Source organism: Excalfactoria chinensis, chromosome 2 (assembly GCF_039878825.1).
Source record: "Excalfactoria chinensis isolate bCotChi1 chromosome 2, bCotChi1.hap2, whole genome shotgun sequence".
NCBI classification, from domain to species: Eukaryota; Metazoa; Chordata; class Aves; order Galliformes; family Phasianidae; genus Excalfactoria; species Excalfactoria chinensis.
The window spans coordinates 18,611,963-18,665,483 of record NC_092826.1 but is presented as its reverse complement, the minus strand read 5'-3'; the positions used below and the strand labels follow the sequence as shown (position 1 = coordinate 18,665,483).

The 53,521-nt window shown below is 40.2% G+C and overlaps 1 protein-coding gene across 1 annotated transcript; it reads right to left on the bottom strand.

Moving 5' to 3' along the window:
• Positions 1 to 3,284: 3,284 nt before the first annotated feature.
• LRP12 (LDL receptor related protein 12) lies at positions 3,285 to 52,950 on the bottom strand. Its single transcript, XM_072329489.1, has 7 exons — positions 52,556 to 52,950; positions 24,088 to 24,144; positions 17,767 to 17,902; positions 15,662 to 15,864; positions 10,547 to 11,648; positions 9,800 to 9,932; positions 3,285 to 6,490 (listed from the first exon to the last, which is right to left on the bottom strand). Exons 1-7 carry the CDS (start codon positions 52,914 to 52,916, stop codon positions 5,627 to 5,629), a joined length of 2,856 nt encoding a protein of 951 aa, XP_072185590.1. The 5' UTR covers positions 52,917 to 52,950; the 3' UTR covers positions 3,285 to 5,626.
• Positions 52,951 to 53,521: the final 571 nt, after the last annotated feature.

Below are 53,521 nucleotides of genomic sequence, written 5' to 3'. Positions count from 1 at the left end.
TCTTCCTGCCCTCCTCTTTGCACAGTTTAAAATAAATATTTATTCTGCAATCAGTGGCTGACTCTGCACTATACAGAGAAGTTTTCTATTAAGCAATGTTTACTCACCCTAAAATACTACATGGTAGTTCAGTCATAGAAGAGACATTACAGAAAGCCATCAGTTGCAACCTTGAATTTAGCATCTTATGCTGATGCTTTTGTGGACTGCAGCAAAGTAATAATCCTGGAAATGTATATACATGGAAATTTCTCATTTCAGGTGACTATCAGAGAAGCTTTATCAAAGAACCTTCTAAGTAACATAGGAATTAATGTGATTTAAGATAAAGAACACTGAAGAAAATCCAGTCCATGTCTATTATCTACCGAAAGAAGATAATTCTGCAAATTAAGGACTAGGTTTGCAAGAAACAGATAACTGAGGTTTGGAACTTTCAGAAGACCCTGGAGACGTCTTCTGCAGGTCATTATGATGACGTAATGAATTCAAAGTCTTTTGAGACATATGCATTCTTCAGCACTTTCTTAATCCAATGGTTCTTGCTGGCATCAAGCTTTAAAATAATAATAATAATATAATAAAAGAATGATTTATGTCAAAATACAGCAAATGCAAACAGGTTGTTTTTGGACAAACAGCAAAGATGCTTTGAGAAGGAAACTAGAGACCGATGTTGAGCAGTGGAGAGGAAGTAAAGCTCATGTATTATTAACTGTATTTTCCATTTTTAATGGCTTTCCTCCATTGAAGGAAGACTGGATCATGAGCCAGGTTTTCAAAGCAGGAAAATTAACAAAATGGATACCACTGATTTTCTGATTTTCAGTGAATTTTACCAACTGTTCTCAGTGAATTTTCTATACCTTGAGAAACACCAAAAGATTATTTCTCTGTTTCTGTTGACATATTTTGAGAAACAAGGATGACTGGTTACAAAGGTACAACTGGAACTGTACCTCTCTGTGACACTGCAAGTCAACGAGGCTGTGACACAGTCATAGAATCATAGAATCATAGAATTACTCAGGTTGGAAAAGACCTTGAAGATCATCAAGTCCAACCGCAGCCTAACCAGTACCCCATCTCTAAAAACCCTCCGCTAAATCATATCCCTGAGCACCACATCCAAACGGCTCTTAAACACATCCAGGGATGGCGATTCAACCACCTCCCTGGGGAGCCCATTCCAGTACCTAACCACCCTTTCTGTAAAGAAGTGCTTCCTAATATCCAACCTAAACTTGCCCTGGCGCAACTTGAGGCCATTTCCCCTCGTCCTGTCAGATGTCACTAGTGAGAAGAGACCTGCCTCACTCTCACTCAGTCATAGAATTCTGCTTCGAATTGAGACACCCAACCTTGCCAGGCCACATCTACAACATATCCCTACTTTGTGGATCTTTCCCTCACTTTTTTCAGCGAGCTTATTAACTTGGCCTTTGCATTTTGTGAAGAAAACACCACTTGCTAGGAATGAGAACATCTATTCAGATGTGTTTTGGGCTAGGATTGTCTCCCACCATTGCTAATCTCCATATACAGATACTTCGCATAGTATTACAGGTTGCAATTATTCCTTTAGACCCTCCAGTCAAAATACAGTGACTTACCTTTTCATAGTATTTTCTTGCCTCCTCTCTTCCACCCCCTCCCCTCCAACAGAAGCACCGCATGTGATCCTAACACTGAATTCAAACAATGCAAGTGAAGTTCTTTCAGAGTTTACCTTTTCTGTTGACTTGGACAATGTGATGCATCTTGGTCATGGGGAGGAAATAATGCTGAGAACTAACTTCTGCTGGATTTCGTGGTGGAAGACATTGGAAACAATAATCTGTGCCAGGGTACTTATGAAGTTCTGCTATGTTTTGTTCGCCTTCCCCTAAATGCCCTTTCACAAAGTGTGAACAGCAGTCACTAAACTGAACTGCTTGTAGAGCTGCTTGTTAACCCCTGTCAGTTGTAGAAGATGTTTTGTGCCTACCTGACTTGTTAAGATACTACTTTATTTTAATGAATGTTGCATTCTTTCCCCCATCAGACAGACATCAGTGTGGGACCAGAAGCAAAGGGAAGCTTAAACTGGGCTAATATACCAGCAAGAGAGGAATGTTGTGCTATAAACATATGAAGTCAGAAATTGAGTTAGAACTCAATTTCCTTACACATAGAAAACATATAGAAAGTTAACAACAGTTAACCAATCCCTCAACAGGAAAAGAAACAAAAAGGAGGAGAGTTGATGTATCAGTCTGCTTACCTATTCCAACTTCCAGTGACTTGGCAAAGTGAGAGATTTCTTCCCCTTTCTTTCAGAACATACCCTACTTTCAGCCATCAAACTGTAGGTGACGCCCTGGAAGTTCTCAGTTACCAACTAGTTAATTTCAGAAACTCACAGGAGAGGAAGAAAAGAGAGACAGCCAAATAAAACAAACGATTTCCAAACCTCACTCATCACAGCTACAGGAGGTTAATGATGTTGACTTAAGACAGTTACTTATGGAAAATGTGTGGCACTTCCAGATGACTGCAGCAGTTTCACAGCACCAGGGGAACGAAACAGGCCAGAAAGCATCCACCATGTTCTGCAAATGAAGCAAAACCTGATCTTAACAGGAAAACCTGTTGTTAGCTTTGATCTGCAGCATGTAGCATAAAGGCTCATTGAAAAGTATGTGCTCCAAATCTGAACTGCGATTCACGTAGACTGAACCCCAGTTCCTGCTTTGACTTTTGGACAAGTAATAGAACACGGAGTAGCAACTCATTGCGGTATTTTCTCCTGGAAATTACTCTGAAATAAGATCTATCAGCAACACTTGTTGCACTGTATTGAAAATGGACTTGGCTTTGGTAACACCAGAGGCTCAGTCAGTCCTCTTAATATCACAGTGCAAATCACATCACCAAAAAAGAAGTGTGATATGTGAAAAGAAACAATGACAAACTCCTTCCTTACCTAGTAGGCTTTACACAAGGAGAAAAATCACTTCACAAGAACTTACATTTTTCAAAGCTTTCAGTTAAATGTGATTTACAACAGAAAATAACTCCACAGTGAATCATTCTGGATCTTCTTCAATGTGTCCGAGCACTGCAGCACATCTAAATCGAAAGTCATTTAAACAAAATGCCAATTCAGGCAGCTCCAAAACAAAATTAATGCGACTTCAAGGATTCCCGGTTAAAAAGTAAATCCAGTCAGTACTGTATAAATCAAAATCATCAATCCCTTTAAAATAATCATGAAATAAAACCACAGCAACAAATTCGCCTCATACAAATATGAATTTTATTTACAAATTTCCAAATTCTCAGTCAAATCCAACTTTTCAGTTTAATGTGTAGCATTTCTCCTTTAAAACAAATTAAACATTGTATTCTACTTTACATTATGGAGACCATAGGTATATGCTAGGTGGGGCATTTCATGGAACCACTTTAGATCACTTCGTGTGTGTATATAACTACGGTATTCTATGAAGACTTCTTCAAAATGTATCTGCCTCAGTGACAAACGTTTCCATAACCACTTTCTAATGATAATTAGGAAGCTTTAAAAACCCAGTATTTTATACCAGGACACACCGTTCACATGTATTTCAGAGTGTGTTATCGTGTTCATACTGCAAAACTGCCTGCTCTATAAGCAACACCACTGAAATCAGACTAAAGATTACCCACAGATTTAGATATTATTCAATGTGAATAAAAATGGCCATTGATGACTTTTACTCAGGTATGTGTAACTATGGGCCAATCTGTACCTGAACTGGTACCAGTGTGATGTGATCCGTTCTGAAACTTGAAACCGCGTGGGTTATTATAATAAAATCTTTTACAACTGTATTGCACATAAGTTCCTCGAAAGCACAAATCTACACAACCGTGTCCTGAACTTAGAATTTCCTACTACTCTCGTGAATTAAATCCACCAGACGGTAGAACTGTTTCTTTTTCTCATCCCTGTGTCTGTAAATGAAGAGAAGAGGGAGACGACAGATATATACACTTTTGAATCCACTCAGTTGTTGTTTTTTCTGCATGTGATTTGTACTTCAGAGATGAGGAGTTTTAAAAAGTAAAATAAAAAGCCAGACATGGATTTATCGTCAAAAGTACCTCAAAAACATAACAAAAATTCAATTTAATTTTGATACATATTAAAACATTTTAGTCAGTTCTGCCCGACAGCATAACACGACAGAAATGCACAAGACTTTAAACATGCTTTAAAATGACATTCAACAAAGTATTTAAAATTTAATAAATAGCATACAATCACACACAAATACATTTCATACTGGATCTTTAAGCCTACTAAAAACAGACTGGCAAAGAATAAATAAAACAGTAGTTGACATTTTTGTTTTTAAAAGGTGTAGATTCTTGTTGTCAAGCCAGTAACCACATATTAACCTGCTTATCACAAAATTGGAAGTTGTGAGCTTTTTTTCCCACTCATCTGTTTTGCTCCAACATGAAGTGTCATTAAAAAAATACAAGGGAGTTATTTACTTTTTTTTTAAACGACCAGTCTGCAACCAAGTAAACCAGTTTTTAAATACAATGAATAAATAGGGAATTAGTAAAGCAAATTCAATTGCAATAAAAATGCAACACCCCAAGAAAAGAGCCATGGAAATATATAGCCATTGCAATATTAGACAATAATAGTACTTAAAGTGATAGTGCTTGTGCACTAAGCTCATTTAGAGACCTTAATATGATTTTAGTGCAAATCCCTTGAGTCCAAACAAGCTTTATACCCTACAGTATTAGGGAAAGATCTATTACCAGTTGGAACTTACTCTGTAGTGTATTTGTACATATTGGATATTTAAGAAAACTAACACACATTAATATCTTCGGCCCTTTTTTACTTCAAATTAGAAAGACTAATGACTGGGGGCTTTACATACTACTTGGCTGTATCATATTAGATCGCTGTTTGGGAACGCCAGTGCTACAAAAGCTTTTGCCATCAGTTTACCTATTATATCTATCTAAGATTCACGAATCATTGCATTTTGTTCTGCTGAAAGAAAAAGAATGCTCCTGGAGAAATCTTCTCCTCCCTTTAAATAAGTTCACATTATAATGAAATTCAAGAATAGACAAAATGTTGTATAAACTCAAAGTAAAGTACATATTTTGCATTAACAATCCTTACCAGCATTTAGTATATTAAGTTACAAGTATGTTGGCAATAATACAACAGAGTCAATTCCTAAAGGAAAACAATTCTGTACAAATTCACCTGTTAATATGGGGTTAAACAGGCAGCCATTAAGTCTTGAGCGGCCACGTTTCTGTTCTGAACTACAGTACCAGGATAGACTAAATTTGAAACTAACCGGGATAACTTCAGTTTAAAGAGTAATCTCAGGTTATACTGGATACACACATTGTGTATTCAGAGCCATTAAATCCTTCACTCTAATAGTTCCATAAAGTCATCCAGTATAAGAAATGTTTAATCAACCACACAGGCTAAAATAGTTTTAACATAATGTTGTCCTGGACTTTTTAAAACTAAAAACTAGTTTTAACTGTGAAGTACAAAACAATGACAGATATTGCTCCAACTTGTACACAATCTTTCCTAAACAACCCGTACCTAGCAGAGTAATAATGCCTCATCGTCACTAGTTTCATTTTTCACTGTTGCTTCTAAGCAAGTGTCAGGTATCTGGGCAGTGTGTACGATGCCACAGCTCTCACAGGGGCCATCTCGATTGCATGACCTCACACCATGATGTGTTGCACTGTAAGGCTGTCTAAGCCCTGGTTCTTGATCTGAGCTGAGATCAAGCAGAGGTCTTGAACAGTCATTCATGTCAAAGTCTGATGCTACATCAGAGACCGGAATTAACATTTCAACATCATCATCCTCTTCTCTTCCACTTACCCCATTATCAAGCTGTCTCAAAGGACTTTGGTTCTGATTCACTGAGCTCGATCTCCCTAACGTAAAGCGTACCCAGCGTAAGCCTTGAGTCATACGACTTAGCGCGCTACTGAGCTGGTGGCGTGCAGGACTCGTGCCTTGGGGCTCTATGCTCGTCACTTCTCTTCCGCTATCTGTGTTACCACCACCGCCGCTCTGGGCAGAGGAACTCCCACATGCCCCCACTGTTGCTTCTATTGCTGTTGCAGGTGGGACTTTCTGAGGCAAGGTAGCAGCAACGCCACCAACTGCTCCTGCTGTGTCTCTTCGTTCATTTTCTGTATCTGTATCATCAGATTCAACTGAAAATAGGCTTCTGTGAGTATTACTTCTTTCAGCTTCTCTGCTAGTACTTTGGCTAGCAACATCATCTCCATCTGCTGAGACCAACGCCAGCGATCCTGAATGACGGGACCTTGCAAAATTAAAAATTCGATTCCAAATGTTACTTGATCTGCCAGCAATGGGAAGTCTGATGGAGGTAAATCCAAGCTGAGATCGCACTGCCAGCCTCAGGTTTTCCAGAACTGAAGCCTAAATGAAAAGACAAACAACAATGAAGTGCTGACAGTATTCTGGCACCGATCTAACAAAAGAATGATGACAACTATTGTGCCAAGCTACGTATTATCAGCAAGGTTAAAGGTAAAGTCTTCAATATTTAAAGAAGATTGATCCTTTACTATTAAAGATCTGGTGTGTGTAGCAAAAGGCTATTTGAAACAAAGCAGATCTGATCCTGGAACAGGCTGCCCAGGGAGGTTGTGGATGCCCCGTCCTTGGAGGTGTTCAAGACCAGGTTGGACGGGGCTCTGGGCAACCTGATCTAGTAAAGGCGTATGTTTGGTGGCCCTGCTAGGCAGGGGGGTTGGAACTACATGATCCTTGAGGTCCCTTCCAACCCGGGTCATTCTGTGATTCTGTGTGATTCTGTGTGAAAGATGCCTGGGCTCTCTTGAGGAAAAAACAATAGGCCTGGGGAATTAAAAAGGAAATATGTCCAGAAGAAAAAGGGGAATAAAAACATCAATGAAGTCTTCATATAGAATGCTGGTTACAGAAAAGTAGAGCCTCAGATTCAGTGCAGAAGGTACATCTGTTACACACAATGTCACAGGAAGGTAAGGTAATCACTGTAGCCTTCAGAGTACAATAACATGCTTCAAAAAGTTTGGGATTTAAAGGAGACGTTTTCCAGTATCTCCCTAAGATTGAACAGAGGCGACTATTTGTTACTAACACGAGACTGCTTAATGTAGAGATTAAATTAAATGCACCTCCAACAGAGACGCCTGTACTTAGCTCTTTCTTCCCCGTTGGTGCATACTTAGTTAAATCCAGTTTCAAAATATTTTAAATGCTTATGTTTAATTATGTTTTGTGTTTTAAATCATGAGTGTCTCAGTTTTAGTATATTAATTAGACAAAATAGTGCTTCAGATAAGTACGTATTTCATACATGTAAGTATGCATTTCAATTTGTTTTATAAACAATTTCACTTATCTGACACTATAATCTTCAACTCCTTTCCACAGTCTTTTAGATGTCACAGGGTTCATACAGCACTATACAAATAATACTTTATGACCTACCTCTTCCCTTCCAATGATTCACAGAATGATATTTGAATTCAAACATACCAATACGAGGACTGCTCCAAAAGCAATGCCTCCTATCTTATTATGTTGGCCCATGGTATCAGATGGAGGCTGGTGGTATGGCAGTAGAGGTTGAACCTTCCCACCAATATCTGATTACATGTAGTTGCAGTGTGACAGATGGCATCAGAGGTGTAGTACGACAAAGTAGTGTCTGGAATGGATGTGTGTATGGAGCAAAGGCGTAGGAAACTGGATTTTTCCATGGAGAAAAAACTGCACCTACTGATATTAACTGACACCTGATGAACATTTATGAAGACCAACCAGAGGATCTGAGCACATGGAGGCCGTGGGTGATGTTTCAGCAGTGGTGACAGCACATGAAAGACGAGCTATGTTCCAGGTAGCTATGCAGACTTTTATGGTCGTGGCATGCAGGCTCTTGTTCACTGCTGATGAAACTGCATAGGTAACGGCAGTGACTATGTTGAAAAACAGTGTTTTGTAGCTGAGTGTGTGTTACTTTGTAGCTATTGCAGTTTCCATGAAATAAATAGGAGGTGTGACTTTTGGAGCACGCTACATATGTATGCTTAGAAGCTTTACTTTCAAAAGGTACGCGACAGAGTGTTACCAATCCTTAAAAAAATCCAGCTCTGAAAGCAAAAGCATTATTTACAGCTCAGAACAACCAGGGCTTCCCTAGTTCAAGACTACTAAGTTGTGGTAAATCTCCACTAGGCATTTTCAGTTGTACACAGATTCATAACCTTAAGATATATTGCTCCAAAACACATCCTGATCTAATGGCTGACTCCCTCCCAATACTTCCTCACATTAGAAATTTCATTTGACCTTTGTAAATCAGAGAATTCAATTTACAACACCTCTTAAATTTTTATTCTTACTGATGTTCTCTCTTCTGAAGAACAAACTCCTTTAAACAGTGCTGTTAGATTAAGATTTTTACTCTATTTAAATCAATGGAAACATCATTACTTTACAGTGAATTTTTCATTATTTTTTAAGGTAACGGCCTGCTCCCTACTAATGCTTATTTTTAAGCCGGCTTCCCAGTACAGCTACTTGTGCTTTCAAGGCTGCAAGTCTTCTCTGAAATATTGGTCTTCATACTGGAAATTTACTAACATCTTTCATTGTTCAAAACTATTCTACATGCATCAGTATTTTTATGGATGATGAAACTATGGTAACACTGGAAGACTAAGAAACCACTATGTTTTGACATGTGTCAAAACATGTAGACTACTACTCTACAAAATCACTTGTGATAGATTATAATCCCCAGTTTGTACCATCCACCCAAGAGGTGGAGTAATAGGAAATGTGCTGTAGGGTAATGCAATCTAGCTTTGAAGAAGTTTTGAATAAATATTCAGATCATATAGATGGAGTAAGAATTAAAATGTAGGTGTGAAATGAAGATAAGATTAGAAAAGCAAAAAGGATAACATGTATCTTCATTAGTGGGAATTCAGTAAAACCACGACAATTTCTCAAGATACCTACATCATGAGAGTAATTAATTACAAAATATATGGTCTATAACTAATAGAAGACAAAAAAGTCAGTCGTGTGATGCAAAAACAGAGGACAGAGGGTAAGGAGGCAAAAGATAACGATCCCTCTCAGCCCAAAGCTGTCAGAAGGCACACAGAACAGCATGTGGTCAACAGTCACAAAGTACACAGTACATGATGAAGACATAACTGGTGTTATCTTAAGCTCTTTACCATCCTTGGAAGACTATTTGGTTTCAAACATTCTACTTGTGAACTGAATGCATTAAGGTAAACTTGAAATCTATGGCAAAGTGTAATTAAAACAGTTCCATTTGAAACAGAAAAAAATCTTCCACTTATGGCATAGAAATGATTCTTCTTACATGCTCAACACGAGCCAACAGTAAACTATTGTAACAAATGCAACACAAAACCAACTCAAGTAGAGAATTATAGGAGTATTTACAATAGACTGTTTTAACCAAAAGCCAGTTTAAAAAGAATATAAATATATATATTAAAGGAGAGAGTTGTTTCAATAGAAATTTAGAAATGCCTGTAAAGTAAACCATGTGGTGCTGCCATATTGTGATTTTGAACAGTTGAACAGTATCGGTGTAAAAGGAAGAAAAGGAACAGAACAAAGCACGTGGAAGCTAAAATAGTGTGATTTTGTGTTGTTAATTTTAATGAGTCTGCTTGTTTATTGAAATCTTACCTGGTTTGGTGAACAAACCGGAAAATCTTCAACTGGTGGGATTAAACCCTGGGCAATTAACTGTCCATAAGATGGAGGAGCTTCTCTTCTCAACAGTTCAGCCTCAACCCTTGACAAATGAGTTTCAAATGATCTTTCAAAGAGAAAAGAGATTTCTTAATACATAAGATTATGATGAATGTTTAATAGTAAAACTGCATCTGCTTGTTATAATCCAAAATAATGACCTTCAGCAGATGAAATTTTATTATTTTATTATTAGTTTAATTGAGCCTTCATTGGCAACATGTCAATTTAATTTGTTAATAATTATGTCCTTACAGTCATTTCTATGGGCCTGTTCAGCTCATAAAAGAACAAAAAAAACCCCACCCCTGAAACAACAGATTCCTCGAGAGCTTTGGTTAAATATAAAAGGCACTATTAGAGATGCTTACATTGAGGATTGCATAATTCTGGCATGACAGAGTCTACAATAAAAAAACATGCTATTAAACACAAACTGAAACATTAGTTCCATTCCAGAAATGCAGCTTCTCTATACTTTCTTTTGGGTAACATCATCTGAAAGCTTAACTCCAAACAGTTAAGTAATCAGAATATTTCAGCCCCCTTTCAACTCTCCAGTCAAAGAGGAACAATAACTTTAACAATAACTGTATGTTGAGAAAAATGTTTCAGGCATAACAGTGAAAGATACAAAATAATTTACAAATTTAAGTACTTGAGTCCAGCTTTTCAACTCACCTTCTCTCAAACATCCTGAGTGAGTACAATTTACAGGTACATCCCAGTGCAATGACAAGCAGCAGTCCGCAAATAAGGCTCCCAATGACAGCTGCAGTTATTACTCTAGTAGGCACAATGACTGGGCAATTTTCTTCATCACTGCCATCGCCACAATCATCTTGAGAATCACAAACCCAGCTCTCAAAAACACAGCGATTATTTTTACAATGAAAATTTCCTGGCTGACAGAAGAAACAATTTTTTTCATCTGAGCCATTAGGGCAATGATTCTGGTAGTTGCAGCGATCCGAACGAGGGTAGCAAACTCCATTTCGAGAACATGGAAACTCGTCTCTTTGGCACATGGTGCAGTTGGTTTCATCCCTTCCATTTGGACAGTGCCAGTAGCCGTCACAGCGTTGCTGCTCTGTGTAGCAACCCCAGTTTCCACCACATGGAATTTCCCAGGGCAAACAGAAGCCATCTACTTGATAGGTGGCATTGAAACCTCTTGCAGCATTCACTTTGTCAGCACAAAAATGCACTCTTATTTGTCCTGAAGATGAAACAACTGTGAGGGGAGCATGAGAGTCAAACGCTGTTAGCACACGCAACAGCCTCCGTGGATTCTCCTCTAACCCATCATATATTTTGACATAGTCTCCAAAACCCGTACCATCAAGTTTAAAATCAGTGAATCGCAAAATTACTTTACGATGATCACCAGTGTCTATCAGCCAGGTGCAGTTACTTCCAGGTGGATAGAAGTCAGGATAATTGGGAGAACTGAAAGTACCATAAAAGTATTTCAACCACTGCCCACACGTTGGCACTTCACAGTCTATTTCATCTCCAAGGTCAAGACAATCGATGTTACCATCACATTTTAAAGATTCTGGAAGGCAAGTGTAAAGCTTGGTGAAGCGAGAAAGACACTGGAAGTGACCGCTAGCACAAGGTTGTAAGGAGGAAACTGTTGGAGGATTAGCTTTGGCACAGATTTCTTCATCAGAGTTGTCTCCGCATTCATCCATATTATTACACTTCCAAGATTCCGGAATACACTTCCCATTAGCACAATGAAACTGGTCACAATCACAATTTGGTTCATCAGATTTTCCTGGGGCAAAGAAAGAATAAGTTATAGAAGTATTCTCTTTTTAGAATGTAGTACGTTTTCTTACTTTACATTTGCATCAGGTATTTCAGAACGGCAAAACAACTGCTTTAAATCTCTGTAAATCGTTACAACTTTCAATATGCTTTAAGATAAAACATCTTTTAAGTCTGAGTTCAATGAGCACATTAGCACGAGCCTCATTCTTAGCTACTTTCAGTCAAATAACTTTAACCTGTATAGGAAAACAATGCTCTTTTATATTGACTGAAAAGCTTGGCTTCTGCACAGGAAAACAGATAGGAAAAGGTTGTTCCTCTCCTCCTTCACACCAAATACAGAAACATTTTGTCTTGCGATATCAATTACCTTGTCATCTTCCCTGTAAAAGCAGTTAGTCCTCTCTCTTGTTTTCACAGGTTCCTAATTTGTATCCTGAATAAAAACTTCTCTCTTGCCATAGATCCTAACAGTTGAATGGTCTCCTATTACCACCACCCTATCTCTCCTGTTACTCTCTTCCCTTTCTTGCCTCTCTTCCAGCAATGAAGAGAGAAGATCACAGTGAAAAGCAGAAGCACGTACTCACCCAAGCACAAAACTACGCTTTAAAAGTTAAAGATGCAAGTGATGGTACCAAAAACACGCTTTTTAAAATATATAAATAAAACAATGGTACCAAAAACACGCTTTTAAAAATATATAAATAAAAAGTCAAGATATGCCTTTATTTATGAAAATGTGGTATACAGCCTACTACCAGACTTGGAAACAAGACTTTATGCAATTCTGTGATATGACCATCTTGCTCTGACTCAAACACACACAACATACACAAAATTAGCATGAGAAATACTTAGGATGAACTTGGGTCATGAATTTGAAACTTGCACATGTGAATTCCTAGATTCATCCTGGCAGTCCTGTGACTGTGGGGCACAGGTAGAAGGAGATACAATATCATATGCTTAAGAGTTGGTGGGCTTAGCACTGATTAGCACTAACTCACTGCTTCTGCCCTGCAGAACCTGGAAAACCTTTCAGTAGAAAAATAAAATATGGAGATGTAAATAACCATGGCTGTACTGCAGTAATGAAACAAGATACAAATTCAACCTAACCTGTTCTTTCTATAGGACTCCAAACTTCCCAGAAAATAACCACCTGCTTGACCCTGACTTAGCATTTTTCATCAATGATCCTAAAGTCATTCCATCAGAAAAGCTTTCATAGGAATTAAATACTAAGTAGTAGTATACAAAATTAATATTAATACTTCATACAAAAACCAAGGCAATCTGTATCCCATCAGGTTGAGGAATAAAATTACAAGGCTAGGAGCAAGAACACAAAGGAAAGGAGCAGATGGAGGCAAATCTGTGCTTGAAACTGCAAAGGAAAACCCTCTTTGCCTACTCCACCGCCCCCAGGTGGCTCTCTACAAGTGTGAAGGCCTGGATGTGGAACGCTTGTCTGTGGGTGCTAACAGCCCACACAGACCACATGAATTAACCAAACTAGGAAAAGCCTTCCCTCAACATCAAGCCTACATCGTTGAAGAAGAAACTGGCATTAACTGTAGCTGATTCCTCTCTGCAGGAAATTGAAAGTCCAACATGTTGAGCAGACCCTCTTCTTAGAGAAGGCTGATATCTTCCTGGGGCTCAAGTGAGAGACGTCACCAGGAAATTACCTAGCCTGGTATGGCTGACAGACCATAGCCCCTTATTGCTTTTCCATACAGGGAGAGATGAAGCAGCTACATGTGGTTCAAGGGCCATCAAGAGGGACTTCAGGGCCTTGAAATGACAGCTGAATGAACTGAATGCATAGACCATCTTTTCTTCTCTGCCTCCTGTACTGGGTAAGGATACAGAAAAAAATCAAAGTCTTATCTTTAAATATCTGGCCTCATGGATGATGCTGTTGCCAGAACTTTGGGTTGTTTTTTACAAACCAGTGGCCTACATGACAGCAAGTCTATGGGCACAGGATGGACAGACTCTATAGCAGTGTCTGTTGTGACAGAACAAGAGAAAAATGGTTTCAAACTAAAGGAGGAGAGATTTAGATTACTTATAAGAAAGAATTTTTTTATGATAAGGCTAGTGAAGCACTGGAACAGGTTGCCCAGAGAGCAATGGATGCTGTCATGCAGTACTATTCACTGCATGGAAAAATCATAAACCTAAGTGCACAGCCAAACCTTGATTAGCATTGCCATAGTCCTCACAATGGAAATCAGAGACAATCAGAAGATTATTCATGCAGATTGGTCAACTGTTCTTTTTACAACATTAGAAGACTACTCTGATCTCTGAAACACAATACCACCACCTCAAATATGAAGTATTTCTCAAGTACCTTATCAATACAGACCAAAATCAAACCACAGTTTCACAATGATCATTTTTAAAAGCACACACACTTTAAAAAAGACCTTCAGAAACACTGGATTAAACATCTCCATTGAGATGTTCAGTGATACTGAATGATGCTAACAAGAAAAAAAATCAACAAAAAAAAAGCATGGTGTAGAAAAAGCTAAGAAAGGATTTTCAGAAACTCTATCAAGCTGGTGGCTTGCCTCCCAACCCAATCCCCACCCATATCCAAAATATTCCTCTTTTCAAAGCCCCCCTCTGGGGCAGGCATGTTGCCTTTCCTCTGAGCCACTGAATACTGGGAGATAAGCAGGGCAGAAGCCAATGTCTCCCACGGAATCACAGCATGTCTGTGGGCAGTGAGCAGTTAGTGAAGGATTACTCATTAGGCAGTAACTTTTTCTTTCTGTCATGTTTCTTCATGAGACCATAAGCAAAACTCAGGTGGAACATCGCCCTGAGAGCTGAGTCAGCATCAAAAAGATGCCTGCACTGCTCCCAAAACTACAAAGAGCTGAAGCATAGGGGTGACAGAGGAGGATAAGCCCTCCTGGAAACTTAAAAATTTGTGAAGTAGCTCTGACAGAGCAAAGAAAGCCATTAGAAAGGCTGCAGAATACAAAATTGGGACAAACCTGGTTTAGGCTGGGACATGAGAGCTTTTGCTGAAGCTTGGTGGAGCTCTTGAACTTGATCAGCAATGGATAGCTATAAGAGTATGAATTGTTCTACATAGGAGAGGAATTGAATTTACATATGCAGAGATCAGGAGCAGGTTGGAAAATGGAGTATAAACACGCATGAGCAAGAGAACAAAAAAGCATTTTAAAAAAACAAAGAATCTAGTGCAGTATTTTTGGTTAGGAGGATGTGGAACACCACGATCATGCTATTAAGTAAAATCCTACTTCCTTGTAAAGCCAGAAAAAAGGCTTGAACTAGTCTTAATCCATGACTGGCTTCTTACTCTCAATATGGGCCACAGTTACTACAGCAAAAATCCCTCTCAGAACACTCTCAAACTACTAGCATGGGTAAGTAGACCATCTATGCTTGAATTACCCAAGAAAAAATCACTCATGCAAAACTACATCTGTACTTGGTTAAAGTAATCTATTGTACGAATAGGATTTTATTATTTTTGAAAGAGATGGGGAAAATAAGATGCAACTTTCATTAGAAATGATTTTTTTAAAAATCCCCAATTAAGCACAGTTTCTTCTCTCTCGTGACATATTATGCTACTCAGAAGTCTAGTCAAATATTTAACAATATTTAACAAATATTTAACAAACTTTATTCTCATGAAAAAATTCAAAACACAAGCTATGCTAAAAGCAACAACAACCAAGATGTCTTCCAGTTGCCTAGTATTAATTGATTTATTTCTCCAAAATCACTAATTCTGCTTATTATTGTAAATGTTGTAATTCTTGTTTTGAATATTCAAAGCATTCAAAGCTACGTATGGGATTAAAATACTTTTCAAAATATGCATTTTCCCTGATTTCAACAAACCTTGAACTCACTATGCAAAATGCATATACAATATCCTACTGTAAGGAAATAGTTCTTACATCAGAAAAGAAAAAACGAAATGTGAAATTGTACTAGGTATCATTTGAAACATACCAGCAAAATAGGCTAATCTGAACCCTTTTCTGGAGATGCTGTCGTCTGAATGAAATCTGATCCAAACATGATCCTGTGAAGAGATGTATGGTGAAGGAATGGAGGAGCCGCATGCTCTATAGCCTTCAATATTCTTGTAGCTTCCAATTGTTAACCAATCTGAGCTGCATCGGCGTGATCCCTGAACATCAAAATCTTGAAAGCTGAAGGAAAAGAGAGGTCAAAATCACTACTGAACTGGAAATAACACAACAAAGATAACCAACTTCTAGATATTAAAATGGAAAGAAGATGAAAGCACTTTTCTGGTCTGAAATAAAAAGAATGGCTTCTTGACCCTGGTGAGAATACAATTAAACCTTGAAGGCTACGGTGGACTGCAAGAATCTGAAGAATCTGTTCTGTCAATTACTGCATTCCATCCACAACTAATAACGCTGTTTCACTAACATAATGAATAAATAAATAAATCTTTCATTTTAACACAAGATTTTAAATAATTACCTCCCTGAAACTGTATTTTTGAGTCTCATTTGATGACATTCATGTACTACTAAATGATTTTACATAAACTAAATTTCAGCATAACTTTAGCTTATGCTACACTTTGCCAATGACGTGACTTGATGTTGCAAGTCCAGCTAAATCATTCAAAGCTATACTTTAAGAGTTGCCCTTAGTCACACTACTTAGCTACCCAATGGGTATGTCATGCAAGATATTACCCGAGCTTTGACTACAGCTATATAAAGACATGCTGCCATGGTAATGAAGTGTGAAGGGGAGATAGGCCAGGCAAAGCAGGTCAGCACAGACAACAGAGAGGTAAACCACAAATGTAATGTAAAATGTATGCCAAGAAGATGAGTAGAAGAAAACAGCGTGGGAAAAAAAAAGAAGTTTTATTAAAAATAAATTATAAGCAAAATTTTAAGAAGTGTTCTAATAGACAACCAGTTCAATGTAATTTGCATTCTGTTTACACAAGTTTAGTATTTAGTAGAAAGACTGAATTAAAAAGGAGTACTTTAAGGGAGTAGCTGAAGGAATAACTGATGTCAAAGTAGATACTTCATAATGAAGAGCTGCTTCCTAGGTCAGCTGCTCTGCACTAGAAACTGAAGTAAGTCTGCAGTTAATGCAGTTTCATAATTGGGAGTATGGATTGCCTATGAAGCAGCACTAATTTGTATCTTAATGACAAAAAACAAGCCTCCTTTTCCCTCTTGGCAGTAATGGGAATTAACTAATGAGAACCTGAACTACATTTTCTCTTCTTTCCAAATGTTACAAGTTACCTAAAACCATGAGGGCAGTCAGCATTTCCAAAAAAACACAACTATCTTCATTGCTTTACCATTTATTTGCTGTCACTTTTAGGCACAGCGTGAGACTTCATAGTTACAAAGCATTAGAGAATTTTTCATATACTTTTTGAATGCAAGATTCTCATATTTCAGAGAAATTAAGGAGAGATCATATAAATGAGCTTATAGAAAGTTATTCTAGTCTCTACAGTTTTGAAAGTATACATGAGTTGGAGTCAGCTTTACAATGTACCATTTAACATTGATACTGTTACAATATGCCACATAATATATGTTAGCATTTTGTTTATAACCTCTTACTCTAATCTTATTGAAATCTCTTATATTAATTTTTTAATTAAAAAAAAAAAATTAAAAAGCCAGAGTGACACTCTCATTAGCTTATATAAATCTAGAACAGTATTTTTAGAAATGCCTGTATTTGTTTCAGGTTTACTATTCTTTAGGTAGTTAGCTCTTGCTTCTGCACTACTGAATGGAAATGGATGCTGCTTCCATCAGCTAATAGCTCTTACTACTTTCAGCAGAACTTGTATGTTGTCATAGTTTGAAAGGAAAATGTACTTATTTCATATACACAGAAACACAGAAAATTAAGAGAAGAGATGCCACATGGCTGTGTAAGTATAAATCAGGAAAAATGAAAGGTCAAAAAAACAGACAAAGCACAAGTCCTACATTTACAAGAATGGTAAAGGAAATTAGTGCATACAATTGGCAGTGAAAATATCTACTCAGTACATCAGTCCACGTGGTTAATAAGGGGGCCATTGTTACCTTATGGTGATGATCTCCCCTGGGTTTGCATGGATATACCAACTACAGTTGATTCGGGCAGGATACTCAGAGGGCCACCCCGGACTTGTGATCGTCCCACTCGGTGATCTAATTTGTTCTGGAATATCTCCACAAGCTAAAAAATACATATATTGAAAACACATAGAAAATAATTAAGACTGATTTTTTTTCCTAATGTTTTAAAAATATAATTGATCATCAGCATTTATCAGAGAAAAAAATCACAAAGGATCAGATGAGATACTAATAAAAACCAAATACCTACAGTAACTTACTGCGGACATAGGGCATACTGTCAGCTGGAAGATGATCTTCAATGTTTTAATTGCAGAAGTTCATACTAACGTCGTTAGCATACCACATGTTAAAAAACCCCACAAACTAATATATACTGAATTTGACATCTGTTCAGAGAAATACTGTTTCATAAATTTATCTTTTAGCCGTCACAGACATTCCATACAATTTAGCTATATATTTACAACTTATACTGACATATTAAAAAGTTGAATGTAAATTAAAACAAAATAATCGAGAAACTCCTGTCTTGCGTAGAAAGGCAATATCTGGCCCCTATTTAAGTACCCCCTTCCAGCCCCTGGCATGGAAACAATCTTCATGCAAATGATTCCCAGAGCTTGGAAGGCAAAGAACACTAAGAGCATCATGCTTCATCTATAAATATTGAAAGTTAGTTTTACAAGGGATTAATTTTAAGGACTTGAAAAACCTACCTTTCCTAGGAAGCTTAAAAAACAAATTATATGCAACCAGAATAACCAAACAATTTGTATTCTTACTTATTTTATAATTATAGCAGCAGTGTTGTGCAGTGGCTTTAATTCAGCTACCTGACATCCTCGTACACTGAAAAACCTCAAAATGCAGAAAAATAGAACTGTATTTGAACTGCCCATTATTCAGTGGAAGCTTTCTTACTTTAATTTTCAGGAGACCCTATAGGTGGTGCTCGAACACCACGATATTTTGGAACATTACACTTGCATGAGCAATCAGGGTATACACTTTGCATATTTTCAGACAAGAAATGGAAGAACATCACAATTAAAAGTTGAAATAATCATTTTTTTGATAGGTATAAAAGTAAAACATACCCAAAAAAGCAAAGAGTGTGTAAAACACTTTTGTACCAAGTTTACAGATGTTGGTAAAGAAATCCACATGCTACTTGGCTGCTACTGAAATAGCGATCAGCTTAAAATAAATTACCTGCAGGTGATGTACGCTATTTGAACATCCACCTGTTTTTGGATATTTACAAACTGACATATTTGATTTTGTTACTGAGAACCTCTGAGTAAGCTCCTCATCCTAAAGCACCAAAATAATCCATTCAACAGATGTTCACTCTGTTTTAGAAAGGTCACCTCCAAAGCAGGCTTTAAATGTACATATAGCATATATCTGTTGAACAGAAAGCTCCAAATGCAGCTTGTAACTATAAATTAACATGCAATGAGCTTTGCAGACTTCCTATGTTGGCTCTCTGACAGCTGTAATTTCTCAGACCAGTCCCTACAGTAGTACAAGCAGCAACATTTACTTATTGTACAACTTTGGAAGAAACTCCACAAGGAAAACAGCTGCAGAATCAGCTTGGTATTTTCAGAGCACACTGAAAACTTGCATTTTACTAATATTCAAGGTTCTTGTGTCCATGACTCCCCCCTTTTTTGTTTTTTGTTTGGGAGAGCCAGGGAGAAGAAGAGAGGAAGGGCTGCAGTACCAGCTGTCTTGCTTTCTCCCTGTTTTCTATACCTTCACGTAGGACATCTGTCTTTTTAAGTTCTCCACTATGAGAGTGGTGAGATGCTGGCACAGGCTGCCCAGAGAGGTTGTGGATGCCCCCTGTCCCTGGAGATGTTCAAGGCCAGTTTGGATGAGGGCCATGCCAACTTGGTCTAGTATTAAATGTGGAGACTGGTGGCCCTGTCTGTGGTGGCTGGGGTTGGAGATTCATGACCCTTGAGGTCCCTTCCAACCTGGGCCATTCTGTGATTCTGTTGCCACCAAAACTAACACTAAGGAGCTGAGGGCAAAACATGACTGAAGGTTAGCTAGATGATCCCAGAATACCTGCATGCTTGATATACATTTATGTACTAAGCCTTCTTTCTTACAATGAGACAAAAGAAATCTCTCATTTGCTCAAAAAAAAAAAAACAAAAAACCAAACAAAAAAAACACCATATATATATATACTTATATATATATATATATATATATAAGTTAAGACTGTGTGGAAGCTACAATTCAGGAGTGCTGTCGTTTCGAGAGAGTAAGTTCACATAATGGCTTTAAAAATCAAGTGCAGCCTTCTGAAATAAAACAGTTATAGAAGGCACCTTCTTTATTAAGGTAATATCAAGCCTTTATAATCAATTTCTAAACCCTTGCTTAACTAGGATATTTCTTCTAAAGCTTTTGACAAATACATGATCTATCATATTTTATTCATCTGTTTGTAAACCTGAAGAATGCAGGGCAAATCCAGGTAGCAAATCCCGGTATCCATGGAACCAAAATGTAATTCAGCCAGCAACACACGAAGTTAAACATTTTCCCACTGAATTGTGGAGATCTTGCACTTGTAATTTCAATTGCCAGTAACCATAGGTATTTGAAAACCATAGGAAAACAGAGCAGCTGTGGATTCATATACAACAAAAAAAGCACTTAAAATACTTACAAAAACAACAGAATTTTAATCAGAGTCAGAAGAAAGGAAATGAAGGTGTAACAAAGACATAAATCCAAAGTAAACTGTGAAGGTTGCCTTGTACTGAAGATGAAAACCAGAATAAGTCCAAGATGTCTTCAGCCTTCCTCATGTTGGTGGCTACCAGACTTTAGAGGTGAGACCAACTCCCTCCTGCACACAGTCTTTGTGTGGGTGTTGTTTGCCTGCATTCCTCCCCGTTCCCTCTACACAACTGTATTTTTACTGCAGTTCTGCTCACGCGTGTCCTACCTGTTCTACATTCTTTCTTCTGTGAGCCTTTTTTTTAATTATTAACAATCTGTGATTCTGTTGGTTACTTTGTCTGTTCAATAGATTGCAGTAATTTCATTAGGACGTGATATTTCTCTTACTAGAGTGCAAAAAACGCTGCTGAGAGGATAAGCTGCTGATGTGGTTTTCTGCTCCACGTGGATTTAAAAAAAAATATCTACAAGGAAATCTGTTTTACAAAAGGTTTCCTTACTCCCTTCTTCCTGAAATTTGCTCCCTGCCCCACATTATGGAACATGACTATAAGTTACATATGGGTTGTTGGCTGGTAAATGGAAGAGAGTCAATGAAATCTTCATGGTGCAAAATTCCAATTTCAAGTTCGAATGAGAAAATAATTAAGAAAGTTATTCAAAAATTCTGTATTAAGATCTAGAGAGGTAAAGTACCTGTAGCAACAGTGAACAACATGTCAAAGAAAAAAAGTCACTTCAGAAAAGCAGGGAGAGGGAGATTAGGGATTTATCTTCACAGTAATGCCAGGAGATTAGTTGAAAAGATAAAAGAATTAGCTTTCAATGTGAACCACAAGATGATAAGGCATGCATTATATTGGACATGGTAAGGACATGAATGCAGCCGGATAAATGATCTGAAGGTGTTTAAAACAGCTTAGAGTAAAAAGGGAATAATGTTATGATAAAGTCTAAACCATGAATAGGTAGGATAATTATTGCATTTGTAGCTCTCAGGAGCCACTGAACGTCTTATTTGGAGAACTACAGGGGAAGAAGGCATAGGCATCCTTGCCTCAAGGTAAGGCTGAATAACCTTTAATTTAGAATGCCCTTTGCTCTGCAATTCAGGGACATAACAGACAAGAAGTAATCACTATATACACACACACGTGTATGTGTGTGTTTATATATATACATATATATGTGTATGTATATATGTGTATATATATGTATATATACACACACAAATTTATTGTTGTGAAGCGTTTTTTTCTCCAATACAAAAAGTCCTGAAAATGGAGGTAACAGGAACGTGATTTTGCAGTTGTGACAATTATGGTGCTACCCCCCCCCCCCCCCCCCCAAAACAGACTGGAAAATATTTTTCAACTTTTCAGATTTCAAAGGCAGTAACAGTTGTTCAGTAGTGATAGCTTATACACGAGAGACAACATTCCATTATTGCTGTTGGTAGAAGAAGCATGCCCATATATTAGACAAGTACCTGCAACTTGGCAGATATAATATACAGCAGAAGCATAAATACTGAAGACCACAGTAGTCTCTGCTATTAAAACATAATTTAGTGAGGTAGGTCATGTAGTTTTAGAGCAGCAGCACGACAGGAAATCTACCATCAAGACAATAATTTCATTTTAAATTCCTTCCCAGTAGCAACTGTCCACGAAAATCTCCTGCTTGGTTTCAAAATCAAGTTAAAGTTGGATTTAAAAAGATTAAAGGCCAGCTGTCTTTGGCTCTATTTTACAGAAACCCTTTGCTTAAAATTGATTTGATAAATGTAAAGCTGCCCAGGTATGCATGATGAAATATATACTCTCCAAGTTTAAACATCTTTGGCAAACCCAAATTGTTCAAAAGAGCCCAAAAAATCATGAGTCCATCCTCTTTCACTCCTGGCCCATGCACTGAAGTTGTAAGATGTATATGGCACGTGGCCATAAGGGAAACGCCACTGTGTATGTCAATGTACTTTCTTCATGCTTTCATTAACAGAACCCTTTATGTGATCTCACAATTTTTCAAGTTACTCATAATGTATCTATCTTAACGTATGATACAGCCTTTTAGCAGGGGGAAAAAGATACATTCTTTAGAACACAGCACTGCCAGAAATATATATATTTTTAAATTATGTTTTACTGTAAATGAAAGCCCTCACTGGATCTTCTGAGGAGGTAAAGCCCCCTGTACCAGCTGTTGTTATCACACATTGAGATCATGCCTGCTGACCAAAGGACTGAAAGCAGAGTCAAAAATTCCATTCACCTCTTGCCCAGCAGATGCTTTTCTGCTTGTATTGTGACTTGTGACATGCCTGCTGCAGTAAATAAAAGAGTGAAGCACTGTGAAAACCTATGCAGCTTTCAGGATATCTCATACAATGCAGCAGCAATTGCTTCGACAGCAGCAAGTGCCCGAGCTGTTACTTAAGTGTTCCATAAACTACATATGATACTTGGTGCAATATTACTGTTGAAAAACAACATTATAGATGACGCAGCACCAAAATGGATAGCAAAGATCTTCTGTAATTAGCTTTTTGACAGTCTCTGCGTGGCAAACAATGGAAGGTGAAAAGAAGGTTGAATGGTGTAACTGAGACCATTTGCTGACAGTACATTTATCTAAAAATTGAACTGTGTACACAAATGCTAATGTAATGCTTAAAACCACACTGCAATAATACCTGCAGCACGGTATGCAGGCTGTTGTCAAAAAGGAATTAGCATTTTGTCTTTATGAGAAAAGTGTCAAAATCACTTTGATTTCCATGGCTTAGCAGCAGCTTCTCTATGAACAGAATCAGGCTTCTATTCTACCCATATTCCAAGTGCCTGTATCACAGAGGTGTAAAGCATGACCAGCAGCTCTGCTGACAATGAAGAACAAAGTGAAACGTATACTGGTATCATCTACTGCCTTACTGGACATATGGTCACACCACCAATACCAAACTGTGGCAGCTGTGGCTGCAGCCCAGAAGAAGCCCAGGACTGAGCGACCGGAAAAGAATGTAGCAATCTTTGAGCAACATTTGCTGCTATTTTACCCCATACTCTCCCAACATCTCATCAGTTTCTCAGTTTCATGAGTCCTAAAATTCTTTCTTTTCTTGTATTAAATAAATTGTGCAGTCAAGTGCACAGTAGTTTCAGTTACTGCTTCAATCTAATCAGGTGAAACGCATAACTCCTGGATTTATATTATTTGATAGTAGCAGTGTTCAAAATTACATTTCAATAAATTTCATTTCACAAAAAAAACTTTACTGTGGAAAGAAAATACCAATTCAACTTGAACCAACTTTTCTCTTAGTTCAATGTTTGTATGGAAAAATAATTAAGCAGTCCACTAAGAAAGGCATAATCTGTTCATGAGCATGCAGGTATCAATTTTATCTTATGAGAATTTTTCCATGTTCCAGTTGCTTCATTCCTTATTACATGCTGCAAAAGGCAGTAATAATTTTTATAGCCAAATATCTCTTCATAAGATACCAGGTGGCTTTCAATATTTACTATTTAAGTCATGCATGAAATTTAAACATTACAAAAAATGACTTACCCGTTGACACTCCTGAAATATGCACATTTTCAGAATGTTCTGCAAGAGCACCATTTCCTAAAATTAAACATAATGAATAAGCTAATTTCCAAGATAAAATTTGTAAAAATTCTTCAGATACCCTTTTACAGAAAAGAACAAAATGAAAGTATTTTAATTAAGTGTTACAGGGCCCAGGTTCGTTTTATGATAGAAGTTAGAGAAAAACTAGGGGAAAAAGTTGCTATACAACAAAAATAACAACAGCCACTGTTAATGTACTAAGAACAATCACATGCAATAGGTTAAGAAAGTGAGCAGAGTAGCAAAATTCTGAGAAACTTCAGATATTTTAGATGAAAGATTTGTTATTACTTTTCCATCAACTGTTGTGTTCTTCTCAAGAAAGGTTTATCTCAGTGCACCTTTCCCATCTCCTCCTGGAAAGAAGTAAATGCTATGGAAATAAAGACAACCCTAACAAAACAAGCATCCATTTCACACTGAATGTGGCCTTTACTCTTTCCCAGAAGGATGTTCCAGATAAATCCAAGTATCAGTTATCCCACCAGTGTTCACTGAATTTAAGTATCCTTGCAAAGAAAAACAGCAAAACTCAAATGCTCATCCAGAGAAAAGGACAAAAGTCGTTCCTCCAAATCTCATGCTACTACATCCTTCTGCAAAGTGAAAGAATCTGCTAAAGAAACTACATTTGCTGACAGCCCTATTATGAGGCGTGACAGATCAAGCTGCAGTTCTGCATATTTCTCCTGCTGAACAGCTCTCACGCTTCTCTTCTTTGTTCTGCATCTTTTCTCTTAACCTCTACATTTTTAAAACCAAATCTTCCAGGCATTTCAGGAGGAGAGAGCTACTTCCACAAATAAGCTGCTCTGAACACAGGTGGTCAATCTAAAATCTGAAATGTATCAACGAGGCAAATTTTAAACCCATCAGTCATAATTCTTCCAGGTCTTGTTCTGTTGCAGATGTGCTACATCACACCTGTTTTGAAACAGGCAAAATTGTTCTTCTACACCAGTGCGATGTACCTGCAAGACCTTGGGGGTAATAAGATCCTTAAGCACATACAGGAAACAAATTCCTCTTACATCGAGCTTAAAGACTGTTGACTCAGTTGACTTGGAACACAGAGATCTATGCAAGCATCTCAATCAACACCTCTCAGCTGCAGTGCTTACAAGGAAAATGCTTCAGAAATTCCAAGATTGCCAATAAATAAAAACAATTTTTCACTTCCCAAAGAATGAAAACAAATAGAAGACTATCGGAATTTATAGGATAATATTAAGCTTACTTTCTTTTATTTTCCAATCCAAATTTGGGCTCTTAAATGGGACGTCTGTCTTTTCCCCATATTTAAATGTGCTAATTTCATTACAGATATTTACATACCAAGTTGATTTAAATAAAAAGTTCCCACTGTAATTCCCCCGTAAGCTCAAAAGGCAAAACTTTACCACCAAAATGACTTCAAGTACCGTATCAGAGAGCAACTATCATCCAATATTTTTAAAAATCAAATGTATGTGTAATTTTAAAAGACCTATTAGAATCACAGCATCCTAGAATTGCTCAGGTTGGAAAAGACCTTAAAGATCAAGTCCAACCACAAATTGTATTCTACAAGTACTTCCTCTACTTTGCGCATAACCTGACATGCCAAGGAACGCTTCTCACTCATTTCGCATCTTCACTAACACTTAGCTCTACATCTACAAAACACCATCTTTGATACAAAGGGCTTTTATTTGTAAGAGATTCCATGTTAGCAGATTTCCAGTTGTTTTGTTTTCTATTACTTCAATCAGCATAAGAAAAACGTTACCATACTTCAAGATCTTTAGTCTTATGTCTTGCAAATCACAGTAGCGATTATTCACCGATTGTATACTTTCAAAAAGGGCTCTCTCAGAGACAGAATAAGGCATATACAAAAGATTCTGAAAAAATAAATGATAAATAATAACCAGAAGCATACTAAAATGGGAACTCAAACCCGAATCACACACACATTCCCTTAGAACTGTATGAATAAGGAAAGAACATCAGTATGCAAAATGGACCACTTTAATATTTTCCTTCTAAATACGATTTGTGATCAAACAATTTAAATCAGCGCAGGGATGTTACATTTATTGTCAGGCTATCTTCTGTGTTTGGTCAGAAGCACTAATGTGTGATGATAAAGTCAACACAGATCCAAATACAGTAACACCAAAGGAAGCTTTTTTATTTAATTCCCCATAACCCTTCATTAAAGAAAAGCTGAAGCTTAAAAAGTTCTCAAACTATGACTTCCTTCCTTCTTTTTCATTCGAAGCTCTCCCTGAAATGCTACATTCAGATGCTATTTATACATTATTAACTGCTGGCACCTTTATAAAATTCCGAGACCATGATCCTTACAAGATCTCAAGAACTCTATGCTCAGCACTGGTGGGGCCACACCTTGAGTACAGCGTTCAGTACTGTGCTCCTCACTACAGGAAAGCCATTGAAGCCTTGGAGTGTATCCAGAGTAGGGCAACAAACAGTTGGGCCAGGTGATCTTGCAGGTCTTTTTGAACCTCGGTGATTCGATACAAACCGAGTGCAATGGGGTATCAATATACTAGATAACAGAGCAGTAATTCTCATTAAAATATGGTTTTAAAAATCATTTGTATAAACAGGACAGTATCATCTCCTTATTAAACACATAAGACAAATGGACAAGAGCTATTTAATGTCACTGATACTTAAGACAAAAAAGGCAAGAAAATTTACTCCTGTAGCTTAAGATAAGGGCAGCAACTACATTTAAGTAAGAAAATTCAAATGAACGGGGCTCATTCCCCACAGGGTTGTTTTTTGTTTGTTTGTTTGTTTGCTTGTTTGCTCATTTTTGCACCAAAATAGAATCTTTGTAAAATAGGATATGAGACTTCTTAAACTACAGTAAAGAGGTTTAATGAAAGCATAAAAAAATACTTCTAAGGGTTTTCTAGTCTGGTACAGGTTTGTTGTTACCACTGCTGACAGCAGACCTAAAAGATCCCTTGAATGCAATCAAAAATTAGCCAACTCATTATTATAGTGGTTAGATTGTTTATAGGGTATAGCTGTAATCTGGAAACACCTTCATCTCTGAGATATTTTTCTGTCTCAAATAACTTTGAAGTTTCCTATGTTCCAAGCACGGCTACAATCTAAGTACAGACCAACTCCTGGTTGGGATGGGTTCCTCCAGAAAATCCTATTTTATATAGGTGGCTCCAGAAGTAGTGCCTCATATTTATTTCCATGGAAACTACAACAGATGCAAAGAGCACAAGAATACTGTTTGATAGAGCAAATTCTCAGCTACAAATCACTTTCTTTTTTTCCTAAACCACAGTCGCCACTATTAACCAGCAATAAACAGGAGTCTGCATGCCATGCTCATAAACATCTGCACCAACAGAGGTGACCTACAGTCACTGCTGCCACTGCAGAAATGCATCACCCACTGCCTCACTGTGCTCATATCCACTGTTTGGTTTCCATCACTGTTCAGCAAGTGTCAAAAGAAAAAAACAAACAAACGTGACCCTTTCCTTCTGCATGTGATCTGGAGAGGAAATCAAACTACTACACAGAAGATAAAAACCAGTCCTGGAAGATATTTGACTCCTTAATATCATCTGAATTTCAGCACAAACAAAAATGGAAGGTGGGTCAGGAAACAAGAAAAACAACGTGGCAACAGGCCTATCCAAAACCAACAAACTGCAGAAAATTTGAAGGAAAAGAAACCCACCTGAGCTTTAATGCCTGAAAAGCAGGCTGTAATTGAAAAGCGCAGATATAGCGTCCTATATGTGTGATGGCCACACTGCCGTGCAATGCTCGGACTAACACAGAGCCCAGCCATAGTGCTGCAGCTTTCCTTTCAGGTCTGTGAGCCTCCTGCACACTCATACATCTCACTCAAAATGGAAATATCAGACTCAAATGCCTGTGTGCAACTTCTGAGTATAAAATGAAGCAGGCAGTAATGAAATGAACTTCACCCTGACATTTCAGAGAAACTCCTGAGGTTTCAAAGACAGCCACAGAGACCCAGCCCTCAGTAACAGTGACCCTCTTAGTTAAACCTTCCAGACTAAACAGAGCAAGGTTCTGCATTCCAGATATTAGAACTTGCAAGTTTCAGACAAAGCATATCCAGTTTATTTGCTACTTGAGACAGCAAATAATCACTCTAATTAAAACCTTCTTTCAATTTCGGTTTGACTAAAGCAATAAAATGCACACATGGTTAATTGATGAGTATTGTAAAAGCACACCCTAAAAATCTGCTATGTGTGGATTTGTCCACTGTGGTAGTAAAATCTAATTCTGTTTATTTAATTCCTTGTTTGTAAGAGGAACATGCATTTTGGGACTAAATTCAAACTGTTTTACAAAGAAATTAACTTCACCATTGAAATGAAAAATGGGGGGAAAAAGCCCACAATAGTAAACAACACACCAAACTTATTTCTGTGGGCAAATAACTCATTGATTTAGCAGCAAAAGAATCACACCATCATATCCGCACTGCTGCTAAATTCTCCTGTGTCAGGATTAAGCCTCTGACATTAGCTTTTACAGCCCAATTACATCCACCCATAACTGGAATTGTGTACACTGAAGAGCTGCAGTAACCAAACGACTGAGCCTTTTCCAAACTACCTTATATTAAAGAATCACGCAGTGCATAATGGATTCTACGTAAGCAGGCCGTGCTTGATATTTCTCTCCAACTACAGCTATCAGGGAGACTTTATCAAATCCACTTCCTTATATCATGTATTTCCAAATACCTTTCCTTATGGTACGTACTCAGCTTGCTTTAATTCAGACAACACACTTCACAAACTTCCTTTCTTCATCCTACTTCCAAGATTCCTGTCTTATTCTGTACCAGAAAGAACAAGCTCTATTTATTTACATACTTGCCAGCTACACTAATCTGCACCAATTTGTTTTAACTGACCAAATGTGAACAATGACAACAGGACACAAATCTTACAATACACTTCTATCAATAAATTGTTGATACCCTACAGATCTCACCACTATAAAGTCCTTTAACAACGGCCCAACAGCAGAGTGGTCCAACAATGACAATATCCTTATAGAGTTATGGGGACTGGAAACATCCATGTCTCCACAGAATTACAGCAAACTTCCTGTAAATGACCCTCGTCATCATTTTGTGCTAATGATGGGCAGCAGCCATCCCACCCCCATCTCCTGTAGATACCCAAGGACTGTTTTGCACAGTGAGCTGCAGCAGACAGTGCTGAGGCTGAACTGCAGCTCTGCCACACCTTTGGGAGAGCAGGGCAAAGGCTGGCTGCCTGGCTGTCACATAGCTGAGGACATACCTGTGGTGAATCTAAAGAGATGCAATGTCTCACAGCACAGCAGGGGGGAGACCAACTGAGAAGCAAGTACTGCTTCACTCCTCCAGATAAAACATGTTCAGTGTGCAACCCAAAATACTATAATGAATTATAACTACGTTACACGCAATGTATGCAAGAAGGAAATTACACAGGATTCAGCTGAATCGTGCTCATCTACAGCTTCTCATCTCTTGAACACTTTGCACTTGTATTTGTTAAACTGCTGTATGTTTAGAATTAATGCTTCTGGTGCAGGGATTTACCTGCATCAGGGAAATCCCAGACTGAGAGAATTCACTAAAAGCAGCCCTGCAGAGAAGGACGTGGGGGTTCCAGTGAATGAAAAGCTGGACATGAGCCAGCAGTGTACACTTGCAGCCTGGAAGGTCAGCAGTATCCTGGGCTGCATCAACAGAGGGTGGCAGCACAGAGATGGAAGGGATTGTCCCCCTCTGGTCTGCTCTTATGAGGACCCACTGGCAGCACCGCGTCCAGACCGAGAGTCCCCAGCTCAAGAAGGATGTGGGGTTGTTGGAGTGGGTCCAGCGGAGGCCACAACGATAATCAGAGGGCTGGAACACCTCTCCCATGAAGAAAGGCTGAGGAAGTTGGGGTCATTCAGCCTGGAAAAGAGAAGGCTCCAGGGAGACCTCACTGTGGCCTTCCAGTATTTAGAAAGAGTTCATAAACAGAAGGGAGAGTGACTATTTACATGGTCTGATAGTGATAGGACAAGGGGCAACAGTTTTAAACAACACATGGGATGATTAGATTGGATATTAGGCATAAATTCTTTACTCAGAGGGTGGTGAAGCACTGCCAGAGGCTGCCCAGATTGCTGTGGGTGCCCCATCCCTGGAGCTGCTCAAGGCCATACTGGATAGGGCCCTCGGCAGCCTGAGCTGGGGGGCAGCAGCCCTGCTTATGGTACGGGGATGGGACTGGATGAGCTTTAAAGTCCTTTCCAAACCAAACCATTCTGTGATTATTATTCACAATTACAACAGCAAAGAGTTACATGCCCACAGGAACATGGGCACACAGCATACAGCAAATTCTGATTATGTGCTAGAGACAGTATTTTCCATAATCTCAGATGGATGTGAGGGTACATGAGTTTCAAGTTGCTATTTCACCCGTTATAATCTATAAAGGTTTCTGAGAATATTTCTGGCTTCTCCTTTTTTCCCCACCTACACAAAACATGTCCTCCTACCACTGCAGAACTCTATTACAGAAATTCAGAATTTGCCTTCCTCAGAAGACAGGAACAGAGCTACGTGTGAAACTCCAACATCATAAAGGAATTAAAGTTGTGCAAATTGCCAAGTATTTGAAACTTACCCTCCTAGAACAGTTCATGAAATAAACAGTGTTACTGCTACAGGGAGCGCTTCAAACTGAGGTGTGGCTGAGCTGAGAGCACTTGGTCCACTGGAGCCAGGCAACCTTCGCTGTGTCTCTGCACCCAGTAACACAGCAAAGCAACAGCATTCCCAGATTCCTACAGAAACCAGTCACCACCCTTACAGGTGACACCGCTTCCTGCCTTTTGAAGCCACATCATCCACTAGAGATGGAATCAATATGCTGGGGCAGCATTAAGCTATTTCGATTTACTAATCAAGGTGAGATTAGCGATCCACAGTCACTTCCTGCCAACAGTCCCTGTTACTGCTTTCTGTGCAGTGCTTTGCATCTTTGACCAAAAACTTCTGTCAGATACCCAACCACAGCTTCTTCAAAAAAGGGCACTTTATGACAAAAGGCAACTAAAAAAGCATCACGAGAAATAATGACCTACTTCTAGGTGTTAAATGATTAGTAACCCCAGTTTAGTTGAAGAACATATTGATCAACAGATTGCTATTATCTAGTCACATGCAGTGCTCTGTCATATTTCCTACTGGATGACAGGAATTTCAGCTGGTCATTTGTAAAATATCACTAAGCTGTGCAATAAGGTGTTAATTACACTTCCAGGTAAGAGAAGAATTAAATAACCATTTGTTATAATATGAAATTACACAAGCAGCATAACAGAAGCACTGAGACAAGGCCTTATTGCTGTGCAGCCATCAGCTGAAATCTACTAAAAGCAAACTGAGCAGAGTGACAAGATTTATTCCAAATCCCCATAACAGAACATCTGCTACAAAGAAGATACAGTGAATATATATTTTCAATTTTAAATGGTGAAAGTAAATGGTCTTGTGAAATGAGAAAGTTTTGTATAATCCAATGCCACCAAAGCATAATTAATTTCTTTAATTAAGGAAATAATAAAAATGACTAACAGATTAAACTACACTGAAATAGTGGCATATTTAAATGTGTTTATGACAAAAGCACAAAACAAGCACATAAAATGTCACTGTTAAAACAGTAATGCAAGGCATTTGTTTATAATAATGCTGTTACTTTATGATGTACCATTTTTATTTTAGGCCAACTAATGTAGTTTATTCAGGAAACTAAGAGAAATAGTGGAGAATCAATTGTGCAGTTTTTAGATATATTAGAAATATATATTCAACTTTTCACAGCAACCACTATCTGACTTTTTTCTAGAAGACACTAATTCACAAGACACATTCCTCCTACTTATGTGTATGCAGTACCATGGGTCACACTTGAGCCAGCCCAAAGAAAGCCCTTCAGAAACGCAGATGACATAAACATTAAATCTTCAGTGTAACTTATTTGGCTCCACAAAGCCATTCCTGCGAGGCTGCAGGACCTGTCACCACAGTCCCTCTTCCTACTATTTACCACAAGAAGTGTGATCAGCTCCAGCAGCTTCATCTCTATGAGTGAGGCTCCACCCCAACACTAGGCATGCCCTTCTGATTCCCCCAAGTCATTCAGTATGAGGAACACAGGCTCTCTTTTTGGACTCATTAGTCACACCACGCACAATACCAACAGTGAATATTGTAATGAGACACAAAATAAAGCATTTACAAAATTCCATATAACCATAACGAGGTGTAGAGGCCCACAGCCCTTTACCACTATTGCTCTTTATGCCAGTCATTGCCAGCCAAATGATGCTGGAGCATCCCAGTACTGCCCTCAGCTCCACTAGGCTGCAGTAAGTGAACATCTGGAAGATGCTGCAGGCTACAAAACAAGCTCACACATTCCTGCTGTGTAAGTATGGCTTGGCTTCTCTGCCACCTTCCATTCTTTCTCCATCCTTCTGGAAGCAGCAGCTCCCCATTGCTGTCAATCAGCTATGCAAACAACCAGCAGTTCTGCAGAGCGCTGTTTCGGTGCAGCACATACATCCCTATGCTCCAGCTGTGCCAGCAGGAGGGACTTGTACAAGAGGCAGAGCAGGAAACACTTTGGAAAGAGCTTTACACACCAAATTACCAAGATAACCCAAGGATCCTTTAGAATAGGTCCTAAGGAGAACCCAAGCAGTAACTATAGCAACTCTGATTTAATGCTTCAAGTGGAAAAAATATCATTTTGTGCCTTTTATGCAACATTATGTACAAAAATACCTGCAAATTCCACTATACAATATTTGAGCACACAGTCATTAAAACATTTTTAACTCGGGGTGTTTAGTTATTAATTTCAGAGGACTTTTGTGTGAAGGTTTCATAAAAAAAGCAGTTTAAGCTTCTCAGATGTAGTTAGAAGAAGGGGGTGGGGGGGACAGAAGAGAACCTGGGTGTTTTTCTTTTTTTCCCCTCACTCAAAAATTCCACCAACTATTTATAGACAGCTCCAATATACTTGGCAGCCAGCAGTGGAAATTGGAAATCTAGCAGAGACGCTGGCTCAGCTTCAACAAGATTCCTGATTTTAAGCACATAAGTAGTTCTATTCACGTCAAACCCCATACTTCTGCTCAGCCAGGTATGAAGTAAGTCCCTTGACTGACATCGCTGCCTGTGAGCCCTACGTGCCCTCCCTCAGGGTGTTAATCTGGCACAGCACTTTGGATTAGCCAGGTTGAGAGCTGGAGAAAAAAAGCAAATCTAAAAACAATGAAATTGTTCAAAGCATAACATTATAGCTAACTCTCAAATAACATAAAGGAGGAGAGGAAAAGGGAGTAGACCAGAAACAAGGGGTAAAATAATAAATTAAGATAGGTAGGCAGTTCAGTCTCTTAACTAAATTATCTCCTTGGTAAGGCTGTAACACGGACTTCAGCACCTACTGTTAACTGATTACACCCTATCATAAATGCCCATCTAACAACATGCCCTCATATCCAGAAATGTACCGCTGCTGCCTTACTTACGAACCTTGAAAAGCCAGAGTCTCTGTATTTTAAACAGCTATGTTTAAAAATAATAAAGCTCAATTATTTTAACAAAGGGCCGTTCAGAGCCTTCGTACGTGTTCAGTGGCTGTAACTATTCTTTCCCTCTGAAATCTCACTTCAGAAACTAAAAGTATTTCTCATTTGAGAAGTGCTAGACTAGAGGAAAATTCTGAAGTGTGGGCTGCACAGTGTGTATACAGTAGGGGGAAAAAGCATTTCAGATTTGATTCATGCTCTCCACATGCTTCATACTTTTATCTACTATAGTTTCTTTATATTGTTGCAGCAGTAAAATACCTGGCTTAGCTTTTGCTCCATGCAGGTTTAGATTGATTTCCCTTCTAAATTCCTTGTAACAGTAGGAACAAATGGTAGCAGGCGACTGTCTGCCTACACGTACAGCCAGTATACTATGAATGCAAAAAGAATAAATCCAAAAAGCATCTACAGTCAAACAGAAGATTTCAGACATAAGATGGTAAAAGCAGAGCTTCGAGTCATATATTCTTAAGATATAGTACTGCCAGTATCTCGTCTTCTTTTGAAGATTTGACTCCGTTCTGTCTTGAAGAAGTACCAACAGAAGAAATGAAATCATTATTCAAAAACTAATACAGCAGCCATCATAAATCTAACATAAGCCTGCAGGAATGAAAGCATTATCTGCCATTACCCCAAGAATCCCTACCAGGAACCCTCAAAACATCTAAACTCCTCGTTCCAGATGACAGCATGACTCAGATTTACAACTGATTTTTTTCCAGAAGAGCCTTAAGTAGTGTAGGAGGACTTTCTGCTGGGGGAGGGAAGGGGACAAGGAGAATCACGAGGATTTTCAAGGGCTGGAAAACACAGCTCTACTGCTGTTTCTTTATTATAAGGCCTACATCTCATGTGACCAACAGCTCAAAACAGAAGAGAAAAATACAAGTCATGTTTGTAACAAATTAAAGTAATAATAATAATAATAATAGTAATAGCAGCAGCCTAGGATATGTCCTGACAATAATGGTTTCCAAATCCAGAATGCATTAAGCCTGTTGGCTGCATACAATAAAACCAATTGCAGAAATTGTTTTTAAGCCCTTATATAACAGATGGGTTAAGATATTACAATTCAGGCACAAATCAAGGAAGAAATTCCATACATCTGACATACACAAAAACAGAAGACTGATAAACCTAACTGTAATATCTGCATTAACTGTGTTCCTAGCAAAACATCAGCCTGAGCCAACCAGGGAATACCAGTTAAAGAGTATATACCCACTTACCTTCAACTCTGCCTTGACAAAGGTAAATAATTAAGAATTAGCTGCAAAACACTCCAGCTGCATCCACTGTAATTATGCAACTGAATTGAGTGCAAGCTGTTCACTAGGAGAGACTGTGAAGCAATTTCGTATCTACAATAACATGCACTAAATCATACAATACAGCATGTATGAAAATCATAAGGTAAAGCATGTTTATTGCATCTAGGAAAATACTCTCACGTGAAAGATAAAACAGTTTTCTTCCCTTCCTGCTGCTTATTGCTAGAAATAAACCTTTGACAACCTTTAAAACTTCGTGCGTTTAGTTTTCTTTTTGATAAAGCACTGCAGAGTTCCCAAGAATGATTGTTTTCTTTAATTTGCAAAAAAAAGTTCACAGAAACCACAGACCTTGCAAACACTTGTGCTGACTTGTCTATGCAAAGTCTGCCAACTGGAGCTTTAAATTCTCCATCACCTATTCAGACTGAAACTGAGCTTACAAAAAATGGCACGCAGTCTGCCCAGCTACCTTCCAATTCACAGGACAGAGCCTCCGTCCCTTGCTAAGGCTTCACCAAAGCAGATGGGCTGCAGAAGTAACCCTGCATAGCGTTAGTTCAGCACATCACTGTTCACACATATTTTAACAATATGGAAAAAAACCACAAGCAAGGAGAGAAGAACTCCTAAGGGAACACAGTCTCTGCCTGTTCCTTCGACTTCTGCAAAACAAGGCTTTTGGTTAATTTTGTGCAAACACCCACACGCAAAATTCATTCCATTGTACACTATGAATAATTTGATCTGCTCCAGTTATAGCAGATAGAAATGGAGATGTCACTGAGTTTCGAGGGAACAACAACACGTAGATGAAACCATTCTCACTATTAAGACATTCAGTCCACGTAGTTGTTTCTCTACAGTTGTCAGCTTCAAAATCTTAATCACTACGATAGAAAAAGCGAGTAATTGACTACCACCATTTTCTAGACTTGTTTAAACTATGCTGTTTATTACATATCCTCAGGACTTAAGAAGGATAAGGGCTGAACTTGCAGAGCTTGCCAGTCATAACACGTTGCATTCCTCAAAATGCACTGCAAATGGCTTCAAGAAGACAGACATTACACTGTTTAGGTGGATAGATAGATGGCCAGTAAGATATAAGATTGATTTTCTTAGTGTTTTAAATAGCCAAGGCTAACTCTTGGCATGAACATGTGTGCACACATATCATGAGTAGGCACATCTGTGTGTGAATTCTGCATGTGGCAGCCTTTCTGCTTTCTTCTGTTGAGAACATGTTAGTTTGACACAAGTATACAACTGATGAGGAAAACATCCAGTAAAGTTTATAAACTGTAAAAGTTATTTTCTCTCCAGTGTTTCATGCAAGACCCACGTGCGCTTCCACTATAAACCTGTTATAGCTATGACACAAGTCTGATTCTGTAGCAATAAATTTGAGGAGCTCCATGAATATTTTCATAAGTCTGCAGTCTACACCTATTTATATACTTAAAAAAACCAGCAGAGAATCAAATATAAATCTCCAAGATTCAAACCAGCACTTATTTCTCTCTCCTTGGAGAGCAGATCTTTCTTCTCCTGTCACGTTATCTGCTGTTAGTCTTGTGATTCTTGTCCTACAAGACACTGGTGCTGTACCTCACGTATTACAAGTCAGAGTTTAACATCTTTGACTTCAGACAACATGCAGTGTCTAAAACAACATCTACAAAAATGAATTTACAAAAAGTTGATCCTGTCCTCCACTTAGCTCATGGTATCTGTAAAACACAGTCACATACTACCGATCTTTTTCCTAACAGCACAAATAACCACTTATTGCAGTTATAGCTTTATTGTGTCAGGAACAGTATAAACAAGAACAGAGAGTATTGCTCCACAGAGCCCACTACCTTGTGGAAACTGTGCATGTTACATTTTACCAAGTAAAGGAACAGACAATTAAAAAAGCACAATACAGAAAACAATTGGAAATGTCAGCCCACGAGGTGCCAAACCTTATTCCCCATTTCTAGGAACCACAGCCGAGGCAGTAACATTTGAGGAAAACACCTATGACAGCTTTGTGCATCCCATGGAGAGTGCTACCCAGGCAGTGGGAAGCACAGAAGAAAGAACAGACAAGCTACAGCAGCATTAATAAGTGAGAAAGCTATCAGTAAAAATCTGCTGCAGATCAATAGGATAGCAAAACCAGGTGAAACGAGCAGCTGCTCAGAGCTAACATCCTTCTTTCTCCCTCACTTCCCTCCTTGCCCAAGATTAACTAAAGTTCAAACTCCTGCACACCAAAGGTAAAGGTCTGGTCCCTTGGAAACCCTGCGAGGCATTCAGGATAGTCTCAATTATGTTATGTTGGAGGTAGCTATAGAAACAGGCGGATAGCTCATGTGAAAACAATTGTAAAAAAACGTAGTTGCAATATAAAGAGAGACAGTTAACACTGTCACCCCTGTATGCAATGAAAAGAAGTGCATGGGACAGCCGGAATACTTCTGAAATTGCAAAGTACTGCAGGGTGCTGGATCCTCTTGCCATGGGGATTCGCGGTAATTAAAAAAGTTAGACAATCTTCTGCTATCACTATCTACAAACAAGAGACTGTTAGACAGTACTATGGCTCCACAATGGCAAAATGAAGCAAAGAAATCCCTTCAGTAAAGTTGAATAAGCATCTGACTTAACAGTGAGTTAAGCAGCTGCAATTCAGCAGAGCACAGCTGTCATGATGCATGGAACTTTGTCCAAGAGAACAAAGTTTGTTTCAAAATGCTCCAGTGCTGTGAGAATACATCCCCAAGATACAGAAATCACCACTGGTGAACTCTAGTTTCTGATAGAAATTAAATGATCACAATGAATTGTAGGTGCCCCAGTGTACAATGAAGATTGTAAGACTCTAAATGCACTTTCTATACTTACTCTCGATACAGCCATTAAGAAGAAAGTATTGTATAGGTCACAAGATCCCAAGTTTTATTTCATTACATTAACCTTAAGCCTGGACATCTTTCAGTTTTATATTAGGACAAAGAGGAATGGTTTTAAACTGAGACAGGGGAGGTTTAGGTTAGATATTTAAAAGGAAGTTTTTCATACAGAGGGTGGTGATGCATTGGAACAGGTTGCCCAAGGAGGTTGTGGATGCATTCAGGGCCTGGTTGGACGCGGCTCTGGGCAGTCTGGTCTGGTGGTTGGCGACCCTGCACATAGCAGGGGGATTGAAACTAGATTATCATTGTGGGCCTTTTCAACTCAGGACATGCTATGATACTATATTGCTGTTATTAGTTCAGAATGTGAACTAAATTTTTCTCAAGCCATTGAAATGTGTACAGATGCTTCTCTGTCAAGCCACATGCATGTAACCCAGTGCAGCACAATCACAATGTGAGCCAGAGCATTTCACAAGAAACTGGATCAATCTATACAATTGATGAGACTAGCGTTATTTATCACAGGATCAAATAAATCCAAATTTGATGTGGCAGCACTCTGAACCTTCATGTCTTAAACGCAAGTTCACAGCAATTGGAACAAGCAGATTTCACTGAAGTTATAGAGATGACCCCAATACAGGCCCATTTACAGAGGATTGAGCTGGGTCATTCAAACCCACCTAATGTTACCTTTTTAATGAAAAAGCCCTGCGGAGCCAAAACATAAGCCACTGTTAAGGGAAAGAGATCTCATGAATGCAGCCATACCCGAGGCTCCGCAGTTCCCTCAACTCCAGCACTGTGCAGGTTGACAAACTGGCATTCTCAGGCTGATGCACATCCAGCTCCATTGACAGCTTCTGGAACAGGAGCACATTCACACATGGTGCTCCCCTAACCCCCGAGGACCTTGTGATACTGAGGAAGAAACCAGAGCAAGCCTCAGTCTGCAGGACCTTACCAAAGGCCTCTCTCCCATTGGTAGGGAAAGGCAGAGATAAGAGTGGAAATACATCCACACTAGGATGTTCTAGGATGGAGCTCTCATGACAAAAGCACAAACAGGAAGAGAGGCTTCAACATAATGAGAGGAATGAATGCCTTGGAGAGCAGAATGTGCTCTAACAGGTATTTCCAAAATCCTTATCAGCATTTACTCTGACATTCCTATTCATAATTATCTTCCAGCATATTAACCCTACACCTACGCGCCCTATCTCCACTTTTGCCTCAACACAGCCTTTTTTCAGTTCTTATTTCCCCCATCTTGGCCAAAAAACATTCTCACATCTGACTTACCAAAGACAAACTTACTTTCTGCTAAAAGTTTTACCAATTTGAGATTCTTTTTTTCCTGCAGTCCAATTTACAATATTTAAAAACAAAACAACAACAGCAACAAAAAAAAAAAGGACTTAAAGGTGTGGGAAATCAAAATGTGTTCCTGCTCTCCCACCAGAAAACATCAGCCAGCACTACAGGGAGGGACTCTGCATGGCTGAAGGCCAGTCCTGCAGGGTGAGTAATTAATTGCTGCCCAGCCCCGCTGTCCACCCAGCTCACAACTCAGTTCTCCAAAAGCCACCTGAGTTGATCACTTCACTCACTCCCTGTGTAACCTGGCTGAGCATCACCCTGAGACCAGCTCCCAATGCATCACGCAGCCTAAGAGCAAACACGTGCATCTGTACATTCCCATCAACTTCTCAATACTTTGCACTTATTTCTAATGCATTTGGGAGAAGAGCAGCAGCCCCCCAAATCCAGTTTTAATTTCATAATAACATATATATTTTTACTAGCATTCCAACACAAATACCTGCTATTAAATGAGAGTCCACATAGAATATAGTAATTAATGAGAAAAAATGTTTTATGTTTCTGCTTCCAAAGACATGTTTCCTTCAACTGGTCTGAAGGTCTCTAAGCAGCAGCAGATCCCACCCCTAAGCTTTGCTGAAGAAATCTGCATGCATTCACTTTAGAAGGAATAGCTTAAATACACAATGGGTTGTATTTCATCTGAGCAGAAGGGGACTGGAATTTTGGGAATGAGAGAAGTGAGATGGTAGTTACATCTGTAAAACCAGACAGGTATGGATTGGAGCTGAATTTTAAATACCCTAATAGAAGGAGTGCTGCTCTCAAGTAGCCTCCTTTCAGCTCCACAACAAAAATTCAGCAACTGCATCCTTCCCTAAAGGGTGCTGTTTGTACTCGTACACTTTAGGACCACCCTTCAGCCTTTATCTCCCCTCCTCTGAGCAGTAATTTTCCAGATCCAAAGCCTGCCTCCAGGATACGTGTGATGGGCACATTTGAGGACATGACACAATGGAGCTGCAGACATTTCAGCAAACAGACCAGCCTGCCTACACTGAAGACAGGTTCAGATCAGTAAGCCACATTCCTGGTGCCTCTTGTTCCATTAACAAGCTTGCCTTTTCCCAATACTGACTCTGCCTTAGCCAAGCCCATTCCTCAAACTGCACACAAAATCAGAAGCAATGAGAAAAATGGGAAGTAGCAAACACTATTCATGAACAATTACGGAGCAGCTATTAAATTTCTGTGCTTCAGCTTCTACCCTGTAAACAAGAACACTTCACAGGAATACTATTAGAGAGAGGGGATATTAGTCTATCTTAATACTTAATCCTCAGATAATAAAGAGCTTTTAGGCAATTACACACAGAGCATTTTGAAAGGAAAAGTATTCTTTGAAGGTCTGTTTCCAAGCAAGTCCTACCAGAAAAGCTCCACAAATTTAGGTGTAAGTCAGGTTAACAGGATCCTTCCAGAGTAAGCCTACTTTTAAGAAAGTTTAGCACCAGGAAGTCGCTGCTTGAGGTATAAGTGCCCTCTTAGAAAGAGGTGCCACATGTGACGTAACAGCCAACCAAATCTCAAATAGCAGCTATTTTCTGGGTCTCTCAAATCCATCCAGTGTACAAGTGAAACAAACTGACATGTGAAGAATGGGATGAAAAATGCTTTGGAAAACAGCTATGTGCAAAGATACTAGTATTTTATGTTAATACCGTTTACCACATTTGACAGGCAGTTGTATTCTTTCAGATGTAGCTCCTTTTCAATTTGCATGAAAAGCATTGTTACACTTGTGCATTGATGAAAGCAGATTACATCGTTTACAATTCCTTACTGGCAACTCTGCCCAATGAATAATAATAAGCCACAATTTAAGAACATTGGTTTCAGCCTGTATTCACTACTGACAAAATGGAAGAGGATATCATTGCAAGAGGTACAATTCTGAACTATAAGCGAAGCCTGGAATATTTCATGATAGGAGTTTTCCATTCTTCATCTCGTATTGATAGCACGTACAAATACTGCTTTCTAAAATTAGGAAGTACTCCGAAGTTTATGAAGATTGCAAAACTGAAGAGCGCAGCTTATTTGCGATGAAGTGCATGCTGTGAAGACAGAATACTTAAGTTCTTGCACTGTTTATACTTCACCACTGATTGTTACTCACTTGACTATTTACTTGATTTTTGCTTTCTGCATCATCTACAGACATCCACAGACACTAACTGTACTGACTTGTACATGGCTTCTGCCATTGTCAGCGTTGGGACACCAAGGCAATGTGGTTTCTCCAGAGATCTGTACCCACTCCTGTAGTATTTTACCCAGTTCAGTCCCAAGAATGACAACTGTTAGGCTTGCTGCAACTGAAAGTGACGGTACAAGACACTCCTGTCGGCTGAACCAAACTGTAGAGATTTCCCACCTAAACCAAAGACAAATGGCCTACAATAAGTAAGCCTGGGCAAAGTTTTCAAGTGCAGCCTTTTATCAACACGATTTTGAATTAATAAGCAGGCCAATACAAATTCCTATGGTTTCTAATTAATTTCTCTGCTTGTAATCATGAAACTGCAGGGAAAAGTTTTGCTTCATTTTTCGAAAGCTGCTCACTTTGATTTGACTTTAACCTTATTGATGCCACCAGTAAAATTTACACTGATTATAACAAAGCACAGCTGAGTCAAGGCTGAGCTTGGATTAAAATTCCACACTTTTATTTTTTTCCTATAGATATACATGTGTTTGTGTGTGTTCGAAACAATCACAGGACTTATTAGTATTTACATACAGTCATATGCATGTCCGAAAAACAAAGGCTTACTTTGATTCTGTCAACATAGCACCAGCAGAATGACAAGTGAGTCAATGACTAACCTCACTAAGGCAGGGCTAGGGAAACAATCAACCAAAGGAACAGGAGCCCTACCACTGCCTGAACATAAAGAAGGAAGGGTTGACTTAGGAAACCAAGTTGGTGTATTAATGACAGAAGTTCTTAGCCTGGACTTAGCCGAGGGCTGTGTGTCTCTTGAGAAGTTTAACTCTGAAGAATACAGTACTACTAAAAAAACAAGCCTCAGCCACGCTACCAACAGCAAACACTTTATTTCTGTAGAATCATTCCACAGCTTAAATAGCTATGGATTTCTTTTCTAAGGACTATAGTTTGAAAAGGAAAATGTGTCTAGATTTCAAAGCATTAAGCCTGCTGTGAAATAAATAGTTAAAAATTACATACGCAGGAGACATTTCACTCTATTAAAAGCCTACCTGATAAAAAAAATCCAACACTTGCTCCTACACCCGTTATAAAGAAAAGCACAGTGTTAAAATAGCAAGAAATATGACATAGCATGGTGACAAGTAGAAGATCAATGTCAGACATAATGCCTACATGTTCAAATTTCTATTTATCTGCTTTTATGTAGTAATAAAGCATATAGCTCATTTAAGTACACATCCTTTCTCTTTAATAGCAGATTTCCAGATATAGGCAGAAGAGTAGGCCCAGAACAATGGAACTCCATGAACTGCAAACAAACCCCATCATACATCTAAATAAACTAAAAAGTCTACAGATACTTCAAAAATATATCAAAGTATACAGCATTCAGTGCAGGCATGAAGGTGTTGCTCAGTAAGGATCTGTTGCCATGATCCTTACATATACAGCAATAACTTATAAATTCTGTGCAGCAATTCTCAACTTTAAAGCTATTCCAGCTTTTCTTCCTATCTGAATACATCATCTCCTTTGCAAAAAATGTTTGATGCAGTCATTTTACTTAAATAACACATCCTCAGTTTCTCACACGTGGTGTTCATTTCAAATTAAGTGCTTTGAGCAATTTATTGACTCCCAAGTGTGCAGTATGGTCAGCAAGTAGGATCTCAAATTAAAAATGAAACTCAGATTTACTTTGGCCATTAATCATATCTAAAAGCTATTGCATTTTATGGTGAATTTTTTCATACCTAAGGCTCAAAATAGCTACCCAGAATTCAGGTCCATCTCCTTTGCAAAACCACAAACTAGGGAGAGTTCCAGAAACTTGTTGAGAGGGATTTAAATGCATGCTTACTTGCTTGGTTCCATGTATGTATGCCTGGTCTCCACGCTTTTACTTAACATTTCAGGACAGACGTACAGCTTAATCACACAATACTGATCCTAAAAAGCCAGTGTCCAGCACTAAAAGGACTTTTTGTTAGCTGGGAGTGCAGACAGGGGTCTCTCAGTCCCCCATGCATGGCAGTTCTGGCTTCAGAGGGACGTCACCACACAGAGCAGCTTGCAGCACTGCTGCTCCTTCAACTCCACATATCCTGGATACAGGACCTCCTGGTCTTGGGCAGCTCCTCACAGTCCCATTGGCACTGCACACAGCTTAGGCCTCCAGGAGTTTGTGGGAAAGGCTGACCATGCTCCTCACTACAGCAAGAGAAGAACAGACTCCTTTTACCAAGCCTAACCCATATACAGCATAAAGACTCTGCTAGCAGCAGTAACACCCCAGACTTCTGTAAGAGAAGAAGAAAACCAGCAAGTTTGAATTGTGGAATTAGCAAGAGCATCAGAGCTCAGTTTTAGCATGGTGGACTGCCATTTACATTAGAATTACAGTACCACTGATGCTTTCCTAGAGCACACAAAAGTGACAGGCACACCAGATAACCACACACTGGGGATGGGAAGGAAAAAGCCGAACAGCACCTGGGCCACAGGCACTGTGAAGTGCTGGTTAAGCACCACCAGGGAGGTTGGCAGCAGCTGGACTGGTGGAACAGGCAGTGCTGAGGCACATCAGCACTACAGCAGTTGAAGAGCACAGAACGCCCTAATGCCAGCATCAGAGAGGAAGAGGAATGTGCGTCAGGGTCACAAAAAGAGATGTTTCAAATTGCTGACAAAAGCCAAGTGTTGAGTTACTACGACCCTCTAAGATCTCTGTTCATTTACTTATCTCTTCTACAGCACTGGTAAGAATCAGGATGTCAAAGTTTCTGTGACATTTGCTTGCCTGAGTGAACCCACATAACCTGAGAGCAGGACGTTTGCATACCCCAGGTTCTCCTGAACTCCACCCCCTTTTCTCGACTGCTGGTAACTCCTAGGAGTAACAACTTACACTGATCAGATGTTCACTCAGTCCTATGGCACACCTTACAATAAAAAAGTAAAACAGCACCAAAAACAGTTCCCTTACACACATTTTCTCAGCCTCTTAAGTAACAGCTGCTTTCCCTGACACCTTGTACCTCTGTATTAAAGAATGGCTCTGCCTCTGAATTGCTTGATTTGAAAGGGCCATTAAAGGGTCATCTAGTCCAACTTCCCTGCAAGGAACAGGGGCACCTACAGCTAGGCCGGAGTGCTCAGAGCCCCATCCAGCCATGAACATGCCTTGAAGACTTTACCTCTCTGCAGCCTTTCAGTACCTAACAGAGCCTATAAACAGGAGGGGAGTCAACTCTTTACAAGGGTAGATAATGGCAGGACAAGAGGAAATGGTTTTAAGTTGAACGAAGGAAGATTTACATTGCAGGTCAGGGGGAAGTTCTTTACCAAGAGGGTGGTGAGGTGCTGGCACAGGCTGCCCAGAGAGGCTGTGGATGTCCCATCCCTGGAGGTGTTCAAGGCCAGGTTGGATAGGGCCCCGGGCAGCCCAGTCTAATATTAAATGTGGAGGTTGGCGGCCCTGCCTGTGGCAGGGGAATTGGAGCTTCATGATCCTTGAAGTCCCTTCCAACCTGGGCCATTCTGTGATGACTTTCCAGCTTTCAAGCCTACAATCTGTAACCATGGAACTGGTTGCTCTAATCGCATCCCTGGATAAGAAATATATGGAAAAGAGCTCTGATGAGGGAAGCCATTCCTACTGATCACCAGCTATCCAAGGCAAACCCCAACATTACACACAGCTCCATGTCGGTGAGATCAACACGCTGGTGACCAACAATTACACCATTCATTTTCTTGACTTGCCAATGGCCATTATTTGGGAAAATTTCAATTAGTGTTTGCATCACGGAAGGAGATGTCTCATCACATCTTCACACTTACAAATAACAGCTGGAGGAAAACGAAGAAATATGAACACTGCCCGGTTCAGTTACAAATATTTCCCTACAGTTTGCACATTTGAATTAAATCCCTGCACACTCTCACTGAGCTGCTCTTTGGAAGTGAGCAAATGGAAAACTGTAATTGCTTAGTAGTGTGAAGAGCAGAGCGCAGTAAACACAAGAATGCAACAAATAAAACAGCATGTTAATTAGAACTCTAGAATCGTTCTCTCTGAAAAAGGCTTCCTTCAGCTACATCTGCAGGAAAACTGGGATAGGAGCTCAGGCCTCCACCTAATGCTGTGCAACAGGAGGAACATGTTTACGTATAAGATTTAGTTAGCGCATGATGTGACCCTATTTGTTAGCATTCTCAGTCTCAGTTACTACAGTACTCCTACTTGAAGTTTTCATTTTCTTTTATCCCCAAAATACTCAGAATGTAATCTTGCAGAACTAAAACACTCTGTAAAGACAAACAAACTCATTCTTAGATTTCAGTATGCTTTACTAAGTACAGCAAAAGATGCTGACAAAACTCTAATGAAACTTCATACACAGCTGCAACCTAGGAGCCAACACATGAACATGAGCACGTGCTTTCCCCTCTTCAAAACCTATCAACAAAATTTCAATCTTCTGTTCTCAATTGCTCACTCCAGCTACTAAGAAATTCTTCTACAAGGAACAGTTCTTTAATGAGTAGGATCACTAGAAAGATGCACAGAGTAGAACAACTTATTACAAGTATGACAGTACAGAGTAGATGGAAGAAAATATTTCTCATGAGAAATCTATTTGCACAAATTGTGCTTCCAGAGGGACCTGCGATACAGAGCTGGCATGGTAAAACTAAGTTACAGAACTTCTAACAGCGGGGCTTTCTCCCTAAATTTTAAACTTAAGCAACTTCATTAGTGTCCCGCCTCACACCAGAGCACGCTCACACTGCTTGTTAGAGAATCACTGTCTTATCTGCTGGCTGCAACTGACATAAGAATTCTGCTCTTTGCTACACAAAGTCCTGGGGACTTCCCCTTCATAGAGGAAACATTACAGACACGCATCAGGACGGTGAAAATATGCAACTCAGAGCCTAAAAAAAAAGTTCATGCTTACTGCCACCACATGCGGACAGGCAGCTAGTTCACTTTCATTGCTCTGCTGAAACTCTGTTGCCCACAGTAACAGTGAGAAAGTTCAGCTCTCTTGCATCAAACAAATTTCCACAGCCAACTAGAGGTATCTGGGGAAGTACCTGGTAAGTCACAAGATGCTTAAGTGGAAAGTCACATCGTCCTATGACAACTCAAGATGCAAAACCAAATATTTCTGTGTGACATTTCCCCCCCCTCTCCAAAATAGGTTAACCTTTAGAGTGTTAATTTACTTTTGGCTTTAATTATTGCTTTCTAACTCACTGTTGATCCAGAAACAAATAAGGACAAATTAAATAATCCTCTTTGTCTTCCCCTGACTGCTTCCAGAAAGTTGATCCTCATGGCACTGATGAGAAAGTTATCAGCAGTTCTCTTATAGCCTGAAATTCAGGCTGTCAGAACAGACGGGAAAAAAAAAATCTCATGGATCAGTTCTAGATATATTTGCCTTGCTAAAAAGACTTTCTCTCATCTATGGGTTAACATGCAACAAAAGTTAAAGTACATCTAAATGTAACGCAGAGAAACAAGTCAGGACCAAAATTCAGAGTAAGGCCTGTGGAAGTACTTGCGCCCACCTACCTGCTACACTGATGTAGTATTTAAGGACAGATATTCACAAGAACCAGTACTGTGTACTTCAACTCAACTATCAACTTCAGTGTAACAAAACATCCCTAATGGTTCCATTACAACAGCAGTAAAAACTCAACTGCAGAACACACTCAAGAGCCAGAACAACACAGCTTTTCAGAGCACACTATCACACAGCCTGCAGTATAAACCACTTGGAGCTTTACTTCTGCTGGCAGGAAGAACACAGGAACTTGGACCTACAGCCACCTTCTATGATGTTAAATACATTGGTACCCAAGTTTGTTTGTTTGTTTCTACAACCATGTCAACTAAGTAGGTTGAATCTTACCAAGAGGCAGACACGTCAGTAATAACTGGTGCTGTAAAAGGTTACAGCTAGTAATTCTCAGATGAATACAAGCACTACTGTATGAACTGTGAAACAGCAAAAAATAGCCAAGCTTGCTAACAAATCACACTCTCATTAATGCCTCACTGGCTATGTCAGCTGTGCCAGCATTCAGCATCACTATTAACTGTCTGGGACAATATAAATGGAGCAGTGACACTGGAAAATACAGTCTAGAAAAGTAAAAATATCTTATACATGTAGTACAGATTGTAGCCATGAACAAAAAAGTATCCAAGGGAATGAGTTTCATGCTAAACAAATATGAACAAATTCTTTCTGCAGCTTAAGAAACTGTGATAAAAAGCAAATGTGTCCAGCACCTCACATATCAACAATATACATCTTAAGAACTGGAGGCTGAACTAGATGATCTTTCGAGGTCCCCTCTGTTCCCTGACATTTTGTGACACCGTGTTTCCATTCATGAAACAGAAGACTGATCATAATTGCAAGTCTTAGCCAGGTCAGACAAAAAAATAAGTTTAGTGCTTAGTTGAAAATAATACAGTTAGTACATACAGTACAGCTATTTGATGGTGAAAGGCAACTGGGTGCAACAAAGGAGTCAACAGAATCACCTGCAGAACCCATCTAGCGCTAACCCGGCAGTGCGCTTCATCTCCCAGCAAGGACAGAAAGAAGCTGGAGAAGCCAAGCTAATTATGTGTTTTGCTCTGATGACAGTAATGAAGTCAGGTGGCTTCTGTCCTCATTCCAGTTACAAGTACCTCTTCGCTCTCCCTCCAGCTGAAGGTGTTCTCATTCAGGGCATGCTTACACCAATTAGATTAAATTTGGAAATTCCTTTTGATAAGAGGTTACCTGGGTTCTGTTTTCTTCTTCCCCTTTCAAACTAATCTTACTTTAAATACTGCCCATGAGATCTCTTTTGCCCAGAGAGGCTGTGGATGCCCCATTCCTGGAGGTATTCAAGGCCAGTTTGGATGGGGCCATGGGCCGCCTGGCCTAGTATTAGATATGGAGGTTGGTGGCCCAGCCTCCGGCAGGGGTTTGGAGCTTCATGATCCTTCAGGTCCCTTCCAACCTGGGCCATTCTGGGATTCTCACAGTTACAGACTACAGGCTCGACTGGCACTGAGCAGCCATCTGAATGACTTGCACAACTTGACCGATGATAAACTTATCAGACAATAGAAGTTTCTATGCCATTAAAGTTAGGACATTTTCCCTTCGAAGACTACGAAACCATTCTAATATGTTAAATGCAGCAGTTTTGCCAATAATATGATTTACAGCTTAGCAAAATGTATTTGTCCAGCATATCACAGACGTATCACTAAAAAGTGACATTCAAGACTTTAAGGTACAATCATTTATGAAGCCAAGTCGTTCCTTTAGGACAGCGTGTTCTGGCTTCACAGCACAACTCCTTTAGAAAATTAAATAAACGGGCTGGCAGTCTCTTTGCTTACATGAGTCAAACTATTCTTTCAAACAAGGTGAATGAACCTGGGAAATGTTTAATTCTTCCTCGTCATCATGAACAAACTGACATGGAACTTAAATTTGGGTCCAGGCCAGTAAACTTTAATGATAATTTAACCTGCCTGGTCTTAAAACCAAATAAACGATGCATTATATACACAGTCACATTATAATCTCAAGCAGCGTCTGCACTACAGAAACCTGGAATGCTACTAATCCAGAACTAAGTATTTTAAAGCTTATATAATAATAACATGTTCTCTTCCCCCCCACTCCCTCTCTATGGGTCAAAATAACATGCTATATAATGCTACATAATAATGCTGTTGCATTGCAACCTTAGTAGCACACAACACTGTTTCAATTACAACTTCTGGGAATTGTCATCTTCTGACTTCTAATGATTCTCAGTCAGCAGCGCTCCAGTGATGCTCAGTCAGCAGTAAAGCCAATCCCATCCTGTAGGTATACAGAATGAAGACTCATCTAGAACATGCCACCAATTCCTACCTTGGAGCTGTTTCAGGCATGCACTCCTATTGCTGCACTTTTATTTTATTCTCATCACATCTGCCGAAGCCAGAAAACAGTGGGAAATTTACCAGCTGTACATCAGTGTTGATCACTAGTGGCCCTACAAAACACAGCAAAAAGCCTGCTGTGGTCTTCTGTCGAGTGGGACAGAAATTGACATAAGCACAGTAGGATGACAGCTACAGTTAAGATAATGAGAAACCTCACCTGAAGTAAAGTAGAGGTGAACACCCACACCTCCAGCCCACAGTGCAAACGAAGACAGCCCAGCTTTTGCACTGTGTCACCTGAAAGACTTTTTGTAACACAGCCTCTGCTCTCCAACACCCATCTCTCCCTGACTGGTCCTCAGAATGCTCCTGAAAACACTGTGTTAACAGTATCTGTGAGGCATAAACCACCATCCTGCCAAGGGTTAAACAAAAATCAAACAACACAGGAATCCAGTTCTCTAATCCAAGCTGATGTTTTAACAAGGAAACAAAATTCATTTGATTTCCAGCTAATCAATCATCAGACTCTGTTCTGAAAAACACTGCCCTCAAGAGAACAAGACCAATTTCTCAAACAATATTTTGCTCCTAAAGAAACCACTTCGTGCCATATACAGTCTTTGTTTTGAATGCAAGCAACTGCCAGGGCCTTTGAGATATGCAGAATTGTCTTCATATTTGTCCCAGCAAAAGCCATGCTGGAGTTATAAAGAGAAATGCACAATGATGTATTTATCGGATATAAAATTCCCAAGTCAACAGGAAGGCCCGTTATAACAAGAGATAAATACCATGGTCCAATATCCTACCAAGCTAAAATTCTTGTTACTCAGTGCTATTCCAATATTTTACACATCAGTATTCCTCCTTCTCAGATTTTTATAATTACAGTCATCATCAGAAGGAAGGTTTGAAAAAAAATCACTAACTACAGGGAAACAGAGAAACATTCTCCAGAGAGCTCAAGGCCCACATATCAACCTCCATGAGGTTTGTATTTTAATTAGTGGAAAATTCTAGGCATTATAGCTGCGCAATCATATAATGGAAGTCGTCAAAGTGAAGCGCTACTACTCTTCCAAGCATGCGCTTACCCTGAATGCTGCCTCGTGTATTTAACGCCTTCACATGCAGTAGCATTACGGTATCTGCAAGGCTCTGCTCAGGATCAGCATCTCTGTCCAGAGCTCTACCGCCAGTAGCGCCCTGATCAAATTCATGCTGGTAGTTTAGTTTGGTTTGGGAGAGCTAAAAGCAGTTCTACAAGGCAGTACACTTTAACAGGGAATGCTTCCCACTCCCACTTCCCTCTCCCCAAGGAAATGAACAGGACAAACTGAAGGAGACAGCTGGAAATTGGCCTTGCTATACAGCCAACGCTTGCATTCCTCTTGGATGCTCAGATTAGGGGACAAGAAAGTTCCTTTCCTTCAAGCAGTGAAATGGGTCAGAACATTTATAACAAGAAGCTGTAGGGAGAAACTAAACTTCAGGAGAAGAAGCACACTGGCTGAAGGCAGGTTCTGCGTCCTTTTACCAGCAAAGATTATGGGAGGCAAAAGAAATTATGAAGCCCTTGTTCTTGGTTAAACTTTGGAAAGCTTGAATTGAAGGTTCACTGAAAACATTACTCAGCACAATTTGTACTCGGTTGAGCTTTTTAGTAAAACAAGCAAAAACTGACAACTATCACATCTAACAAAAGTGTGTTTGTTGTTTAAGTGTTATCGTGGAAATGCTGACAACAGCCCGAAGAATCACAAGCTGAATCTAACGACTGAAGTCAAGCTGGTGAGGTTTATCACAGTAATTCTGACTTTTTGTTTTGGTTGTAGCAAATACAACAAAAGAATTCATAGTTTATTAAAAGCCTCTGCACAGAAGTTACATTTCTCAAGCACACAAACCTAAGGTCAGCTGAACATGTCCAGAGCTGAGACTTTCACAACTGTTTCCTGCTCCATAGTCAAACCTTCTGCTCAACTAAACATGCATTTATCAGTGAAATGATAACTGTTCTTATGAATTTATGCTGAGTGCCCATACTCAGGAGCTTGCAGTCCTACTCACAGCACAGACACGTGCTGGACAAGGCCTTACACACAGACAAAACCAAGCATCTCAGCCCGTAGGTCCACATTCCTAAGCAGCAAAATGACTCCAACTGAACACGCTCAGCCCGTGCTGGAAGCAGAGGCACTACTCAGGGACGGGCCGCTGCCTGACCTCTGCACACAGGGCAGTGCCTGCTCCGTGCTGCTGCTCACCCGGGGCCCAGCGGCATCGCCTGTGCTCAACTTCATAACACAGCGAGCTCCGGGAGGGCCCACGGGCAGCTCTGCCGCGCAGCATCTGGCGTTTGACCTATTATGTCACCGGGCTACTTACGTACTGCAAAACACAACATAAGCACATTCACTGACGCGCTTATTAAGTGTTTTTCACTAGCAGCTTTGTTTAAAGAGGGGTCTGCGATCGTGCCAAAAAGGCATTGCGTGCACCAAGTGAGAAAGAGCTGAACAAAAGCTCCCAGGTGGTCCCCAGCCGTGCGACGAGGCCTGCGCGCAGGGTGCCACAGCCCGACGGCCCCCGCACACGGTGCCACAGCCGGCCCGGCCGGGAGCGGCCGTACTGCCCAGAGCCCAACACCCCCCCGGCACTGCGAGGGCTCGGGCTGTGTGTGTTTGTGCAGTCGCGTACCAACTCCGGAGTTCCCGGCCACTTATATCTGCGGAAGGTAACGACGGGGGCGACCGGGACACATCCCAGCGCCCGTTCGCAGGACCTCCCTGAAAAGATTACCAACCCCACCAGAACGAAGAAATACTATTAAAACCGCGAGCGGCGGAACGGCGGGGGTTGGAGTGGGGGGATAGAGGAGGGGGCGGGGAAGCGCTCCGGGCCGAGCGCCGGGACCGGGCCGCGGGCAGAAAGGCCGCTTTGTTCGCCCAGCCCGCGGCGGGCGGCCCGGAGCCGGGGGCGGTGGGGTGGCGTCACGCCCGGTACGTACCGCAGCAGGAGACGACGAGGAGCAGGAGCTGCGCGGACCTCCAAGCCGGGAAGCCTTCTGAGCTCCCCCACGGGGCCATGCCACCGGCCCGCGGCAGGCGACGAGAGCACGACCCGCCGCCGCCCCCCACACGCAGCCGGAGCCGCCGCCGCCGCGAGGGGGGCCGAGCAGAGCCCCGTCCCGCGCCCGCCGGAGCTGCCGCCTGGGGAGCGCTAGCGGCCCGCGCCCGCGCGCCTCTGTCGCCCGCCCGCCCGCGGAGCCATGAGCCGCCGCCGGCCTCGGCCTCCTTCCCCCGCGCCGCGCCGCTTCCTCCTCCCCGGCTGCGCTCCGCCGCGGCTGCGCACTGGCGGCCCGAGCGCATGCAGTCGCTCCCGGCAGCCGCGGGCCGGGCGGGCGGAGCGGCGGCCCCAGACGGCGGAGGGGGGGGAGCCGGGCGCCCTGTCCCCGCCCTGCCCCGCCTCGCCCCGCCTCTCTCTCCTCCTCCTCCTCCTCCGGCAGCCGTCGCCGGGTTTCGGTTCGTCCTCGGCTGTCTCAGGGTCGTCCCCGCCGTCGCTCAGCCGTAGCTGCGTTCCCGGGGCGGGCCTGTGACAGACTCGAGGTGAGGCGCGGAGACGCCGGGCAGCTGCTACTCTTCAGCTGCAAGGTGCATTTCTGAGCGAGACCTGGGACTGGTGTGCGAGCTGAAGGGTAACTGCTGCAAACGCACAGCATCCGACACCGCCGACCCCCGGCAGAGCCCTACGGCATTGTAAATGTCTGTCTGGCTGTGCTTACCCACCCTGCACCCACTGATGGCATTATTTTCCTGCTTCACAGTTACCTGGCACTCTCAGATGCTTGAGCATCGAAAACAAAGTGGGATTAGCAGTGCGATTTCTATATTTATCTTGAACTCCGTAGTGTGTGTTGCAGACTTGGAGAAGCGTTTATTGCCTGAAGTCTTCTCAGTTCTACTGTGTGAACTGA

Bases quoted from the DNA above. Each gene is read 5' to 3' on its own strand.
- LRP12 (XM_072329489.1), bottom strand. From the start codon at position 52,916: ATGCGCTCGGGCCGCCAGTGCGCAGCCGCGGCGGAGCGCAGCCGGGGA. The intron at 17,903-24,087 runs GTAAGTCATTTT...TGTATTTTTTAG, and splicing joins TATTTCAGGAGTGTCAACGG to CTTGTGGAGATATTCCAGAA. The intron at 15,865-17,766 runs GTAACAATGGCC...CTTTTCCTTCAG, and splicing joins GGGGAGATCATCACCATAAG to CTTTCAAGATTTTGATGTTC.